Genomic DNA, 72,089 nt, shown 5'->3' with positions numbered 1-72,089 from the left:
CCGAGCAAAACGTTCACCACCTTTCATACGTTCACCTCCTGTAACTCGATCAAGACATCTAGCCAACATTGTCGCCATTGATTTTTCTTTAGAATCGTCATCTAGTCGACCAAGTACTCCAATTCAAATTTCTGATAATCCATTTTTTGAACCTGACCTCACAATTGAGAATTCGGAAGATATTCAAGGACAATTCAGAGATCCTGAACCACTAATCATTCCTCCTAAACCACAAATTACTCATCCAGAGATTGTCGAGGAAGAAACCATTAAATCAGAATCCTCTAGTGATTCAGATTCAACAAATTCAATCATGGAAGTAACGGAACCTCTAAGTATGTAAGATCGAATGAGAGCCACACGCACTGGCCAAGGTCACGCCATTATTAAGCCAGACATTAATGCGACAGATTATGAAATCAAAGGACAAATCCTACACATGGTAACTAATCAATGCCAATATAGTCGTACGCCAAAAGAAGATCCAAACGAACATCTTCGAACCTTTAATAGGATCTGTACTCTATTTAAGATCAGAGAAGTTGAGGATGAACAGATCTATCTCATGTTATTTCCCTGGACTTTAAAGGGAGAAGCCAAAGATTGGTTAGAATCGTTACCTGAAGGGGCGATTGATACATGGGATGTTTTAGTTGAAAAATTTCTTAAACAATTCTTTTCGGCATCTAAAGCTGTAGGACTTCAAGGAGAAATTGTTACGTTCGCGCAAAAGCCAAATGAAACATTATATGAGGCTTGGACAAGATTCGGAAAGTTGTTGAGAGGATGTCCTCAGCACGGTTTATACACTTATAAAATAGTACAAATATTCTACCAAGGTGTCGACGTTGCTACACGAAAAGACATCGACACAGCAGCTGGTGGTTCCATTATGAAGAAAACCGCAACTGAAGCTTACAAAATTATTGATAACACAACATCCCACTCACATGAGTGGCACCAGGAAAAAGATATTTTTCGTTCATCTAAAGCGGCTAGAGCCGATTCTAGCCATGACTTTGATTCCGTTTTCGCAAAAATAGATGCTTTCGAGAGATGAATGGAAAAGATGAATAAAGATATTCACGCAATACGAATCAGTTGTGAGCAATGCGGTGGACCACACTTAACGAAAGAGTGTCACATCGAGCAAACGATGGAACAACGCGAGAATGTTTCCTACATGAACCAAATGCCGGGAAATAATTATCAAAATAATTATCAACCACCAAGGCCAAACTTCAATCGAAATCAAAACATTCTTTACAATCCAAATGGACCAAACAATAACTCGTACAACCAACAAGGTCCGAATAACTAACCAACTCAAAACAACACTTTCAATCAACAAAGGCCTAGCTTATGTAAACCACCACAACAAACCGAAGAGAAAAAGCCAAATCTGGAAGAAATGATGGCAAAGCTAATGGAATCTCAAACACAATTTATTACATCTCAAACCCAAACAAATGAGAGGTTTGATCAGTCATTAAGAACTCAACAAGCTTCCATTTTGAATCTAGAAAAACACGTAGGTACTCTTGCTAGCATGATGAGTGAGTGGGAACAAGGAAAGCTACCGAGTAATACTGAAGTAAATCCTCGGAATGAGAATGTTAATATGGTGTCAACAAATTCTGAAAAACCAGCATCAGAAGATGGGAAGGTTTTAGATGTGAGTAACAATGAAGAAGTTACAGCACCACCACCACCCGAGTATGTAAAGCCAGTGGTGGCACCATACAGACCACCCATCCCGTTTCCAAGAAAAGGAGTTAAGTATGAGCAAGTAATAGGTAATAAAGTTTGTGATACCTCTGGAAAGAAGAAGAAGAATAAGAAATTACAAGAAACAAAAATTGTAAAGATAAACCCGATGAAGACAGTTCCACCAAAACTTACACCAAGGTTGGGTGATCCAGGTGAATTTATTGTTCCTTGTCTACTTAGTGATTGTGTCATGTATGATGCACTAGTAGATTTAGGTGCGAGTGTGAGTGTTATGCCTCTTTCATTATATAAGAGATTAGGACTAGGTGAATTAAGTCCAACAGAGATGAGTGTCCAACTCTTTGATCAAACCATTAGGCACCCAGTTGGAATTGCTGACAACCTACCTGTTCAAGTGGGTAATTTAACCTTTCTAGTCGAATTCATTGTCATTGACATAGAAGAGGACTCAAACATTCCTCTAATTTTAGGTCGACCATTCTTAGCGTTCACCGGGGCGTTATTTGATGTAAGAGTGTAGTGACCCGAACTTTTCCATGTTTATATATATTAATTGAGATTGATATTTACATGATTAAATGTTTCCAACATGTTAAGCAATCAAACTTGTTAAGACTTGATTAATTGAAATATGTTTCATATAGACAATTGACCACCCAAGTTGACCGGTGATTCACGAACGTTAAAACTTGTAAAAACTATATGATGACATATATATGGATATATATATAGTTAACATGATACTATGATAAGTAAACATATCATTAAGTATATTAACAATGAACTACATATGTAAAAACAAGACTACTAACTTAATGATTTTTAAACGAGACATATATGTAACGATTATCGTTGTAAAGACATTTAATGTATATATATCATATTAAGAGATAATCATACATGATAATATCATGATAATATAATAATTTAAAATCTCATTTGATATTATAAACATTGGGTTAATAACATTTAACAAGATCGTTAACCTAAAGGTTTCAAAACAACACTTACATGTAACGACTAACGATGACTTAACGACTCAGTTAAAATGTATATACATGTAGTGTTTTAATATGTATTTATACACTTTTGAAAGACTTCAATACACTTATCAAAATACTTCTACTTAACAAAAATGCTTACAATTACATCCTCGTTCAGTTTCATCAACAATTCTACTCGTATGCACCCGTATTCGTACTCGTACAATACACAGCTTTTAGATGTATGTACTATTGGTATATACACTCCAATGATCAGCTCTTAGCAGCCCATGTGAGTCACCTAACACATGTGGGAACCATCATTTGGCAACTAGCATGAAATATCTCATAAAATTACAAAAATATGAGTAATCATTCATGACTTATTTACATGAAAACAAAATTACATATCCTTTATATCTAATCCATACACCAACGACCAAAAACACCTACAAACACTTTCATTCTTCAATTTTCTTCATCTAATTGATCTCTCTCAAGTTCTATCTTCAAGTTCTAAGTGTTCTTCATAAATTCCAAAAGTTCTAGTTTCATAAAATAAAGAATACTTTCAAGTTTGCTAGCTCACTTCCAATCTTGTAAGGTGATCATCCAACCTCAAGAAATATTTTTTTCTTACAGTAGGTTATCATTCTAATACAAGGTAATAATCATATTCAAACTTTGGTTCAATTTCTATAACTATAACAATCTTATTTCAAGTGATGATCTTACTTGAACTTGTTTTCGTGTCATGATTCTGCTTCAAGAACTTCGAGCCATCCAAGGATCCATTGAAGCTAGGTCCATTTTTTCTCTTTTCCAGTAGGTTTATCCAAGGAACTTAAGGTAGTAATGATGTTCATAACATCATTCGATTCATACATATAAAGCTATCTTATTCGAAGGTTTAAACTTGTAATCACTAGAACATAGTTTAGTTAATTCTAAACTTGTTCGCAAACAAAAGTTAATCCTTCTAACTTGACTTTTAAAATCAACTAAACACATGTTCTATATCTATATGATATGCTAACTTAATGATTTAAAACCTGGAAACACGAAAAACACCGTAAAACCGGATTTACGCCGTCGTAGTAACACCGCGGGCTGTTTTGGGTTAGTTAATTAAAAACTATGATAAACTTTGATTTAAAAGTTGTTATTCTGAGAAAATGATTTTTATTATGAACATGAAACTATATCCAAAAATTATGGTTAAACTCAAAGTGGAAGTATGTTTTCTAAAATGGTCATCTAGACGTCGTTCTTTCGACTGAAATGACTACCTTTACAAAAACGACTTGTAACTTATTTTTCCTACTATAAACCTATACTTTTCTGTTTAGATTCATAAAATAGAGTTCAATATGAAACCATAGCAATTTGATTCACTCAAAACGGATTTAAAATGAAGAAGTTATGGGTAAAACAAGATTGGATAATTTTTCTCATTTTAGGTACGTGAAAATTGGTAACAAATCTATTCCAACCATAACTTAATCAACTTGTATTGTATATTATGTAATCTTGAGATACCATAGACACGTATACAATGTTTCGACCTATCATGTCGACACATCTATATATATTTCGGAACAACCATAGACACTCTATATGTGAATGTTGGAGTTAGCTATACAGGGTTGAGGTTGATTCCAAAATATATATAGTTTGAGTTGTGATCAATACTGAGATACGTATACACTGGGTCGTGGATTGATTCAAGATAATATTTATCGATTTATTTCTGTACATCTAACTGTGGACAACTAGTTGTAGGTTACTAACGAGGACAGCTGACTTAATAAACTTAAAACATCAAAATATATTAAAAGTGTTGTAAATATACTTTTGAACATACTTTGATATATATGTATATATTGTTATAGGTTCGTGAATCAACCAGTGGCCAAGTCTTACTTCCCGACGAAGTAAAAATCTGTGAAAGTGAGTTATAGTCCCACTTTTAAAATCTAATATTTTTGGGATGAGAATACATGCAGGTTTTATAAATGATTTACAAAATAGACACAAGTACGTGAAACTACATTCTATGGTTGAATTATCGAAATCGAATATGCCCTTTTTATTAAGTCTGGTAATCTAAGAATTAGGGAACAGACACCCTAATTGACGCGAATCCTAAAGATAGATCTATTGGGCCTAACAAACCCCATCCAAAGTACCGGATGCTTTAGTACTTCGAAATTTATATCATATCCGAAGGGTGTCCCGGAATGATGGGGATATTCTTATATATGCATCTTGTTATTGTCGGTTACCAGGTGTTCACCATATGAATGATTTTTATCTCTATGTATGGGATGTGTATTGAAATATGAAATCTTGTGGTCTATTGTTACGATTTGATATATATAGGTTAAACCTATAACTCACCAACATTTTTGTTGACGTTTAAAGCATGTTTATTCTCAGGTGAATATTAAGAGCTTCCGATGTTGCATACTAAAATAAGGACAAGATTTGGAGTCCATGTTTGTATGATATTGTGTAAAAACTGCATTCAAGAAACTGATTTCGATGTAACATATTTGTATTGTAAACCATTATGTAATGGTCGTGTGTAAACAGGATATTTTAGATTATCATTATTTGATAATCTACGTAAAGCTTTTTAAACCTTTATTTATGAAATAAAGGTTATGGTTTGTTTTAAAAATGAATGCAGTCTTTGAAAAACGTCTCATATAGAGGTCAAAACCTCGCAACGAAATCAATTAATATGGAACGTTTTTAATCAATAAGAACGGGACATTTCAGTTGGTATCAGAGCGTTGGTCTTAGAGAACCAGAAAATTTGCATTAGTGTGTCTTATTGAGTTTGTTAGGATGCATTAGTGAGTCTGGACTTCGACCGTGTTTTCTTTAAAAATGATTGCTTAACATTTTTGTTGGAAACTATATATTTTTAACATATGAATATTATGTGATATATTAATCTCTTAACGTGTTTGATATTATGTGATAGATGTCTACCTCTAGAACAAGTCCCATTGACTCACCTAATAATAATGAAGAGTCAAATGTAAATTGGAATGATTTGTGGACTGATTCACAAGTTCCCGAAGAGGAACCGGAAGAAGAGTCGGAACCGGAAGAAGAATCGGAACCGGAAGAAGAATCGGAACCGGATGAAGAAATAGAACCGGTGGGGGAAATAATAAAATGGTTAAGTAAAAGAAAATCCTCAACCAACCGACCAAAGTTAATTATGGTCAATGGTGTTTCCGCCAAGGAAGCAAAATATTGGGAGGATTACCAATTCTCCGATGAATCGGATTCCGACGAGAATTCCGATGATGTTATAGAAATTACCCCAACTGAATTTAAAAAGGCAAAAGAAAATAATAAGGGAAAGGGCATAAAAATAGAGAAATCTAATTCCAACCCCGATGAACTTTATATGTATCGTCAACCCCCGAAGTCCTTAAGTTGTAACAATGACCCGGGAACCTCTAAACCACCAGGTTTTTCTAAACCAATGTGGACAACGACGGCTCGTATTAGGGGAACATCATATATCCCTAGAAACTTGGCAAAACGAACCAAAACCGAAGAAGAAGAAACGAGCGAGTCGGAATAAGATAGTTGTATTCGTGTGGTGTAATATATGTAATATAGTGTTCTTATGCTTTATGATATATGTAAAAATTGCTTGTATTAATAAGTATTTTTTTATGAAACTAACTCTTGTCTATTTTACAGTTTAAAAACACAAAATGGATAGACAACCCAATATTTTAAGAGACCTACCCGGAGACATGATTGATGAAATCTTGTCTAGAGTCGGCCAGAATTCTTCGGCACAACTATTTAAGGCGAGATCAGTTTGTAAGACATTCGAAGAACGTTCCAAGAATGTCTTGGTTTATAAGAGACTTTCATTTGAAAGATGGGGGATATCACATTGGGAAACCCATAAGTTACGATGTGTTTACTTTGACGCATATATTGCGGGGAACCCAAATGCTATTTTACGCAATGGGTTAAGAAATTATTTTGACTCAATATATCCGAATATTGGACTTCGTGATTTAGAAAAAGCGGCTAACATGCAACATAAAGAAGCATGTTATGCTTACGGATTAGTAATGTTCGCTTCTCACCAAAGTGAGAACAAGAACATCGGGCTACAACTATTAAACAAAACGTTTCCACAAGTGACGGAGTCGGTAATTGGGGTAAGAAATGAGGTTTTTAGATTATTACGGGACTGTTGGACATTACGTAACCCTCGTCCCTTTGATGACGTTACAACACGCTGTCTTATCAACGGCCATAACGGTTATGTTGCACAAGACCAAGGATGGGAAGTAGTCCTAGTAAAACCAGAATGCATGACTTGTTTCTGGACGTATGAATTACGTGTCTTTATTGCCTTTGCCGAACGACTTGTGTACTAGCTAGAATTGTCTTCACAACTATCTTGTATCAAAGTTATTGTGTGCTATATTTCATGCTTTATGTAAAATAAGCGGTATTGTAAGTTTGTAAAATATTGTATAAAAGTTTGAACGCGAAATATTATTACAATCAGTTTTTCATATAGAATTGTAGTAGTTGAATTGTATATTAGCTACTAAGTATGAACTTAACGGGTAGGTACTACCCGAATTTAAACTTATAAAACGCTAATATGAAGAAAAAGCTTTTATAAATGAGTTCATATTATGCTACGAAATACTATTAACTACTCTTAATATTCTGTATGATTAACTTGTTCCATTTAACTATTTTGAAGGAAATGGCACCGACTACTCGACACACCGTGAATATGAATGAAGAGGAATTCCGTACTTTTCTAGCTTCAAACATAGCCGCAGTACAGGCTGCGCTACATACCAACAATAACCTTGGATCTAGCAGTACAGGAAATCGTGTAGGATGCACCTACAAAGAATTCACTGCCTGCAAACCTTTGGAATTTGATGGAACCGAAGGACCGATCGGATTGAAACGGTGGACCGAGAAGGTTGAATCGGTGTTTGCCATAAGTAAGTGTACTGAAGAGGACAAAGTGAAGTACGCTACGCATACCTTCACAGGTTCTGCGTTAACATGGTGGAATACCTATCTAGAGCAAGTGGGACAAGATGATGCGTACGCACTACCGTGGTCAGCATTCAAGCACTTGATGAACGAGAAGTACCGTCCCAGAACCGAGGTCAATAAGCTCAAGACAGAACTTAGAGGGTTACCAACCCAAGGATTTGATATTACCACGTACGAAAGACGATTCACAGAATTGTGCCTATTGTGTCCGGGAGCATTCGAAGATGAGGAAGAGAAGATCGACGCGTTTGTGAAAGGATTACCGGAAAGAATCCAAGAAGATATAAGTTCACACGAGCCCGCCCCCATACAACAGGCATGTAGAATGGCTCACAAACTAGTGAACCAGATTGAAGAAAGAATTAAAGAACAGACTGCTGAAGAGGCCAATGTGAAGCAAGTCAAAAGAAAGTGGGAGGAAAACGGTGATAAGAATCACCAATACAACAACAACAGCAATTACAACAATAATCGCAACAATTATCCCAACAATCGCAACATCAATCGCAACTACAACAAACGGCCCAACAACAACAACAACAACAACAACAACAACAGCAACTACAACAATCATCCCAACAACAATAATAACCGCAACAACAACAACAATCAGAAGCAGCTATGCCAAAGGTGTGAAAAGAATCACTCGGGGTTCTGCACCAAATTTTGCAACAAGTGTAAAAGAAATGGTCATAGCGCGGCGAAGTGTGAGGTCTACGGACCAGGGGTTAATAGAACGAAAGGAACAAATGGTGTCGGAACGAGTAATGGCGGAGCAAGTAGTGTCGGAGCAAGTTATGCCAATGTAGTTTGTTATAAATGTGGAAAACCAGGCCACATTATTAGAAATTGCCCGAACCAGTAGAACACGAATGGACAAGGCCGTGGAAGAGTTTTCAGTATTAATGCGGTAGAGGCACAGGAAGACCCGGAGCTTGTTACGGGTACGTTTCTTATTGACAATAAATCTGCTTACGTTTTATTTGATTCGGGTGCGGATAGAAGCTATATGAGTAGAGATTTTTGTGCTAAATTAAGTTGTCCATTGACGCCTTTGGATAGTAAATTTTTACTCGAATTAGCAAATGGTAAATTAATTTCAGCAGATAATATATGTCGGAATCGAGAAATTAAACTGGTTAGCGAAACATTTAAGATTGATTTGATACCAGTAGAGTTAGGGAGTTTTGATGTGATAATCGGTATGGACTGGTTGAAAGAAGTGAAAGCGGAGATCGTTTGTTACAAAAATGCAATTCGCATTATACGAGAAAAAGGAAAACCCTTAATGGTGTACGGAGAAAAGGGCAACACGAAGCTACATCTTATTAGTAATTTGAAGGCACAAAAACTAATAAGAAAAGGTTGCTATGCTGTTCTAGCACACGTCGAGAAAGTACAAACTGAAGAAAAGAGCATCAATGATGTTCCCATTGCAAAAGAATTTCCCGATGTATTTCCGAAAGAATTACCGGGATTACCCCCACATCGATCCGTTGAATTTCAAATAGATCTTGTACCAGGAGCTGCACCAATAGCTCGTGCTCCTTACAGACTCGCACCCAGCGAGATGAAAGAACTGCAAAGCCAATTACAAGAACTTTTAGAGCGTGGTTTCATTCGACCAAGCACATCACCGTGGGGAGCTCCTGTTTTGTTTGTCAAGAAGAAAGATGGTACATTCAGGTTGTGTATCGACTACCGAGAGTTGAACAAACTTACCATCAAGAACCGCTACCCACTACCGAGAATCGACGACTTATTTGATCAACTACAAGGCTCGTCTGTTTATTCAAAGATTGACTTACGTTCTGGGTATCATCAAATGCGGGTGAAAGAAGATGATATTCCAAAGACTGCTTTCAGAACACGTTACGGTCATTACGAGTTTATGGTCATGCTGTTTGGTTTAACTAATGCACCAGCTGTGTTCATGGACCTTATGAACCGAGTGTGTGGACCATACCTTGACAAGTTTGTCATTGTTTTCATTGATGACATACTTATTTACTCAAAGAATGACCAAGAACACGGTGAACATTTGAGAAAGGTGTTAGAAGTATTGAGGAAGGAAGAATTGTACGCTAAGTTTTCAAAGTGTGCATTTTGGTTGGAAGAAGTTCAATTCCTCGGTCACATAGTGAACAAAGAAGGTATTAAGGTGGATCCGGCAAAGATAGAAACTGTTGAAAAGTGGGAAACCCTGAAAACTCCGAAACACATACGCCAGTTTTTAGGACTAGCTGGTTACTACAGAAGGTTCATCCAAGACTTTTCCAGAATAGCAAAACCCTTGACTGCATTAACGCATAAAGGGAAGAAATTTGAATGGAATGATGAACAAGAGAAAGCGTTTCAGTTATTGAAGAAAAAGCTAACTACGGCACCTATATTGTCATTGCCTGAAGGGAATGATGATTTTGTGATTTATTGTGATGCATCAAAGCAAGGTCTCGGTTGTGTATTAATGCAACGAACGAAGGTGATTGCTTATGCGTCTAGACAATTGAAGATTCACGAACAAAATTATACGACGCATGATTTGGAATTAGGCGCGGTTGTTTTTGCATTAAAGACTTGGAGGCACTACTTATATGGGGTCAAAAGTATTATATATACCGACCACAAAAGTCTTCAACACATATTTAATCAGAAACAACTGAATATGAGGCAGCGTAGGTGGATTGAATTATTGAATGATTACGACTTTGAGATTCGTTACCACCCGGGGAAGGCAAATGTGGTAGCCGATGCCTTGAGCAGGAAGGACAGAGAACCCATTCGAGTAAAATCTATGAATATAATGATTCATAATAACATTACTACTCAAATAAAGGAGGCGCAACAAGGAGTTTTAAAAGAGGGAAATTTAAAGGATGAAATACCCAAAGGATCGGAGAAGCATCTTAATATTCGGGAAGACGGAACCCGGTATAGGGCTGAAAGGATTTGGGTACCAAAATTTGGAGATATGAGAGAAATGGTACTTAGAAAAGCTCATAAAACCAGATACTCAATACATCCTGGAACGGGGAAGATGTACAAGGATCTCAAGAAACATTTTTGGTGGCCGGGTATGAAAGCTGATGTTGCTAAATACGTAGGAGAATGTTTGACGTGTTCTAAGGTCAAAGCTGAGCATCAGAAACCATCAGGTCTACTTCAACAACCCGAAATCCCGGAATGGAAATGGGAAAACATTACCATGGATTTCATCACTAAATTGCCAAGGACTGCAAGTGGTTTTGATACTATTTGGGTAATAGTTGATCGTCTCACCAAATCAGCACACTTCCTACCAATAAGAGAAGATGACAAGATGGAGAAGTTAGCACGACTGTATTTGAAGGAAGTCGTCTCCAGACATGGAATACCAATCTCTATTATCTCTGATAGGGATGGCAGATTTATTTCAAGATTCTGGCAGACATTACAGCAAGCATTAGGAACTCGTCTAGACATGAGTACTGCCTATCATCCACAAACTGATGGGCAGAGCGAAAGGACGATACAAACGCTTGAAGACATGCTACGAGCATGTGTTATTGATTTCGGAAACAGTTGGGATCGACATCTACCGTTAGCAGAATTTTCCTACAACAACAGCTACCATTCAAGCATTGAGATGGCACCGTTTGAAGCACTTTATGGTAGAAAGTGCAGGTCTCCGATTTGTTGGAGTGAAGTGGGGGATAGACAGATTACGGGTCCGGAGATTATACAAGAAACTACCGAGAAGATCATCCAAATTCAACAACGGTTGAAAACCGCCCAAAGTCGACAAAAGAGCTACGCTGACATTAAAAGAAAAGATATAGAATTTGAAATTGGAGAGATGGTCATGCTTAAAGTTGCACCTTGGAAAGGCGTTGTTCGATTTGGTAAACGAGGGAAATTAAATCCAAGGTATATTGGACCATTCAAGATTATTGATCGTGTCGGACCAGTAGCTTACCGACTAGAGTTACCTCAACAACTCGCGGCTGTACATAACACTTTCCATGTCTCGAATTTAAAGAAATGTTTTGCTAAAGAAGATCTCACTATTCCGTTAGATGAAATCCAAATCAACGAAAAACTTCAATTCATCGAAGAACCCGTCGAAATAATGGATCGTGAGGTTAAAAGACTTAAGCAAAACAAGATACCAATTGTTAAGGTTCGATGGAATGCTCGTAGAGGACCCGAGTTCACCTGGGAGCGTGAAGATCAGATGAAGAAGAAATACCTGCATCTATTTCCAGAAGATTCGTCAACACCTTCAATAGCTTAAAATTTCGGGACGAAATTTATTTAACGGGTAGGTACTGTAGTGACCCGAACTTTTCCATGTTTATATATATTAATTGAGATTGATATTTACATGATTAAATGTTTCCAACATGTTAAGCAATCAAACTTGTTAAGACTTGATTAATTGAAATATGTTTCATATAGACAATTGACCACCCAAGTTGACCGGTGATTCACGAACGTTAAAACTTGTAAAAACTATATGATGACATATATATGGATATATATATAGTTAACATGATACTATGATAAGTAAACATATCATTAAGTATATTAACAATGAACTACATATGTAAAAACAAGACTACTAACTTAATGATTTTTAAACGAGACATATATGTAACGATTATCGTTGTAAAGACATTTAATGTATATATATCATATTAAGAGATATTCATACATGATAATATCATGATAATATAATAATTTAAAATCTCATTTGATATTATAAACATTGGGTTAATAACATTTAACAAGATCGTTAACCTAAAGGTTTCAAAACAACACTTACATGTAACGACTAACGATGACTTAACGACTCAGTTAAAATGTATATACATGTAGTGTTTTAATATGTATTTATACACTTTTGAAAGACTTCAATACACTTATCAAAATACTTCTACTTAACAAAAATGCTTACAATTACATCCTCGTTCAGTTTCATCAACAATTCTACTCGTATGCACCCGTATTCGTACTCGTACAATACACAGCTTTTAGATGTATGTACTATTGGTATATACACTCCAATGATCAGCTCTTAGCAGCCCATGTGAGTCACCTAACACATGTGGGAACCATCATTTGGCAACTAGCATGAAATATCTCATAAAATTACAAACATATGAGTAATCATTCATGACTTATTTACATGAAAACAAAATTACATATCCTTTATATCTAATCCATACACCAACGACCAAAAACACCTACAAACACTTTCATTCTTCAATTTTCTTCATCTAATTGATCTCTCTCAAGTTCTATCTTCAAGTTCTAAGTGTTCTTCATAAATTCCAAAAGTTCTAGTTTCATAAAATCAAGAATACTTTCAAGTTTGCTAGCTCACTTCCAATCTTGTAAGGTGATCATCCAACCTCAAGAAATATTTTTTTATTACAGTAGGTTATCATTCTAATACAAGGTAATAATCATATTCAAACTTTGGTTCAATTTCTATAACTATAACAATCTTATTTCAAGTGATGATCTTACTTGAACTTGTTTTCGTGTCATGATTCTGCTTCAAGAACTTCGAGCCATCCAAGGATCCATTGAAGCTAGGTCCATTTTTTCTCTTTTCCAGTAGGTTTATCCAAGGAACTTAAGGTAGTAATGATGTTCATAACATCATTCGATTCATACATATAAAGCTATCTTATTCGAAGGTTTAAACTTGTAATCACTAGAACATAGTTTAGTTAATTCTAAACTTGTTCGCAAACAAAAGTTAATCCTTCTAACTTGAATTTTAAAATTAACAACACACATGTTCTATATCTATATGATATGCTAACTTAATGATTTAAAACCTGGAAACACGAAAAACATCGTAAAACCGGATTTACGCCGTCGTAGTAACACCGCGGGCTGTTTTGGGTTAGTTAATTAAAAACTATGATAAACTTTGATTTAAAAGTTGTTATTCTGAGAAAATGATTTTTATTATGAACATGAAACTATATCCAAAAATTATGGTTAAACTCAAAGTGGAAGTATGTTTTCTAAAATGGTCATCTAGACGTCGTTCTTTCGACTGAAATGACTACCTTTACAAAAATGACTTGTAACTTATTTTTCCGACTATAAACCTATACTTTTCTGTTTAGATTCATAAAATAGAGTTCAATATGAAACCATAGCAATTTGATTCACTCAAAACGGATTTAAAATGAAGAAGTTATGGGTAAAACAAGATTGGATAATTTTTCTCATTTTAGGTACGTGAAAATTGGTAACAAATCTATTCCAACCATAACTTAATCAACTTGTATTGTATATTATGTAATCTTGAGATACCATAGACACGTATACAATGTTTCGACCTATCATGTCGACACATCTATATATATTTCGGAACAACCATAGACACTCTATATGTGAATGTTGGAGTTAGCTATACAGGGTTGAGGTTGATTCCAAAATATATATAGTTTGAGTTGTGATCAATACTGAGATACGTATACACTGGGTCGTGGATTGATTCAAGATAATATTTATCGATTTATTTCTGTACATCTAACTGTGGACAACTAGTTGTAGGTTACTAACGAGGACAGCTGACTTAATAAACTTAAAACATCAAAATATATTAAAAGTGTTGTAAATATATTTTTGAACATACTTTGATATATATGTATATATTGTTATAGGTTCGTGAATCAACCAGTGGCCAAGTCTTACTTCCCGACGAAGTAAAAATCTGTGAAAGTGAGTTATAGTCCCACTTTTAAAATCTAATATTTTTGGGATGAGAATACATGCAGGTTTTATAAATGATTTACAAAATAGACACAAGTACGTGAAACTACATTCTATGGTTGAATTATCGAAATCGAATATGCCCTTTTTATTAAGTCTGGTAATCTAAGAATTAGGGAACAGACACCCTAATTGACGCGAATCCTAAAGATAGATCTATTGGGCCTAACAAACCCCATCCAAAGTACCGGATGCTTTAGTACTTCGAAATTTATATCATATCCGAAGGGTGTCCCGGAATGATGGGGATATTCTTATATATGCATCTTGTTATTGTCGGTTACCAGGTGTTCACCATATGAATGATTTTTATCTCTATGTATGGGATGTGTATTGAAATATGAAATCTTGTGGTCTATTGTTACGATTTGATATATATAGGTTAAACCTATAACTCACCAACATTTTTGTTGACGTTTAAAGCATGTTTATTCTCAGGTGAATATTAAGAGCTTCCGCTGTTGCATACTAAAATAAGGACAAGATTTGGAGTCCATGTTTGTATGATATTGTGTAAAAACTGCATTCAAGAAACTGATTTCGATGTAACATATTTGTATTGTAAACCATTATGTAATGGTCGTGTGTAAACAGGATATTTTAGATTATCATTATTTGATAATCTACGTAAAGCTTTTTAAACCTTTATTTATGAAATAAAGGTTATGGTTTGTTTTAAAAATGAATGCAGTCTTTGAAAAACGTCTCATATAGAGGTCAAAACCTCGCAACGAAATCAATTAATATGGAACGTTTTTAATCAATAAGAACGGGACATTTCAAAGAGAGGGTAGAATGACACTTAGTGATGATGAAAAATCGATCACCTTTGTGAGTCAAAAGTCTAAATCTCCACCAACCAAAACTGTTGAACCAACAAAAACGATTGGTAAGAACCATGTTGTTTTACCAACTCCAACGGTAGTGCTTAGCAATAATAAAACACCTAAGTGTGGGGAAAATGAAGTAACACCTAATGATGACTTGATAACAAAGAACCCCGTTATTGATACGAAATTAAATGACCCGGTTATTAATAGTTCAATGAAGAAACTTATTAAACGAATTCGTGATGCTAGAACCAAGGGGAACTTTAAGTTATGTAACCAGTTAGTATCCAATCTATCGCCTAAAGAAAAGGCAAAACTAGTTGAATTTGTGGATATTACACAGGAATCCGACCAATGGCTTAAAGCAAAAATCACAGATATGCAAGTTGATTATGGTCTAAAAGAAATTGACAATGAAGTTAATCACAATTTTGACACCACAGCTACCTAAGTGTGGGGAGATTCAAATGTTCTAAAAAGAAAATAATGTCTAGAGTTAGTTGTTATGTTCTCGTGTAGTTCTGAGAATGGAATCCGATTGGTCTTTTTCGCTAGCAGACACTAAAGAACTAGTTTTCTCCCCCCATTCTGAATTTTTGTTTTGTAGGTTTTGTATTAAATTAATGCGCATTTTTAAATTTAATTTTTGTGTGATTTTAAAAAACAAAAATTTACTTTATTTCATTAAGTTTAAAAAATGATTTCTAAAATTCATCGTAAGTTGAAGACTAGGTCATGGAACCGAAATTGCTTTACCCGAGGGCGGGGCGAAAAATTTTGTTATCATTATTTTAAATTTTATTGATCTAAAGTATACCAAAAAAATTAAAAAATCCATAAATCTTTGCTTTTAAAACAATCGCTTTAAAAACGACAAATTTTAAATTTTGTCAAGGGACGGACTAGGTAAACGTACTGAAACTACCTAAAGTAAAAGGAAACATAATTTTTTAAAAAAAAATTATTCATTTAAATTGTTTTAATAAATAAAGGTTTTAAAAAAATTAATAATAATATATGTATATATATGTTTGTAGTTTATCTTATGTAAAACAGGGTAAAACATCGCACTTTCAAAGACTGGCATTAAGTTCAGCAAAAGCTACTAATTTTGACGACAAGACGCAAAATATCAAATGTGATATAAAATAATATGTTTGCAAACTCGGTATTTTTAATCACTTTTCTACAATAATCACCCTCATGAATGTATAATTATAGTCAGATTTCATGCAAATGAGGGCATTGCATGATCTCAAGTGTGGGGAAGGGTTATAAATTCTCTCGGGTTTACACTTAGTTTAATTGCCAATTTTTGTGAAAATTTGAAAAATTTTCAACTAAATGAATTCAAAATCATGTTTATACATATTTATGAACAATAAAACTAGGTGATAATGCCGAAATTATTGTTACCTTGGAGAGGACATAAATGGAGAAACAACCCAAAATGTTAGAATTCATTTAAAATGGAATAGAGGAGAATAAAAAGGCAAAGAAAGAAATAAATAAAAGCTAAGTGTGGGAAGAATTTAAAAGTTTCTTTAAAACACATATCACATATTTGGTACAGATTATTGCAGGTACTTTTGCTTTAGACTAAACTAATCAGTTTTACCCGATTTATTGTAATACCTTTGAAAGAAAGATGGATATGCACGATGAATCAATTCCATCATTAAAAGGAAGTAAAGTCTTCAGAAAAAGACACGCGCTTCTTGATTTAGGTCAGGAAGTTGTCGTCCAGACCAGTTGTAGAGTCTACGAAAAATCTTGAAAAGTTTTCTCGAAAATCAGCTGGAAATCCACGGACCTCAGCATCAAACAGGGTCGCTAAGTGGTCAGACTTATCCTAACCATGAGAGGATCTGTCTCGTAAAATGGGGAGGGCGTCGTGCAAATTAGCTTGATAAGACTAATGAATCAGACCCCCAGAAAAGGATAATCTCTCTAAAGATTAAAAATTAGCTTTTAAGCCTGATATTACTCAATCCTTGAGATTGACTTTAAAAGATTGAGAATTACAAACTCATGGAATTCAATGATATCTAAACTCGAGCTTGAATGAGAAAATATTTTGATCAAATTAAAACCGATTTGTTTTCTGAAAACCTATTTTCAATGCGTTCATTACCATTGAACGTAAAATTCTAAGAATTCACTTGGAATTCATTAGGTCACCTAAACCAAATCGGGTGTCAACCGTAAGAACGGTGGTTGCATAGCATGGTCGAAGACAGGACCTTGTGCCAGACCGAAAAATTATAAGGTGATCTTTACTATTGCTCCTACAAAGGATAGTAATTGCATCCGACGCGTTATGGACCATGAACAAAAGCATGTCATTAGACATTGCCTTAACAGTTGCTTGTTCATCGCTTTCCTTTACAACCGGACGGTAGTTTACCGAAAGGTAATATACGGAGCAAGTATACTGGACGTGTTGCTTTCCTAATACAAGGTTAGCAAGTGGGTGACACAAAACCATAAGTTTTGAGCTAAAATTTTGAAATCTGAAACCCACAAAACCCACAAAAATATTTTGCAAACACCGGTGAAGGGTTATTCCGGAAAACTTATCTAGGGTAAAAACTAGAATGAATTTTTAAAAGATCAAATGTTTTCATAAAGATCCAATTTCCTTAAAGGATCTAAATTTTTATAGTCATGTGGGACTGTAAATCACATCGTTACTATCATTGTTTATACCGTCGTATCAAAATCACTGATGTATAAAGTGTGAGAATAAAAAAAGTGATTCGAGTGAAGTGTGATTTAATTTCAAGTTCTGTATTGCTTGAGGACAAGTAACGTTCAAGTGTGGGGATATTTGATAGTACTCCAAATGAACATATATTTAGGTACAATATCCTTCCAATATGTAAAGCTTTTAGTTACTATTGTTCTATTTTTATGTAATAATCGTTTAAATAAATAAGTGCGAAGACAAAAGAAGAAACCGACGATTTGAAGACGCAAACAATCAAAAAGCTAAAAAGTACAAAGTACAATCCAAGTGGTTCGAATTATTGATGAGAAACGTCTAAAAATTACAAGAGTACGAGCCGCGGAATGCAAAGTACAAGATATCTACGCGTACGAAAAGAAGTTCGAAAATCCAGAACCGGGACATAAACCAAGCACCAACACCCGACTCAACGGACCTAAAATTACAAGTCTACTATGCACAAGAATATAATATATATATATATATATATATATATATATATATATATATATATATATAATTATATAAAATTATATATATTATATTTATATTTAATTAACATGTCGACGAGCTAAGTTCTAAAAGTAATGTGAGCTGGATTTCTACACCATGCGATCGCATGGCCTTTGAAATGTCCCGTTCTTATTGATTAAAAACGTTCCATATTAATTGATTTCGTTGCGAGGTTTTGACCTCTATATGAGACGTTTTTCAAAGACTGCATTCATTTTTAAAACAAACCATAACCTTTATTTTATAAATGAAGGTTTAAAAAGCTTTACGTAGATTATCAAATAATGATAATCTAAAATATCCTGTTTACACACGACCATTACATAATGGTTTACAATACAAATATGTTACATCGAAATCAGTTTCTTGAATGCAGTTTTTACACAATATCATACAAACATGGACTCCAAATCTTGTCCTTATTTTAGTATGCAACAGCGGAAGCTCTTAGTATTCACCTGAGAATAAACATGCTTTAAACATCAACAAAAATGCTGGTGAGTTATAGGTTTAACCTATATATATCAAATCGTAACAATAGACCACAAGATTTCATATTTCAATACACATCCCATACATAGAGATAAAAATCATTCATATGGTGAACACCTGGTAACCGACATTAACAAGATGCATATATAAGAATATCCCCATCATTCCGGGACACCCTTCGGATATGATATAAATTTCGAAGTACTAAAGCATCCGGTACTTTGGATGGGGTTTGTTAGGCCCAATAGATCTATCTTTAGGATTCGCGTCAATTAGGGTGTCTGTTCCCTAATTCTTAGATTACCAGACTTAATAAAAAGGGGCATATTCGATTTCGATAATTCAACCATAGAATGTAGTTTCACGTACTTGTGTCTATTTTGTAAATCATTTATAAAACCTGCATGTATTCTCATCCCAAAAATATTAGATTTTAAAAGTGGGACTATAACTCACTTTCACAGATTTTTACTTCGTCGGGAAGTAAGACTTGGCCACTGGTTGATTCACGAACCTATAACAATATATACATATATATCAAAGTATGTTTAAAATATATTTACAACACTTTTAATATATTTTGATGTTTTAAGTTTATTAAGTCAGCTGTCCTCGTTAGTAACCTACAACTAGTTGTCCACAGTTACATGTCCAGAAATAAATCGATAAATATTATCTTGAATCAATTCACGACCCAGTGTATACGTATCTCAGTATTGATCACAACTCAAACTATATATATTTTGGAATCAACCTTAACCCTGTATAGCTAACTCCAACATTCACATATAGAGTGTCTATGGTTGTTCCGAAATATATATAGATGTGTCGACATGATAGGTCGAAACATTGTATACGTGTCTATGGTATCTCAAAATTACATAATATACAATACAAGTTGATTAAGTTATGGTTGGAATAGATTTGTTACCAATTTTCACGTAGCTAAAATGAGAAAAATTATCCAATCTTGTTTTACCCATAACTTCTTCATTTTAAATCCGTTTTGAGTGAATCAAATTGCTATGGTTTCATATTGAAATCTATTTTATGAATCTAAACAGAAAAGTATAGGTTTATAGTCGGAAAAATAAGTTACAAGTCATTTTTGTAAAGGTAGTCATTTCAGTCGAAAGAACGACGTCTAGATGACCATTTTAGAAAACATACTTCCACTTTGAGTTTAACCATAATTTTTGGATATAGTTTCATATTCATAATAAAAATCATTTTCTCAGAATAACAACTTTTAAATCAAAGTTTATCATAGTTTTTAATTAACTAACCCAAAACAGCCCGCGGTGTTACTACGACGGCGTAAATCCGGTTTTACGGTGTTTTTCGTGTTTCCAGGTTTTAAATCATTAAGTTAGCATATCATATAGATATAGAACATGTGTGTAGTTAATTTTAAAAGTCAAGTTAGAAGGATTAACTTTTGTTTGCGAACAAGTTTAGAATTAACTAAACTATGTTCTAGTGATTACGAGTTTAAACCTTCGAATAAGATAGTTTTATATATATGAATCGAATGATGTTATGAACATCATTACTACCTCAAGTTTAGTAGGTAAACCTAATGGAAGTGACAAGAAATGATCTAGCTTCAAAGGATCTTGGATGGCTTGAAAGTTCTTGAAGTAGGATCATGACACAAAAACAAGTTCAAGTAAGATTTTTACTCGAATTAAGATAGTTTATAGTTATAGAAATTGAATCAAAGTTTGAATATGAATATTACCTTGAATAAGAAAGATAACCTACTATATATAACAAAGGTTTCTTGATCTTAGATGATTACTTGGAATGGATTAGAAAGCTTGGAAGTAAATTAGTAAACTTGAAGGGATTTTTGAAGTGTTCTTGAAGTGTTCTTCCTATGATGATTATAGCTTGATTCTTGAAGTGATTTTTGATGAAGATGATGATTAACTACTGTAAAAATACGTTCATAATAGTGTGTGTGTGTTGAGAGAGAATTAGAAAGAGAATTGGAAGTGAAATGGAGTGAATGATGAGTGGTAATTGGTGAGTGGGGTTAAAAGGAGTTCTAGTTAGTTGACTAGCTCATGGTAGAAGTTAAAATTGATTAGTCATACATGACATAATCAAGAGTGGAATCCCATGTTAGTTCCTATTGGTATATACTCATAGTAAGTACGTTTTGAAGCTGTGTATAATACGGGTAAGAATACGACTAGAATTCTTGATGAAAGAAAAGAATGGAAAAGTAACTGTAACCATTTTTGTTAAGTATGAGTGTTTTGATATATGTCTTGAAGTCTTCCAAAAGTATTTTAATACATCTAAATACACTACATGTATATACATTTTAACTGAGTCGTTAAGTCATCGTTAGTCGTTACATGTAAGTGTTGTTTTGAAACCTTTAAGTTAACGATCTCAATTAATGTTGTTAACCCATTGTTTATTATATCTAATGAGATGTTAAATAATTATATTATCATGATATTATGATATATTAATATATCTTAATATGATATATATACATTTAAATGTCGTTACAACGATAATCGTTACATATATGTCTCGTTTCGAAATTCTTAAGTTAGTAGTCTTGTTTATATGTATATAACTCATTTTTAATATACTTATGGAGATACTTACTTATCATAATCTCATGTTAACCATATGTATACCCATATATATATCGTCATGTCGTTTTTACAAGTTTTAACGTTCGTGAATCGCCGGTCAACTTGGGTGGTCAATTGTCTATATGAAACATATTTCAATTAATCAAGTCTTAACAAGTTTGATTGCTTAACATGTTGGAAACATTTAATCATGTAAATATCAATCTCAATTAATATATATAAACATGGAAAAGTTCGGGTCACTACAGTACCTACCCGTTAAATAAATTTCGTCCCGAAATTTTAAGCTGTTGAAGGTGTTGACGAATCTTCTGGAAATAGATGCGGGTATTTCTTATTCATCTGATCTTCACGCTCCCAGGTGAACTCGGGTCCTCTACGAGCATTCCATCGAACCTTAACAATTGGTATCTTGTTTTGCTTAAGTCTTTTAACCTCACGATCCATTATTTCGACGGGTTCTTCGATGAATTGGAGTTTTTCGTTGATTTGGATTTCATCTAACGGAATAGTGAGATCTTCTTTAGCAAAACATTTCTTCAAATTCGAGACGTGGAAAGTGTTATGTACAGCCGCGAGTTGTTGAGGTAACTCAAGTCGGTAAGCTACTAGTCCGACACGATCAATAATCTTGAATGGTCCAATATACCTTGGATTTAATTTCTCTCGTTTACCAAATCGAACAACGCCTTTCCAAGGTACAACTTTAAGCATGACCATCTCTCTAATTTCAAATTCTATATCTTTTCTTTTAATGTCAGCGTAGCTCTTTTGTCGACTTTGAGCGGTTTTCAACCGGTGTTGAATTTGGATGATCTTCTCGGTAGTTTCTTGTATAATCTCCGGACCCGTAATCTGTCTATCCCCCACTTCACTCCAACAAATCGGAGACCTGCACTTTCTACCATAAAGTGCTTCAAACGGCGCCATCTCAATGCTTGAATGGTAGCTGTTGTTGTAGGAAAATTCTGCTAACGGTAGATGTCGATCCCAACTGTTTCTGAAATCAATAACACATGCTCGTAGCATGTCTTCAAGCGTTTGTATCATCCTTTCGCTCTGCCCATCAGTTTGTGGATGATAGGCAGTACTCATGTCTAGACGAGTTCCTAATGCTTGCTGTAATGTCTGCCAGAATCTTGAAATAAATCTGCCATCCCTATCAGAGATAATAGAGATTGGTATTCCATGTCTGGAGACGACTTCCTTCAAATACAGTCGTGCTAACTTCTCCATCTTGTCATCTTCTCTTATTGGCAGGAAGTGTGCTGATTTGGTGAGACGATCAACTATTACCCAAATAGTATCAAAACCACTTGCAGTCCTTGGCAATTTAGTGATGAAATCTATGGTAATGTTTTCCCATTTCCATTCTGGAATTTCGGGTTGTTGAAGTAGACCTGATGGTTTTTGATGCTCAGCTTTGACCTTAGAACACGTCAAACATTCTCCTACGTATTTAGCAACATCGGCTTTCATACCCGGCCACCAAAAATATTTCCTGAGATCCTTGTACATCTTCTCCGTTCCAGGATGTATTGAGTATCTGGTTTTATGAGCTTCTCTAAGTACCATTTCTCTCATATCTCCAAATTTTGGTACCCAAATCCTTTCAGCCCTATACCGGGTTCCGTCTTCCCGAATATTAAGATGTTTCTCCGATCCTTTGGGTATTTCATCCTTTAAATTTCCCTCTTTTAAAACTCCTTGTTGCGCCTCCTTTATTTGAGTAGTAAGGTTATTATGAATCATTATATTCATAGATTTTACTCGAATGGGTTCTCGGTCCTTCCTGCTCAAGGCATCGGCTACCACATTTGCCTTCCCCGGGTGGTAACGAATCTCAAAGTCGTAATCATTCAATAATTCAATCCACCTACGCTGCCTCATATTCAGTTGTTTCTGATTAAATATGTGTTGAAGACTTTTGTGGTCGGTATATATAATACTTTTGACCCCATATAAGTAGTGCCTCCAAGTCTTTAATGCAAAAACAACCGCGCCTAATTCCAAATCATGCGTCGTATAATTTTGCTCGTGAATCTTCAATTGTCTAGACGCATAAGCAATCACCTTCGTTCGTTGCATTAATACACAACCGAGACCTTGCTTTGATGCGTCACAATAAATCACAAAATCATCATTCCCTTCAGGCAATGACAATATAGGTGCCGTAGTTAGCTTTTTCTTCAATAACTGAAACGCTTTCTCTTGTTCATCCTTCCATTCAAATTTCTTCCCTTTATGCGTTAATGCAGTCAAGGGTTTTGCTATTCTGGAAAAGTCTTGGATGAACCTTCTGTAGTAACCAGCTAGTCCTAAAAACTGGCGTATGTGTTTCGGAGTTTTTGGAGTTTCCCACTTTTCAACAGTTTCTATCTTTGCCGGATCCACCTTAATACCTTCTTTGTTCACTATGTGACCGAGGAATTGAACTTCTTCCAACCAAAATGCACACTTTGAAAACTTAACGTACAATTCTTCCTTCCTCAATACTTCTAACACCTTTCTCAAATGTTCACCGTGTTCTTGGTCATTCTTTGAGTAAATAAGTATGTCATCAATGAAAACAATGACAAACTTGTCAAGGTATGGTCCACACACTCGGTTCATAAGGTCCATGAACACAGCTGGTGCATTAGTTAAACCAAACGGCATGACCATAAACTCGTAATGACCGTAACGTGTTCTGAAAGCAGTCTTTGGAATATCATCTTCTTTCACTCGCATTTGATGATACCCAGAACGTAAGTCAATCTTTGAATAAACAGACGAGCCTTGTAGTTAATCAAATAAGTCGTCGATTCTCGATAGTGGGTAGCGGTTCTTGATGGTAAGTTTGTTCAACTCTCGGTAGTCGATACACAACCTGAATGTACCATCTTTCTTCTTGACAAACAAAATAGGAGCTCCCCACGGTGATGTGCTTGGTCGAATGAAACCACGCTCTAAAAGTTCTTGTAATTGGCTTTGCAGTTCTTTCATCTCGCTGGGTGCGAGTCTGTAAGGAGCACGAGCTATTGGTGCAGCTCCTGGTACAAGATCTATTTGAAATTCAACGGATCGATGTGGGGGTAATCCCGGTAATTCTTTCGGAAATACATCGGGAAATTCTTTTGCAATGGGAACATCATTGATGCTCTTTTCTTCAGTTTGTACTTTCTCGACGTGTGCTAGAACAGCATAGCAACCTTTTCTTATTAGTTTTTGTGCCTTCAAATTACTAATAAGGTGTAGCTTCGTGTTGCCCTTTTCTCCGTACACCATTAAGGGTTTTCCTTTTTCTCGTATAATGCGAATTGCATTTTTGTAACAAACGATCTCTGCTTTCACTTCTTTCAACCAGTCCATACCGATTATCACATCAAAACTCCCTAACTCTACTGGTATCAAATCAATCTTAAATGTTTCGCTAACCAGTTTAATTTCTCGATTCCGACATATATTATCTGCTGAAATTAATTTACCATTTGCTAATTCGAGTAAAAATTTACTATCCAAAGGCGTCAATGGACAACTTAATTTAGCACAAAAATCTCTACTCATATAGCTTCTATCCGCACCCGAATCAAATAAAACGTAAGCAGATTTATTGTCAATAAGAAACGTACCCGTAACAAGCTCCGGGTCTTCCTGTGCCTCTGCCGCATTAATATTGAAAAATCTTCCGCGGCCTTGTCCATTCGTGTTCTCCTGGTTCGGGCAATTTCTAATAATGTGGCCCGGTTTTCCACATTTATAACAAACTAGATTGGCATAACTTGCTCCGACACTACTTGCTCCGCCATTACTCGTTCCGATACCATTTGTTCCTTTCGTTCTATTAACCCCTGGTCCGTAGACCTCACACTTCACCGCGCTATGTCCATTTATTTTACACTTGTTGCAAAATTTGGTGCAGAACCCCGAGTGATACTTTTCACACCTTTGGCATAGCTGCTTCTGATTGTTGTTGTTGTTGCGATTATTATTGTTGTTGGGATGATTGTTGTAGTTGTTGTTGTTGTTGTTGTTGGGCCGTTTGTTGTAGTTGCGATTGATGTTGCAATTGTTGGGATAATTGTTGCGATTATTGTTGCAATTGCTGTTGTTGTTGTATTGGTGATTCTTATCACCGTTTTCCTCCCACTTTCTTTTGACTTGCTTCACATTGGCCTCTTCAGCAGTCTGTTCTTTAATTCTTTCTTCAATCTGGTTCACTAGTTTGTGAGCCATTCTACATGCCTGTTGTATGGAGGCGGGCTCGTGTGAACTTATATCTTCTTGGATTCTTTCCGGTAATCCTTTCACAAACGCGTCGATCTTCTCTTCCTCATCTTCGAATGCTCCCGGACACAATAGGCACAATTCTGTGAATCGTCTTTCGTACGTGGTAATATCAAATCCTTGGGTTCGTAACCCTCTAAGTTTTGTCTTGAGCTTATTGACCTCGGTTCTGGGACGGTACTTCTCGTTCATCAAGTGCTTGAATGCTGACCACGGTAGTGCGTACGCATCGTCTTGTCCCACTTGCTCTAGATAGGTATTCCACCATGTTAACGCAGAACCTGTGAAGGTATGCGTAGCGTACTTCACTTTGTCCTCTTCAGTACACTTACTTATGGCAAACACCGATTCGACCTTCTCGGTCCACCGTTTCAATCCGATCGGTCCTTCAGTTCCATCAAATTCCAAAGGTTTGCAGGCAGTGAATTCTTTGTAGGTGCATCCTACACGATTTCCTGTACTGCCAGATCCAAGGTTATTGTTGGTATGTAGCGCAGCCTGTACTGCGGCTATGTTTGAAGCTAGAAAAGTACGAAATTCCTCTTCATTCATATTCACGGTGTGTCGAGTAGTCGGTGCCATTTCCTTCAAAATAGTCAAATGGAACAAGTTAATCATACATAATATTAAGAGTAGTTAATAGTATTTCGTAGCATAATATGAACTCATTTATAAAAGCTTTTTCTTCATATTAGCGTTTTATAAGTTTAAATTCGGGTAGTACCTACCCGTTAAGTTCATACTTAGTAGCTAATATACAATTCAACTACTACAATTCTATATGAAAAACTGATTGTAATAATATTTTGCGTTCAAACTTTTATACAATATTTTACAAACTTACAATACCGCTTATTTTACATAAAGCATGAAATATAGCACACAATAACTTTGATACAAGATAGTTGTGAAGATAATTCTAGCTAGTACACAAGTCGTTCAGCAAAGGCAATAAAGACACGTAATTCATACGTCCAGAAACAAGTCATGCATTCTGGTTTTACTAGGACTACTTCCCATCCTTGGTCTTGTGGAACATAACCGTTATGGCCGTTGATAAGACAGTGTGTTGTAACGTCGTCAAAGGGACGAGGGTTACGTAATGACCAACAGTCTCGTAATAACCTAAAAACCTCATTTCTTACCCCAATTACCGACTCCGTCACTTGTGGGAACGTTTTGTTTAATAGTTGTAGCCCGATGTTCTTGTTCTCACTTTGGTGAGAAGCGAACATTACTAACCCGTAAGCATAACATGCTTCTTTATGTTGCATGTTAGCCACTTTTTCTAAAACACGAAGTCCTATATTCGGATATACTGAGTCAAAATAATTTCTTAACCCGTTGCGTAAAATAGCATTTGGGTTCCCCGTAATATATGCGTCAAAGTAAACACATCGTAACTTATGGATTTCCTAATGTGATATCCCCCATCTTTCGAACGAAAGCCTTTTATAAACCAAGGCATTCTTGGAACGTTCTTCGAATGTCTTACAAACTGATCTCGCCTTAAATAGTGGTGCCGAGGAATTCTGACCGACTCTAGACAAGATTTCATCAATCATGTCTCCGGGTAGGTCTCTTAAAATATTGGGTTGTCTATCCATTTTGTGTTTTTATACTGTAAAATAGACAAGAGTTAGATTCATAAAAAAAATACTTATTAATACAAGCAATTTTTACATATATCATAAAGCATAAGCACACTATATTACATATATTACACCACACAAATACAACTATCTTATTCCGACTCGCTTGTTTCTTCTTCTTCGGTTTTGGTTCGTTTTGCCAAGTTTCTAGGGATATATGATGTTCCCCTAATACGAGCCGTCGTTTTCCACATTGGTTTAGAAAAACCTGGTGGTTTAGAGGTTCCCGGGTCATTATTACAACTTAAGGACTTCGGGGGTTGACGATACATATAAAGTTCATCGGGGTTGGAATTAGATTTCTCTATTTTTATGCCCTTTCCCTTATTATTTTCTTTTGCCTTTTTAAATTCAGTTGGGGTAATTTCTATAACATCATCGGAATTCTCGTCAGAATCCGATTCATCGGAGAATTGGTAATCCTCCCAATATTTTGCTTCCTTGGCGGAAACACCATTGACCATAATTAACCTTGGTCGGTTGGTTGAGGATTCTCTTTTACTTAACCGTTTTATTATTTCCCCCACCGATTCTATTTCTTCTTCCGGTTCCGATTCTTCTTCCGGTTCCGATTCTTCTTCCGGTTCCGACTCTTCTTCCGGTTCCTCTTCGGGAACTTGTGAATCAGTCCACGAATCATTCCAATTTACATTTGACTCTTCATTATTATTAGGTGAGTCAATGGGACTTGTTCTAGAGTTAGACATCTATCACATAATATCAAACGCGTTAAGAGATTAATATATCACATAATATTCACATGTTAAAAATATATAGTTTCCAACAAAATTTGTTAAGCAATCATTTTTCAAGTAAACACGGTCGAAGTCCAGACTCACTAATGCATCCTAACAAACTCGATAAGACACACTAATGCAAAATTCTGGTTCTCTAAGACCAACGCTCTTATACCAACTGAAATGTCCCGTTCTTATTGATTAAAAACGTTCCATATTAATTGATTTCGTTGCGAGGTTTTGACCTCTATATGAGACGTTTTTCAAAGACTGCATTCATTTTTAAAACAAACCATAACCTTTATTTTATAAATGAAGGTTTAAAAAGCTTTACGTAGATTATCAAATAATGTTAATCTAAAATATCCTGTTTACACACGATCATTACATAATGGTTTACAATACAAATATGTTACATCGAAATCAGTTTCTTGAATGCAGTTTTTACACAATATCATACAAACATGGACTCTAAATCTTGTCCTTATTTTAGTATGCAACAGCGGAAGCTCTTAATATTCACCTGAGAATAAACATGCTTTAAACGTCAACAAAAATGTTGGTGAGTTATAGGTTTAACCTATATATATCAAATCGTAACAATAGACCACAAGTTTTCATATTTCAATACACATCCCATACATAGAGATAAAAATCATTCATATGGTGAACACCTGGTAACCGACATTAACAAGATGCATATATAAGAATATCCCCATCATTCCGGGACACCCTTCGGATATGATATAAATTTCGAAGTACTAAAGCATCCGGTACTTTGGATGGGGTTTGTTAGGCCCAATAGATCTATCTTTAGGATTCGCGTCAATTAGGGTGTCTGTTCCCTAATTCTTAGATTACCAGACTTAATAAAAAGGGGCATATTCGATTTCGATAATTCAACCATAGAATGTAGTTTCACGTACTTGTGTCTATTTTGTAAATCATTTATAAAACCTGCATGTATTCTCATCCCAAAAATATTAGATTTTAAAAGTGGGACTATAACTCACTTTCACATATTTTTACTTCTTCGGGAAGTAAGACTTGGCCACTGGTTGATTCACGAACCTATAACAATATATACATATATATCAAAGTATGTTTAAAATATATTTACAACACTTTTAATATATTTTGATGTTTTAAGTTTATTAAGTCAGCTGTCCTCGTTAGTAACCTACAACTAGTTGTCCACAGTTAGATGTACAGAAATAAATCGATAAATATTATCTTGAATCAATCCACGACCCAGTGTATACGTATCTCAGTATTGATCACAACTCAAACTATATATATTTTGGAATCAACCTCAACCCTGTATAGCTAACTCCAACATTCACATATAGAGTGTCTATGGTTGTTCCGAAATATATATAGATGTGTCGACATGATAGGTCGAAACATTGTATACGTGTCTATGGTATCTCAAGATTACATAATATACAATACAAGTTGATTAAGTTATGGTTGGAATAGATTTGTTACCAATTTTCACGTAGCTAAAATGAGAAAAATTATCCAATCTTGTTTTACCCATAACTTCTTCATTTTAAATCCGTTTTGAGTGAATCAAATTGCTATGGTTTCATATTGAACTCTATTTTATGAATCTAAACAGAAAAGTATAGGTTTATAGTCGGAAAAATAAGTTACAAGTCATTTTTGTAAAGGTAGTCATTTCAGTCGAAAGAACGACGTCTAGATGACCATTTTAGAAAACATACTTCCACTTTGAGTTTAACCATAATTTTTGGATATAGTTTCATGTTCATAATAAAAATCATTTTCTCAGAATAACAACTTTTAAATCAAAGTTTATCATAGTTTTTAATTAACTAACCCAAAACAGCCCGCGGTGTTACTACGACGGCGTAAATCCGGTTTTACGATGTTTTTCGTGTTTCCAGGTTTTAAATCATTAAGTTAGCATATCATATAGATATAGAACATGTGTGTTGTTAATTTTAAAATTCAAGTTAGAAGGATTAACTTTTGTTTGCGAACAAGTTTAGAATTAACTAAACTATGTTCTAGTGATTACGAGTTTAAACCTTCGAATAAGATAGTTTTATATATATGAATCGAATGATGTTATGAACATCATTACTACCTCAAGTTTAGTAGGTAAACCTACTGGAAGTGACAAGAAATGATCTAGCTTCAAAGGATCTTGGATGGCTTGAAAGTTCTTGAAGTAGGATCATGACACAAAAACAAGTTCAAGTAAGATTTTTACTCGAATTAAGATAGTTTATAGTTATAGAAATTGAATCAAAGTTTGAATATGAATATTACCTTGAATAAGAAAGATAACCTACTGTATATAACAAAGGTTTCTTGATCTTAGATGATTACTTGGAATGGATTAGAAAGCTTGGAAGTAAATTAGTAAACTTGAAGGGATTTTTGAAGTGTTCTTGAAGTGTTCTTCCTATGATGATTATAGCTTGATTCTTGAAGTGATTTTTGATGAAGATGATGATTAACTACTGGAAAAATACGTTCATAATAGTGTGTGTGTGTTGAGAGAGAATTAGAAAGAGAATTGGAAGTGAAATGGAGTGAATGATGAGTGGTAATTGGTGAGTGGTGAGTGGGGTTAAAAGGAGTTCTAGTTAGTTGACTAGCTCATGGTAGAAGTTAAAATTGATTAGTCATACATGACATAATCAAGAGTGGAATCCCATGCTAGTTCCTATTGGTATATACTCATAGTAAGTACGTTTTGAAGCTGTGTATAATACGGGTAAGAATACGACTAGAATTCTTGATGAAAGAAAAGAATGGAAAAGTAACTGTAACCATTTTCGTTAAGTATGAGTGTTTTGATATATGTCTTGAAGTCTTCCAAAAGTATTTTAATACATCTAAATACACTACATGTATATACATTTTAACTGAGTCATTAAGTCATCGTTAGTCGTTACATGTAAGTGTTGTTTTGAAACCTTTAAGTTAACGATCTCAATTAATGTTGTTAACCCATTGTTTATTATATCTAATGAGATGTTAAATAATTATATTATCATGATATTATGATATATTAATATATCTTAATATGATATATATACATTTAAATGTCGTTACAACGATAATCGTTACATATATGTCTCGTTTCGAAATTCTTAAGTTAGTAGTCTTGTTTATATGTATATAACTCATTGTTAATATACTTATGGAGATACTTACTTATCATAATCTCATGCTAACCATATGTATACCCATATATATATAGTCATGTCATTTTTACAGGTTTTAACGTTCGTGAATCGCCGATCAACTTGGGTGGTCAATTGTCTATATGAAACATATTTCAATTAATCAAGTCTTAACAAGTTTATTGCTTAACATGTTGAAAACATTTAATCATGTAAATATCAATCTCAATTAATATATATAAACATGGAAAAGTTCGGGTCACTACAGCCTTAAGCCTTGAACTCCATGCGATTGCATGGCCCCTGAAATGCTGGCCACATCTATAAAAGGTGACGAATTCTGCACGAAAAATATCCATCCTTTTTCAATCTCTCTCTCTCTCACGATATATATATATATATATATATATATATATATATATATATATATATATATATATATATATATATATATAATTTATAATTTTAATTTTAATTTAAGATTAATAATAATAAGGTTATGTTAGCGAATGTTGTAAGTGTGTAAGTTGAAATTTTGTCCGTGTAAAGCTACGCTATTATTAATCATTGTAAGTTATGTTCAACCTTTTTAAATTAATGTCTCGTAACTAAGTTATTATTATGCTTATTTGAGCCAAAGTAATCGTGATGTTAGACTAAATATTAAGACGGGGTTATTAGATTTTGTACCATAATTAAGGTTTGGACAAAAGACCGACACTTGTGGACATTGGACTATTGACTATTAATAGATAGGGGGTATTGTCTAATCGAATGACAACTCATTAGAATCTGTCGAACCTATCTTCAAATTAGTTAATCTAATAATTATTAAAATGATTATGTATGTTCTATTTAGTGACGTTTATACGACATCTTTTACGATCATTTATTTAATTATTCGGGTTGGGTAATTGATTATTCATTCTGATCAAGTGGGTAAATTAATATTCATATCTCATTAAAACAGGGGTGGATTACATACAAGGATAATTGGTGTAATTGTTAACAAAGTAATAAAACCTTGGATTACACGCAGTCGATAACCTGGTGTAATCATTAAACAAAGTATTAAAACCTTGTTACAGTTCGAATCCCTAATTAGTTGGAATATTTAACTTCTGGAATAAGGTTAATTTGACGAGCATTTTATAATTATGACCGATGGACTACTATGGACAAAAACCAGATAGGTATCAAATAAACCAGGACAAAGGACAATTAACCCGGGTAACAATTAATTAAAATCAAAACGTCAAACATCATGATTACGGAAGTTTAAATAAGCATAATACTTTTATTTCATATTTCATCGTACCTTTATTTACTGTCATTTTAATTACTGCAATTTACTTTATCACAATTTAAATTCTGTCATTTATATTATCGTCATTTATCTTTACGCTTTAATATAAAATCTACAAACCGGTGATTAAATAGTGAAACCCCCCTTTTATAATAATAATAATATTACTTATATATATATATATATATATATATATATATATATATATATATATATATATATATATATATATATATATATATATAGTTTAAAAATATAGCCTTAAACTTGGCTAGCTCCCTGTGGAACGAACCGGACTTACTAAAAACTACACTACTCTACGATTAGGTACACTGCCTATAAGTGTTGTAGCAAGGTTTAGGTATATCCCAATCTAAATAAATAAATAAAACTTGTGTAATTTGTATCATATTTTGTAATAAAAATATAACTATTTCGTATACACCTCGCATAACATCAAATGTGCAAAAAGAAAACAAAAGATGCTAAAAATGCTGAAAAAATCGACGTTTTAGACATGTCACCATTTTGAACATAACTCACTCATACGACCACTATTGCCAGACATCCGTATTTCAGAGATCTGGAACTTTCAGTTTTGTGTGAAAATGTAAAAATACGCTGGTATGGCCGTAAAAATACGGACTTGTATTTCAAAATTAGAAACAAACACGTTGGAACATAAAAATACGACGGGTTTGCCTGTAAAATTACAGTTTGACCACCATATTTTATGGTGGTCTATTATTGGCATGCACCACATCCAAAATTTTAAGGGTTTTTGGCTTAGGGAAAAAGTTATTTCACAACTATAAATACCAAAGCCATTATAACACCCCAGCTTAACATGACATAACGCCTTTTGGGACCAAAGACAGAGCGGGTGTGCGAGTACGTTGTGGTTAAGCATGCTCGGGCGAGAGCACTACCAGGATGGGTGACCTCCTGGGAAAGTGCTTCTCGTGTCTGGTCGCCAAGAAAAATCCGTGCGAAAGCGGACAATATTGTGATCATGTTAAGCTATGGTGTTACAGAATGGTATCAGATCCACTCATGTGCCGTTAGGGGTGCTGGGGCAAACCTCATCGAGGACGATGAGTCCCGGAGGGGGTGAGTTGTAACACCCTAGGCAAATCCCACATCTCCCACGGACATGAGTGATCATGGGATTATAAGGTAATACTCACGCTTAAATGACAAAACGCGTTTTAGGACTAAAGGCAAAGCGGGTGTGCGAGTACGTTGTGGTTAAGCGTGCTAGGGCGAGAGCATTACCAGGATGGGTGACCTCCTGGGAAAGTGCTTCTCGTGTGTGGTCGCCAAGAAAAAACCGTGCGCATGTGTGTAAAGCGGACAATATTGTGGTCATGTTAAGCTGGGTGTTACAGCCATAACCCACGAATTTCATCATCTCTTTTACATCTTTTGGAGCTAGAGATCAAACCCTATTGCACTTTAGTTCAAGCTTTTCAAGTATTGGCAAAGTGTTCATCATTCTTCATCAACTTTTCACCATGTTCATCATCGCAAGAACGCTCGGCTAAGTTTTCCTTCTTTATTCCTTCCAATAAACAATTGATGTAAAGTTTATTCAATAAAATATTTATGCGTTTTATGATTTTGTAATGATTATGTCTTGTGAATGATAATTTATAATCCATTTAAGTTAATGTTTAATAAAAGTTTGTTAATTTTTATTATTGCAAGACAAGTTGTTGCGATTTTACACATTGTGCTTAATCCAAATTAGAGTTACTTTAGTTAAGGAAAAAGATAATGTGTATCATTAAAGAGTATAATCGACCTGGATCAAAATCGTTTGTTCCAACAGCAGGTTGTCCACGTGTGGTATAGAGACCATTGTTGTCATATGTGATAGGCGTGGCCTGAGCACTATAACTACCAGTCATTGTCTTGTTATAAACAAAGTAAATAGTGATAATTAGAGGGGGACTTGTATTCAGAAAAAGGTGTTCTATCAACATGTGTATGAAGTCATTTGATCAAGAGTGTTTTGTCTGTTATGAAAGATGTAGGAGTATGAGCTATCGACTTTCAACACTTTAATAATTGTAGTAACTTATCTCAGGATTAAACTTAACTAAGAGTTGTTAAGAGGATTAATCTCTTGTAATATGTTGTTTGATATCACAAGTTTTAAGAGGTGTTAAGGGTGGGATTGTGAACTTTTACAACGTTAACACTACAATTGTATTTATATTGAAATCAACCTTAAAGAAGGTTCTAGAAGAACAATTGTAAGAGTTTGGTATGTTGTGTTGATAAAGATATGACATGTTAGGAGTTACCATGTCGCAAAGGGGTATACCTAATATAATTGGTTGACCAATAATCTTAAACACTAATAAAGTAATATTGATTGTTGGTGCGCCCTATGATTTTCACGCATAAAAAGCGTTTACAAGGATGAAAGAGACGTTTAAAAGGCATGAAAAACGACAATGAAATCATTTTGTGAATAAATATGTCCATCGTTCTCCGACAATAAATATATATCATCATTGATGTTGAGATGTAAGGGGTGTGACCGTAGTATGGAAATGAATACATATCATGTTATCGACCAACAATTACTTGATTGTACTCATTGACCGTATTCGAGGGTGATTCTTCTCAAGTACTCATTAATCCGAGCGCATCACGACACATGTATGGAGGTCAAGGTAAGTGTGAGATCGAGAGTGCGAGACGGAATGAGCTTATAGCATCATTAGATTAGATTAGATACCTTGTTAATCAAAAACAGTTGAATCACATGCGGTGAGTATGATTCTTCGTATAAAAATACCGTCTTATACCAAATCCGATATTAACAAGTTTTTCTACCTAACGGGGCTTTGGCCCAAAAGTTATATCAGGGCCCAGTTTAACTTTTCATCTAAATAAACCAAAAAGCACCGGTTCTTCTACGGTTTAGATAAGAGTGTTTAGGGCACAACCGGTGATATAAATACAGAAAATCACCATAGCCATACAGTTTCTAGGGCTTAAACGAAGAAATTTGAAGCCGGAGTTAAGGCTCTTCGAGCTATACGTACACGCTTATATCTGAATCATCGAACTACACAGACACTCAATCAATCAATCAAACGGTAATTCAATTTAATTCAAATCAATTTTCACTGGTTCACGATAATTACCGTTTTTGTTTAATTTATTATAGTCAAATACTAATTCGCTCGAAGAATTTATTTAATATTATTGTGTTAATGTATAGGAATTTTTAATTATTGGTTGTTATATAAAACCCTAGCTATTGCGGTTAGTATGATTCTGATATTTTATATGTTCTCTTATTGTATCTGCATGAATGCATTATTCAGTCATCTTGATTTTATCGATGAAGCTATAGATTTTGTAGTGCTTGTGGTTGTATTATTCTTTTATTGTTAATTTTTTAAAAAAATTTCATGTTTTGTGTGTTTTAATTGAAGATGGATCGGTACCAGAAAGTTGAGAAACCGAAAGCTGAACAGCCAATTGACGAGAATGAGATTCGAATTACTAGCCAGGGAAGGATGCGAAGCTATATTACATATGCCATGACTTTGCTTCAGGTAGTCTTTTGGTTTACAGTTACTAAAGTTGGTTGTTCTGTGAGCGTTTTGAATGTTAAATTAATGGGATATGATAGTTTATCATCAAACGAAGCACTGTAAACGTATCACTCATTGTGCATGTAAATAGGACATAATTTTAAATAAATCTAATCAGGAGATAGGTGATACACTATGGGAAGGTGTGGTGTCAATATATCAGTTTATCAGCCTCTGCATAAAGGCATAATTATACACTTTGATGTTTTTTTAAATTTTGTTGCTTTTTTATTTTATATCTAGGTTCAAGCCACATTCACCTGCTGACTCACATAATTTGCTTTAATCAAATAAACTGCCACTCATGATAGAACTAACTACCCTTGTCAGTGTACAACATGGAGGGATTATGTTATTTCTCTTTATAGAGTCAATAACATACAAGTCTTTAATGTTCCATACCATTTGTTTCGTAACATTGGTCAACTGTTTTTTCTTTGTTTACCATATATTCTCATTTATAACATGACAACATTACAAGTTACTCAATTGTTAGATTGCGTCCGTTGGTATAAGGTCTGTTGATAAAATGTTACAATTACTTGAGCATCATGTTTGCTATCAATTCAATATATTCCCACCTAGGGTGCGCGTACCTTACTAATAGAGGATGCTTTCGGTCGTGATTTTGGTGAAGGAACCATTACCATGCAACTTGAGAAGCAAAGTCAATTTGTTTATTGTATTTATTGTAATTGTACAACCAATGAGTTGCAACTACCTTTTGATAAATAGACTCTATGTAAAATTTAAAATTTTGCTTATCTTTGTAGATATTTCTGATTTCACGGTTCATCTTAATGTTACTTGTTAGGAAAAAGGCGCGTCAGAGATTGTGTTTAAAGCCATGGGTAGAGCCATCAACAAGACTGTCACGATTGTAGAATTAATAAAGGTTTTCATTTTATGTTTCTATTCCTTACTATGTGGTGCCATTGTTTTTGTCCACATTTATAATAACTGTTAAATTTATAACACAGAGGCGAATAGTTGGTCTTCATCAAATAACATCCATTGGATCTACAGACATCACTGACACCTGGGAACCGTTGGAAGAAGGATTGTTACCGTAAGATTATATTCACTCACTTTAAAAAGTAAATATCTGTATTTACTATTTAACATCACTTGCCTGATTATCCATTTTGTTTTCCTGCTACAGTCTCGAGACCACAAGACATGTGTCAATGATAACTATAACTCTCTCCAAGAATGAGTTGGATACGTCATCTATTGGGTGAGTTAGCTTAAAAATACGTTCTTTATGTGTATATTAAATATAACATTGTTTTGGTCATTATACTGGTAATTCGCTGTTTGTATTCAATTCCCTTGATTAATAATTAACTTGGTCAACCTTTTATCAGGTATCAGCAACCAATACCAGCTGACCAAGTGAAGGCGTCTACCGAATTTGATTACGAAGGAGGTATAATGATCTGCACACACACACACACACACACATATTTATATATTTAGTTCTATTCTAATTAATTTTTCCAGAAGGATCACCAACTACAAGGGGAAGGGGTCGTGGTGGAAGAGGAAGAGGGGGACGGTCTAGAGTGCCACCGGGTATCATTTTCACGGAAATTTTGTTTTTCGTAATAGTTTTATAAGGCTGTTTCTGTTCTGAATTTGACTTTTGTTCTGGTAACAGGAAATGGTTATGGACCAACAGATGAGTTTGATGATGGGGGTTGGGATAGTCCTGGTGGTTATCCTCCGAGGGGCAGAGGAAGAGGGGGAAGAGGTAGAGGCTTTCGTGGTTGTGGAAGGGGAAATTACAATAATGCCCCTTTTGTAGATACTCAACAGCAAGATGTAGGAGGATACAATCAAGAATCTCCAAGGGGCAGGGGTCGTAATTTCCGTGGTCGTGGAAGGGGAGGCTACAACAACGGTCCTTACGTGGATAATCAGCAAGATGCTGTTGGGGGATACAATCAAGAACCTTTCAATGGCAGGGGACGTAATTTTCGTGGTGGTCGTGGAAGGGGTGGTTACAATAACGAGCCTTATATGGATGCTCACCAAGATGGAGGGGGTTATAATCAAGAAGGCAGAGGTACGTTTCTTTTTTTAGTCAGGCTCCCAAAACTTGAACTTGAATACTTGATAGATAGTTTTGTTTTCTATTCCATTTTAAGTGCATATAGACATATAGTACTAAAGGGGTATACTGAACTATGACTCCAGAAGGTCTTACTTGTGAAATTTTTTCAATTTTTAGCATAACATTTGAAAGCATATTTATAAATTAATTGGTGTTTGGGATTGCATACCTTCAATGGTGCTTAAAATTTACTTGTTCTTTACCAACTCAGCAAATTAATACTCTGTCATTATATCTAAAAACTCGAAGTGTGTGTAGACTGTTCTTTCAAGTAGTGTTATTCAATCCGGGCTGGTCGCAAAGCGGGTAGTCGCTCTCTGATTAGTGAGTTAAAAAAAAAAAAAAAAAAAAAAAAAAAAAAAAAGAGTTAGGATACCCAGGTTGATAAAAAAAATGTAGTTTTATGCCTAATTTGTTATCTCCTTTAAATTCATTACCAATTTCTGTTTCAATTTCAATTTCTATAACTAATTTGGATTTTTCTTATACTTACTTAACACAAATTCCTGTGTTCATATTTAAAAACTGAGAGACATTAATAAATTGTCTCATCATGTTAATAACAGCAGGATAAAATAAAGATGGCAAGATATCGTTTCAGTTGTCGTATTTTCTGGTTGACGATCTGATTGTTGCTTGTCCACAATTTTATGTTTGTTGAAACAAATGTAGTTTTATGCCACCATTCAAACTCATTCATTTATTTATTAGTCTAAATCGAATATAATTAAATTTAATGAACGCCAATGCATTTCTAAGATCAATGAAAGCTTTTTAAGGCATCATTTGAAGGTATTTGATAGTGACTGAAGATCCTGAATCCTAGCTATAGACTTTCGAGGTCATTACGAGCTCTTTAACTTTTGAGAGTCTCTAACTGAAGCTGATTGGTTTGCGTTTATATGTAGGCCGAGGTCGTGGAAGGGGAGTTCGTGGAAGGGGTCGTGGTTTTAGAACAAACAGGCCAGCCCAGCCTGCAGACGGTGGTGATTAAAACCCAGGTTAAATGTTATTGGTTTCATAATGTTCTCAATCAATGTTTGGGTGTCTGTCTTGCTCCATTCCTATGTTTTGTTCAAGTTTTGATTTTCAGATAATTGATCTAGGGACATCAGTTTGTACTAAAAGTGTAGACCAAGTTTTAGTAGTGAGCTTGAGTTTTTCCTGTCTTAATGTTCGCTTAATTTTTTCAAAAAATTTATTGTAATATTTTTTTTTAATCATAATGCCTTTTTAGTTTGTTGGTAAGTAAAGGTCTGTTACTCTGTTTAACTTCCCGAATCTATGTTAGCTTCTTCAAATATGCATTTTAATGCTCCCGAAATTCAAATAATTGATTATTAATGTTTCATTGTCAATCACTATAAACAAGTTTTATGCGTTTACAAAACTCGGACATTAGAAATCACTTTCAAAATGTGATCGAAAACACTCCCTAAATGAATTCAAGAATAGACTTGACTTCAAATTGATGAATTGACAACTTTCTTTAACAAGAATTGAAGAGAACACACTTGATGACTACATTAATGAATACACTAGAGCTTGACCCTAAAAGAAAAAGGCTGGTCCTAGATGTTGATTGTTGTTATTTGTCTTGTGTACTCCTTTGATTCGTCCTTTTATTTTCGTGTAGTTTTTGGTTTTGATTAGTTAGTTTCTTTTTAGGTTTTAGGTTGTTAGGGGGTTTCGTTTATAGATGGTTTGCGTGTAGATGATAGCTTCCTAGATGCGAGCTTTTTCCCTTCATCTTTTTGTATTCCATGTTGATTGAAGGTGTTTTCCTAGGAAAATGACATCGGTTCTATTTGTGTATTCGTTATATTTGCTAAAAAAAAAGTTATGGCAACTAGACGATCTTAATCGTCTTTTCTATGCTCCAGTTGATGACCATGAAATTCAAGACGTACGAAACTTGATATTGTGAATAACGAAGAAACAAACGAGGGAATTTGATAGAAGTTGAAGGCATGAAAGCGTTAAACTCAAATGAAGATGACAAAGCCATCTTTTAATGATCGATCTTTGTTATATATATATTTTTACAAACACTGATAAATGGGTAAATTTCATGGTATAGTATTCAAAAATAAATTCAATAAATGGTAAATCCCATAGGTAGCTAAATATAGTTTTGCTCATACCAAAGCAGAAAATCAATATTCTTAACAGGAATGACTTGTAGTTCAATTTACTTAAAGGTAAAATAAAACCTAGTATCTGGTTGATTACTTAGAATCTGAAATCATGCGTGCAGCATGCTTGTTTATAAATCCCATAGTATAGTATCTTATCTTCAATTTTGTAGATGAAACTAAAGTCCGAATCTTCAAATCAAACCATCCCAAGAGTCGTTGGGATCTTGAAATCTTCACAAGACGTTCAATTCAAGTTAAAATAAAAACAACATATCTTAGGGTGGTCCGTTAGGAAAATATCAGATCTGAATAATTGTGTTAGACTGCGTATTTCGTATTTCTGAGTAAAAATATCCTCCTCCTCACATGAAAAAGCTTATCCTTGTACAAATCTTCAAACAAGGGGATTCACTAGTGAAATCAAGTTTGAATATTACTTTACTTGATAAATGCATTAAACTAAAATCTATACTATATATATGCTGAATAATTACCTTACGTTTAGTTTAATTATTTACAATTTGAAACGGTAAGAATTTAAAATTACATTCCATACGTAAAGCAAACGCCCACTTTCTGTGCGTCATGCATGATGTAATTCGGTGATCCTTTAGGTGTCACTATCATGTAAAACAAGTACGTGTCTACCTTTAAGTTGGCAACTACAGTACATCTTTTTGAATCCTTTTGCTTATGATTTGATACAGAAAATAGCTTATCATAATCATAATCATAATCATACTCATACACATAATTTTAGATTTCAAATATGCAGGATTGTAATTGTTATCACAATCATGAAGATGTGGATATAGTTATTGTTGGAGCTGGTTTAGCTGGTCTCACCACAGCCCTAGCCCTTCACAGGTAACTAAATATGCATGGTTGCAATTTATCAAACTAATTGATAATTGATTGATGATTTCAACCCGACCCAAACAAAACCCGAATCGATAGCAAAATTTATTTTTTCCGATTTGTTTTTTGAAGGTTGGGTTTGAGGAGCCAGGTTTTAGAGTCATCAGAGAGTTTGCGAATTACCGGATTTGCCCTTACACTATGGACAAATGCTTGGAGAGCGTTAGATGCTGTAGGAATTGGGGATTCACTCAGACAAAAATCAACCCAAATAACAGGGTAAAAGTTGTCATAAACTAACTAATTACTATTGAGAGTTTGATACCATGATTAAATTAATCATTACAAAATTGTCTAGTGGTTGGCGTCACTAGCAGCACATATTTGGGTGTACAGAAAAACGATCAGAAACAGTCACGAGATAACCCGTTTAGGTAAAGTTTAGTTTGATTCGAGTTTTATTATTGGCAGTTTCAAGATGGCCTCTTCGGATTCAGGCCTTTTTTCGCCAGGGCAACCACTTGACAAAGATGGAAAATTGTGAGTCACACTTTTAAATTCAATAATGTTGATATTGAACTATATGTCTATATCTATATATAGAATAAAGCTATATGAATGTGTACTGATGCTTATCATTTTGGTACTAAAACACTCATAATGTTATACAAATTGACATTCTATCTAAATTATGCGACTGTCATACTAAAACTTTTTATAAGATTTTGTAGCTACTATCAGTTGGTTAACAAGTTTATTAAATGTGGATACGGCTTGTACTATTCTGAAACGCGTTTTTGATCGACTACAATATTTTTAACCTAGCGAGGGTTATGAAAGCCGATGTGTTAGGCGAAAAGATTTAATGGAAACATTAGTGAACGAGTTACCCCAAGGCACCATTAGATACTCTTCAAAGGTTGTGAGCATCGATACAGAAGACCATTTCAAATTGGTGCACCTGGCAGACGGGTCTATACTCAAAACAAAGGTACATAGCTGACGTTAAAGGCTTTGATTTTGGTATATGCATTTTGGGTCTAATTTTGATTAGTGTAGGTGCTGATAGGATGTGATGGGGTTAATTCGATGGTCGCTAAATGGTTGGGTCTTGCAACACCAGTAACTATTGGGAGATCAGCTATTCGCGGTTTGATTGACTTCCCAAATGGCTCAGGTTTTGATCCAATGTCCTATCTGTACTTTGAAGGGGGCACACGCTTTGGATTTCGTCCAGTTGATGACACGACGGTATACTGGTTTTGCACGTTTGCCCCTCAAGTTTCATCCTGTAAGCCTTTGTTTTGCATTGTTTATAGACGTACAATGGTGAATCTAGGATCAAAATTCAATAGGGTCCTGAATTTTTTTCAAAACTAATTATATTTGAAGGGTATTTTAGTGACCATTTACCTTAAATGACCTATAAATCCTGAAAATATACGGCGTCTGATAGTTAAATCTAGCAGAGTCCTATACAATTTGAATAGTACTTTGTAAAAAGGTGCCCAAACTAGCGGAGTCACGGGACCCCACTGGCATACATGTGGAGTCAACACTGATCGTGTATCTTCGTATTTACATACTAGAACCACTCTGTTACTAAATTAGTTGGTTTTACCTTGCAGACGAAAAGGAATTGCAAGAAAACCAAGTTAAAATGAAACAGTTTGTACTGAGCCTAGTCCGCAAGATGCCACGAGAAGCGCAAGATGTGGTAGAAAGAACGCCGCTAAGCAACATGTCTTATTCGATATTGAAGATAAGATTGCCTTGGAATGTTTACTTTGGGAACATAGTGAAACACAACGTTTGTGTAGCAGGGGACGCGCTTCATCCTATGACTCCCGACATAAACCAAGGAGGATGTTCGGCCTTAGAAGATGCCATCGTGCTTGGTAGGTCCCTCGGGGAGGCGTTTTTGAGTAAATCGAGTGAAACGGATAATGAAATTGAGAGGATTGAAAAGGGTTTGGAGAAATATGGAAGGGAGAGGAGATGGAGAAGTGTTGGTCTCATTAGTGTTGCATATTGTGTGGGGTTTATACAACAAAGTAGGGGGAAAATAATGAGTTACTTAAGGAAAATATGGTTATCTAATTATACATCTAATGCTTTGCTAAAGATGTCTAGTTATGATTATGGTGATCTTTGTTTCTAAATTGAACTGTTTTTTAGGGACAAGATAGTAATTTCAGTACTTGGCCCACGACATGTTATGTAATTCTGTTGGAAACTTATTACTTCATGATTGGCACTTGCGTTTTTCGTTATGATCGAATAGATTATGTGTGTGGAATTAGGTAACTGTCATCATGTAAAGTTATATTGATTAATTATAATTATAATGTTATAGTTTTAATAGCCATTCATAGCTAGCCACGAATCCAGATATAATTATGCTGTTTTGGTTTTATAAGGTCAGCCACTAACATGGCTTACTAGCATCACTAATAGTACGGAAAAAACATGTTCCACAATGTGGACTTTTAACTCTTTTAAATACTCTATTTTTTAATTTAATTGCTTACAAATCAACCTTCCTATTGTTGCTTTCGTACCTCTTTGATACTCCGTATTATATGTACTGCAAAAGGTTGTACTTCAAAAATTGTTGGGTACTTTTGGAACTATGTGAAAAATCAATCACTAACAATGAGGACTAATGAAAAGGTAAATTTCTTGACAATTTAAAAATAAAAATAGCGCCATCTGAACAGTTTGAAAGGTTTTGAGCGAAAATAAAAAATAGACAACTTATATACACTTTAAGCTTTTAGTATATAGAAAAAGATAATGCTAAAATGTATCAACATGAAAAAAATTCATGAGTCATATGAAACTGTTTTATTCTCAAATATTTACCATTTAAGTGTTTTATATAATTTAATTAAATAATTGAGAACACACACACACACACACACAAATATATATAGGGGCATGATCACTGTGGAAGTAACCAATCGGAGGGAAGCGGGGGGAAACAAATTTTTTTTTCGTTTTTTGAAAAAACTTTGTTCACGAACATTATAGATTGGATGAAAATAAGAACATTTAGAAAAGACACTTCGTGATGAATGTTATTATTTTGGCGGAAAAACGATCGACAAAAATAACATTCAAGATAATATTGTTCGTGAAGAATGCTAACGTTTTTTTTTTCTTCATGTTTTGTGAAGTAAAATTTAGCCCGATTTAGAGTTTATGGTTTAGGGTTTGGTGTTTTGGGTTTATTCCATAAACCCAAAACACCAAACCCTAAACCCTAAACCCTAAATCGTTCGTGTTAAAAACTCAATCTAAATTCTAAATCTAAACCCTAAATCTAAACCCTAAACCCTAAATTTCTAAACCCTAATATCTAAACCCTAATGTCTAAAACCTCAACATACGCTCGAAAAACACGATAATTGTTATATATTACTTCTTCGAGCGTTTTCCTGTAGTGACCCGAACTTTTCCATGTTTATATATATTAAATGAAATTGATATTTACATGATTAAATGTTTCCAACATGTTAAGCAATCAAACTTGTTAAGACTTGATTAATTGAAATGAGTTTATGTAGTCAATTGATCACCCAAGTTGACCGGCGATTCACGAACGTTTAAACTTGTAACAACTACATGATGATATATATATATATATATATATATATATATATATATATATATATATATATATAGTTAACATGAGAATTATCATAGGTAAGTATCACACTAAGTATATTAACAATGAGTTATATACATAAAAATGAGACTATTGAATTAAGAAACTCGAAACGATATATATAACGATGATCGTTATAACAACGCCTTACTAAATACATATTAATTATATTAAGATATTGATACACTATGTTTAACATGATAAAATGATAATTAAATATATCATTAAGTGTGTTAACAATGAACCACATATGTAAAACAAGACTACTAACTTAAGAGTTTCGAAACGAGTTATATATGTAACGATTATCGTTGTAACGACGTTTTAATATATATATATATATATATATATATATATATATATTGTATTAAGATATATTCATACACCATGTTATCATGATAATATGATAATTTAACATCTCATTAGATATAATAAACAATGGGTTAAATACATTAAATGAGATCGTTAACTTAAAAGTTTCAAGACAACACTTACATGTAACGACTAACGGTGACTTAACGACTCAGTTAAAATGTATATACATGTAGTGTATTAAGTTATATTAATACACTTTTGAAAGACTTCAAGACATATATCAAAACACTCATACTTAACAAAAATGCTTACAATTACATTCTCATTCATTTTCATCAACAATTCTACTCATATTCATTCAGTCTTCGTACTCGTAGTATACCCAGCTTCTAGACGTACTTACTATGGGTATATACCAATAGGAACTAGCATGTGATTTCACTCTTGATTATGTCATGCATGACTAATCAAGTTTAACTTCTACCATGAACTAGTCAACTAACAAGAACTCCTTTTAACCCCACTCACCACTCACCACTCACCGTTCACTTCATTTCCATTTTCCTTTCTAATTCTCTCTCAACACACACATACACCTATGAACGAATTTTTCCAGTAACCAAATCATCATTTTCATCAAAAACTACTTCAAGAATCAAGCTATAATCATCATAGGAAGAACACTTCAAGAAAACTTCGAAAATCCTTTCAAGTTTGCAAGTATACTTCCAAGCTTTCTAATCCATTCCAAGTAATTATCTAAGATCAAGAAACCTTTACAGTAGGTTATCTTTCTTATTCAAGGTAAAACTCATATCCAAACTTTGATTCAATTTCTATAACTATAACTATCTTAATTCGAGTAGAAATCTTACTTGAACTTGTTTTCGTGTCATGATTCTACTTCAAGAACTTTCAAGCCATCCAAGGATCCTTTGAAGCTAGATCATTTCTTGTCACTTCCAGTAGGTTTACCTACTAAACTTGAGGTAGTAATGATGTTCATAACATCATTCGATTCATATATATATAACTATCTTATTCGAAGATTTAAACTTGTAATCACTAGAACATAGTTTAGTTAATTCTAAACTTGTTCGCAAACAAAGTTAATCCTTCTAACTTAACTTTTAAAATCAACTAAACATATGTTCTATATCTATATGATATGATAACTTAATGATTTAAAACCTGGAAACACGAAGAACACCGTAAAACCGGACATACGCCGTCGTAGCGAAACCGGGGGCTGTTTTGGTTTGGATAATTAAAAACTATGATAAACTTTGATTTAAATGCTATACTTCTGGGAAAATTATTTTTCTTATGAACATGAAACTATATCCAATAATCATGGTTAAACTCAAAGTGGAAGTATGTTTTTCAAAATGGTCATCAAGACGTCGTTCTTTCGACTGAAATGACTACCTCTACAAAAATGACTTGTAACTTGTATTTCCGACTATAAACTTATAATTCTTCTGTTTAGTTTCATAAATTTCAGTTCATTATGAAACCATAGCAACTTGAATCACTCAAAACGGATTTAAAACGAAGAAGTTATGGGTAAAATAAGATTGGATAATTTTGCTTGTTGTAGCTACGTGAAATTTGTAACAAATCTATACAAATCATAACTTAACTAACTTATATTGTATTACACATGTATTCTAACATATATTATGTAATCTTGGGATACCATAGACACGTATACAATATTTTGACATATCATATCGACCCATCTGTATAATATATTTCGGAATAACCATAGACACTCGATATGGAGTAATGCTTGAGTTAGCTATACAGGGTTGAGGTTGATTCCAAAATAATATATATACTTTGAGTTGTGATCTAGCCTGAGACTTGTATACCCTGGGTCGTGGATTGATTCGAGATAATATATATTGATTTATTTCTGTACATCTAACTGTGGACAACTAGTTGTAGATTACTAACGTTGGACTGTTAACTTAACAAACTTAAATCATTAAAACGTAATAAAAATGTTGTGAATATATTTCGATCGTACTTTGATATATATGTACATATTTGTTATAGGTTTCGTGAATCGACCAGTGACCAAGTCTTATTTTCCAACAAAGTGAAAATACGTGAAAGTGAGTTATAGTCCCACTTTTGAAATCTATTATTTTTTGGATGAGAATACATGCAGTTTTATAAATGTTTTACAAAATAGACACAAGTGATCGAAATTACATTCTATGTTGAATTATCGAACCGAATATGGACCTTTTTAGCTTGGTAGCCTAAGAATTGGTGTTTATGATAACTGCCACCAATTGACGCGAATCCTAAAGATAGATCTATTTGGCCCAACAAGCCTCATCCGAGTTACAGATGCTTTAGTACTTCGATTTATCATATCCGATGTGAGTCCCGGAATGATGGAGATATTCTATATGCATCTTGTTAATGTCGGTTACCAGGTGTTCATCATATGAATGATTTTTATGCAGATTGCATGTTATTGAGAAATGGAAATGGAAATCTTGTGGTCTATTATTACGATTTGATAAATATATAGGCTAAACCTATAACTCACTAACATTTTTGTTGACGTTTAAAGCATGTTTATTCTCAGGTGATTATTAAGAGCTTCCGCTGTTGCATGCTAATTTATGGACATGAGTTGGAGTCAGCATGCTTGTATAATATTGTTTAAAAACTGCATTCGAAGACATATATTGTTGTGTAATATTATTGTAAACCATTATGTAATGGTCGTGTGAAAACGCTATATTTTAGATTATCATTATTTGATAATCATCGTAATATTTTAAAGGTTATGGTTTGTTTAAAAATCGAATGCAATCTTTGAAAAACGTCTCATATAGAGGTCAAAAACCTCGCAACGAAATCAATTAATATGGAACGTTTATAATCAATATGAACGGGACATTTCATTTCCCGCCAAAATAATAACATTCATCACGAAGTGTCTTTTCTAAATGTTCTTATTTTCATCCAATCTATAATGTTCGTGAACAAAGTTTTTTCAAAAAACAAAAAAAAAATTTTGCTTCTCCTTGCTTCCCCCAGATTGGTTACTTCCCTCTTGATCATACCACTATATATATATATATATATATATATATATATATATATATATATATATATATATATATATATAATCAAGAGATAATCACTTTCATGGAGGAAGGGGGAAGTACTTTTTTTCTTTTTTAATTTTCTTTTACAAACTATAAGATCACGTGTTAAAAAAAGAACATTTAAAAAGGCACTTTGTGATAATGTTATTATTTTGACCAAAAAACACTCGAAAAAGTAACATTCATCGATAAATTTTGCTGATAACATTTATCGTGATGCATTTTATTTTTCGAGTGTCACGACTCGAAAAATTTCGACTAATTTTAAACCAAACTCTCGATACGATTTAATATTCTTGACACAATAAACAAAGTCTGTTATGTTGAGTCTCAAAAATTTTGAAATGTTTTATATATTCATTTGACCTTCGACTGTTCTCGACGATTCAAGAACGACTAGTTGTAAATAGATGCATATATATTTTAAATAAATATATATATAATAATAGTTTGAAATATATAATATGATTTAGTGATCATGTGAATTAAAAACATGTTATTATGATAGTTATTATTTAAAATACATCTATATATATATAAAGTATAGTAAATATATATTTTGTGATCTATTTAGAAAACGATAAAAACACTCAATTATCATTCAATTGATATTAGACAAATTAAATTCAAACTTATATTATTTTAAAATAAACGGTTAGTCGAAAATGAGTTTTATAAATTATATGCTTATTAAAATGTATTTAGGAACTAATTATTGAATTTTAAAACTTTTCATATTTTACTTGGGGTTGGGAGTGAATAATTAATGTAATTTTTATTCAATCATTAATGACCGAATTTTATACCATAATGACCTAAATAAATAAAGATACTTAATTTAAAAATATTAGATTTTTCTGAACACTTTTATCCGCCATTGTTTAACAACGGATCACGATATAATATCCGAAATTTAAAACTATCGGTAGAGGCTGCTAATTCTTTTTCACACGTTCCTTAAATTTGCGATTTAAGATATTTATATTATTATTATTACTTTATGTCATTGTTATTGTTATATATCACTATCCTTATGTGAAAGCCACTGCCACTTGTGTTATCATCTTAAAAACGTAGGATTTAATTAAAATAAAGGATGTAGTGTTTTTGGTATCTTACTAACACTTTAACATCTTATTATATATATATATACATATACATTTGAGCATGAATATGAGCCACCATCTTTCTGCCTTCTTTTGCTGTTTCTATTCGCACAACACATACCCACCACTATTTGCTCTACTCTTTCTTCTCCTAAGATACAACCACACCCACCAAATGGTTACACACAAATTAAGCTCCTATAAAAATACTAAACATATTTCTTCACCTTCAAAACGTTTTTTTTTTCTTTTTCAATAATCACCAAACTCATCTATAAAAGGTTTCAAGGAACCTGCTTAAAAACACTGTCTTAAAACATCTATTTTGATCGAGATCATGTCGAACCGATGGTGGACGGGCCAAGTAAATGTAGGAGGTGGCTCAACGTCTTCGGGTGAGTCAGGGATCAAGAAACCAAATCTAGGAATCTCGATGAACGACTACTGCCATGACTTGTTTCTACTCGACAAACCCAACACCACACACCACCACCACTTATTCACACCGCCACCTCAACATCATGAACGAGCAATCATCAACTACTTCACCACCCCTTCACCTTCTTTTAACCGCCACCCTCACTTCAACTTCACCATCTCATATTTAAAACTCGATTACCACCCATCACTATTACGACACCCATTAAACCATTACTTCAACTCAAACGTTTCTGTTTTTGTTCATTGATGCCCAGACCCAAACATCATCGTTTGATTACTGCTGCCACGTTCCTACTTACTATACGACTGACCACCAAGAAATATCCCCATAGTTAACTGCTATGCGTTTATTATTTTTTTTTTTTTATGAGGACAAGGTGACACAAAATTATGGCTGACCAAGGGGGTTCAATATTTTGGACGTTCCCAATTTTTTTTTTTTCTAAAGTAATCGGGTATGATTATGATCATATAATATTGAATACAATAATTTATGATGAAATGAGAATTTTGGACGTGAATTGTGAGGACAAGAGTATTATGGTAGGGACGTTTCATTAAATTAAATAAAGCATTATAAAAGTCGTACTAGTTTGTGCAAATGGGGACGGATGGATATTACAAGAATTCTATATTGCATGTGGAACATGGGAAATTGATGAACAAGTGGTAAGAATGAAGGTGACGTTTAATGACGGTAAAGATGATGATAAAGCATGATGATGGTCGTGATGTTATGATCCTTGACGATTATGATAATATAGGACGATACTCGTGTGAGATGTATGATGAAGAATGATGTTAAAAATAAAGTTGATGAACGAATAATTAAGAGTATGATGATGATGAGTTGAAGAATGGTGTATACGGTATTGATAAGGATAAAAGTAGGAAAATGGAAAACAGAATAATATGGGTTAGCGGGACGTCGCGGGTTCAAACCCGGGCCTGGACATTATTTTTAGGACTACTCCCTTGAGGTAGCTATTTATCTATTTATCATTATTATTATTATTATTATCCTTAATCTAGTAATACTACAATTATTTATTTTACAAAACAACATATGTATATATATAAAAAAATATTTTTACATAAGGTATACAAATATTACATAAATTTTGTTTTAACTAATATTATTAATATAACATTAACTAAATATCAAGTAAGTATTATAATGTATTATAAATATTAATAAAATTATATATAAGAACATTAATCTTGATACATAACAAAATATATAAACTTAATTGATTTATATTATAATGTGTTAATATATATACATGATATAGGTTCGTGAACCCGAGGTCAACCTTATACTTGTTCAATGTCGTCATATGTATTTTTACTACAAAATACAATATGGTGAGTTTCATTTGCTCCCTTTTTAATTGCTTTTGCAATATATATTTTAGGCTGAGAATACATGCGCTGCTTTTATGAATGCTTTACGAAATAGACACAAGTACTTAAAAATACATTCTACGTTGAGTTGTACCACTGGCATACTTCCCTGTAGCTTGGTAACTACTATTTACATGGGTATTGTAAACGCGAATCCTGTTGATAGATCTATCGGGCCTAACAACCCCAACCGGACTGGACAACCAGTATTCAACGGTTGCACAGTACTTCGTTTCGTTACTACACTTGGTACAGTGTAGGGAGATTTCATAATAAAGGGAATATGCGACGTTGATTAAATGTTAAGTATGGTTACCAAGTGCTCAACCACTTAGAATGCTTTTCATACACTTGCGAGTGTATTATATTTATGATTATGAAATATTGTGGTCTATTAATATATATTGAAATGATTGTTAGGATAAACCTATGAACTCACCAACCATTTAGTTGACACTTTTAAGCATGTTTATTCTCATGTACGAATTAAGTCTCTCGCTGTGCATTTGCTCATTTTAAAGACATTACTTGGAGTCATTCATGGCATACTTAGGACAGTACCTCGCAATGGGACCAGATGTTGATGACTTCGTCCAGGGGGATAAGGACGGGTTTTGACATTTGGTATCAGAGCGGTGGTCGTAGCGAACCAGGTCTTGCATTAGTGTGTCTAACTAGTAGTTGTTATGATGCATTAATGAGTCTGGACTTCGACCTAGTAGTTGTTAGGTTATGTTAATGAGTCTAGACTTGAACCTGGTCTGCATGTTAAAAGTGTTTGCTTACCACCATTTGTCGAATAATATCTATTTGTCATTTTTAGTCTCAACGTGTCTTACTGCAATTATTGCATAGACGATGTACAGACAAATTCACATCCCGTCACATTAAGTCTTGTCTGACACGTTTCCTTAATTCCCTCCGTAATCTACGGGATCTCCTGTACTATGTATAGGTATTCTATGTAATTAGAATATCATCCGATATCCGAAAATCATTTCATATCGAAAACCCTTTATCTAATCGTACGAAATTTAACTCACCACTAGTTCAAGTCCCTTGGATTCCGATATAGAGTTTCACCTAAGCTCCGAAAGCAGTGTAACCGGAATGGATCAACCAATTAGTCATCACCAATTCTGGATGAATTGGGGATGGGTTTGTAGCCTACTTAATCATTGGAGGCAAGAAGAAGGTGATCCCTTCCACCAACCGAATTCACCTCTGGGTGAAGAACCTGAAGCACTTACCGGCGAACCTATCCGAAACACCATTTTCTCTCTCATTTCTAGAGTATCTCGCCACGATTATATACTACATCAAATTCTAGATTTTATTTATCCACTCGTCCGAACCGACAATCACCCCGGTGTAATAGAAAAAGTCAACGAGCTTCGCGCTCGAGTAGTGGCTTTGGAACGTATGGTGCAAAGATTACAAGCACCATCAGCAACACCAGTACCACCAGTAATGTCAACATCGCAAGCCTCAATACCATAAGCACCAGCAGCATCACCGGCAGCAATAGTACCATCAACAACATCAACATCCGCATCCCACACCTCATCATTAAAAATCTTTACCACGAACATCAACATCATACGCACCATATATATATATATATATATATATATATATATATATATATATATATATATATATATATATATATATATATATATATATATATATATATATATATATATATATATATATATATATATATATATATATCAAGGAGTACCAACAACAATGAACAATGAAGTATTGAACCATAACTTCATTAATATTCTGCGAAGAATATGTGGTTCCTAATAGTTTTAGAGAATACTTATTCTAGCTCAAACCGAAAAGCAAATGAGATTAATATCATATTAACTCATTAAATCCATGATTACATCTAAAGAAAATATATATGTATATATGTTTTCATAAAGATTGTAATTAAAAATTCTTTCGTACAAACTGTTAATGGTGAAAATATTTTAACGGGTAGGTAATACCCGAGGAATATTTAGATTGCACATTAATAAGTTACGCTGTATATTCTTCGAATCTGATTCAACGATCATTTACTATTCTACTTACATCCACCGATATACGAATCCGTTCACCACAGAATAACCATTTTTATTCAATTTCATATTTGGATTTTGACCTATCAGAATCCAACAAGTGGCATAATGAAGAAAACATTGGACAAAATAAAATTTGTTAGAAACAAACGAATTAACTAATTGAAATTTTGTTAAGAATCCACGCTAACTGTTCCTAGCTAACTGATTACATTTTATTATTCACAATTTATTTATCGTAATTTTATTTATCGTCATTTAATTTCTGTTATTTATTTTACGCACTTTACATATCGTCGGATAAATCGGGACACATGTACACAATACGTCGGATTAATTCTGAGACAATAAGTTGTACAATGGGTCATGATACGTATTTATTAATTCGAATATTTGGTACATCCTAACATAATAAGTATACAATACGTTTTGATAAATCCTAAGACAATACGTACACAATACGTCTTAGTTAATTCTAAGACAATACGTCTACAATACGTCTCTGGGTTGATGCAAAGATAATACGTATACAATACGTCGTTGGGTAATTCTAAGATTATATATATATAAACCAATTATTGGACTATCAACTAAGGACTGCCATTATTGGACAATTAAAATGGATTAAAATATTGATTATAACATATGAAACTAAACAATTCTTCAAGTTTGCCACTTGATTTCATCTTAAACCTCGTTTGAATCTTTACGATTCCAATCCATGTTCAAATCTTTCATGATTCTTAAAAACACCTCAATCGAGAGGGTGAACCAACCGCACTTCATCTACGGAATAAGAGATTGACGCATATAGTTATGCACCTGAAAACTCTCGAAAACTGAATAAACGTTTAACACATAGCTGTGTTAATTCCTTTAGTGTTATTATTACCCAAAATAACTTTGCAATCCCTTCCAAATTAGCCAATTTTGTCACAGCTCCAGCAAGTCAACTTCGACTTTTCACTCCGATTAGCATATTATAACCCTGATATATAAGTTGTCTTTCGTCATCAATACCGGGAATTAGCAATCAGTATTTTGAAATCTCGCAGTATGTCTACATCAACAGTTATATGTAAACATATAACATTTATCTCTTAGAATTATGATCTTCAATTCTGAAATTCTGAAAAGCACCCAGTCTACAAATCAATACCACAAATTCTGAAAAAGCTGAATACAGCAGCAAAAACCGTACACGACCTCAACCGTCGAAAGTTTGATGATAAAGAATGAAGTATTGGAAACACTCAATAGAAAATTTAGTACCGAAAAGCGGATTATGCGAAACTATGAAGGAATCCGTGGACAAATCACAAAGAATAAGTTTGACTTCAAAGAATCCAAATAATTCGATGCCTGCTGAAGTCTTTAGCGAATATCTTACTCCTTACTCTAAACCTTTGCAGACAATAGTCTCCATCATCCTCTGATCTTAGATATTCAAAGATATTATCGTATCTTTCATTATAAATATCCTCGATATTTCTGAATATATTTTCATAACTAATCTTATCTGAAATCATTTATCTCTTGAGCTATCAGTGTTACATCATATGAGAAACTATTAGTTTCTATATTCTGCAAACCTTCGAATTTAAAATATGAATGATTTTGAAGTAGTGTTGGAAACTGATGCATGAGTTAGTATAATATAATGACGCTTGGCCAACGTGATTATATTACAGTAAGTCATGCTGAGTTTCTAATGAAACGTGATGATGGTTCACAGTAGATCATACCATCATCATGTGTCATGTTACATAACTCTTTCATTCTACCTAACCTCCGAACATATCAAGAAAAATATATTCTTGATAGTTCTATCTTCTGTAATTCTAGCAAATCGTGCTAATACGTTCCTTTCTGCATAGAATATTATAGTCATTCAGAACTCTATACCTACGAATTCTGGACCATTATTCGCTTGACTTGAAGTAGGATGAGAGTGTTGACAATAAGGAAACAAAGGAGGTTAATTTATAGTGAAATATCAAGCATAGCAACCGAGGCAGATTACCGCATTTAATTGAAGATGATCATAATTTCCTTAATTACCGAAAAATCAAATCTTTTATAGATTTCGAAGATTATCTCTAAATTCCTTGAATTCCAAAAATCCACCGTGACTACGTCAAAAGTTAAATCTCTATCTCAATCTTTTGTGAAAGCTTCACTTATACGCTTCACATAATCGAATCGTTTTATCTATATTAATCAATAATGATAAAACTCTATTTATCAACTCATATTCGTCATGAAAACATTTTTAGTGTTACCCATGACGACCTCGATCAAATTTCGGGACGAAATTTCTTTAACGGGTAGGTACTGTCACGACCCGAAAAATTTCGACTAATTTTAAACCAAACTCTCGATACGATTTAATATTCTTGACACAATAAGCAAAGTCTGTTATGTTGAGTCTCAAAAATTTTGAAATGTTTTATATATTCATTTGACCTTCGACTGTTCTCGACGATTCAAGAACGACTAGTTGTAAATAGATGCATATATATTTTAAATAAATATATATATAATAATAGTTTGAAATATATAATATGATTTAGTGATCATGTGAATTAAAAACATGTTATTATGATAGTTATTATTTAAAATACATCTATATATATATAAAGTATAGTAAATATATATTTTGTGATCTATTTAGAAAACGATAAAAACACTCAATTATCATTCAATTGATATTAGACAAATTAAATTCAAACTTATATTATTTTAAAATAAACGGTTAGTTGAAAATGAGTTTTATAAATTATATGCTTATTAAAATGTATTTAGGAACTAATTATTGAATTTTAAAACTTTTCATATTTTACTTGGGGTTGGGAGTGAATAATTAATGTAATTTTTATTCAATCATTAATGACTGAATTTTATACCATAATGACCTAAATAAATAAAGATACTTAATTTAAAAATATGAGATTTTTCTGAACACTTTTATCCGCCATTGTTTAACAACGGATCACGATATAATATCCGAAATTTAAAACTGTCGGTAGAGGCTGCTAATTCTTTTTCACACGTTCCTTAAATTTGCGATTTAAGATATTTATATTATTATTATTACTTTATGTCATTGTTATTGTTATATATCACTATCCTTATGTGAAAGCCACTGCCACTTGTGTTATCATCTTAAAAACGTAGGATTTAATTAAAATAAAGGATGTAGTGTTTTTGGTATCTTACTAACACTTTAACATCTTATTATATATATATATACATATACATTTGAGCATGAATATGAGCCACCATCTTTCTGCCTTCTTTTGCTGTTTCTATTCGCACAACACATACCCACCACTATTTGCTCTACTCTTTCTTCTCCTAAGATACAACCACACCCACCAAATGGTTACACACAAATTAAGCTCCTATAAAAATACTAAACATATTTCTTCACCTTCAAAACGTTTTTTTTTTCTTTTTCAATAATCACCAAACTCATCTATAAAAGGTTTCAAGGAACCTGCTTAAAAACACTGTCTTAAAACATCTATTTTGATCGAGATCATGTCGAACCGATGGTGGACGGGCCAAGTAAATGTAGGAGGTGGCTCAACGTCTTCGGGTGAGTCAGGGATCAAGAAACCAAATCTAGGAATCTCGATGAACGACTACTGCCATGACTTGTTTCTACTCGACAAACCCAACACCACACACCACCACCACTTATTCACACCGCCACCTCAACATCATGAACGAGCAATCATCAACTACTTCACCACCCCTTCACCTTCTTTTAACCGCCACCCTCACTTCAACTTCACCATCTCATATTTAAAACTCGATTACCACCCATCACTATTACGACACCCATTAAACCATTACTTCAACTCAAACGTTTCTGTTTTTGTTCGTTGATGCCCAGACTCAAACATCATCGTTTGATTGCTGCTGCCACGTTCCTACTTACTATACGATTGACCACCAAGAAATATCCCCATAGTTAACTGCTATGCGTTTATTATTATTTTTTTTATGAGGACAAGGTGACACAAAATTATGGCCGACCAAGGGGGTTCAATATTTTGGACGTTCCCAATTTTTTTTTTTCTAAAGTAATCGGGTATGATTATGATCATATAATATTGAATACAATAATTTATGATGAAATGAGAATTTTGGACGTGAATTGTGAGGACAAGAGTATTATGGTAGGGACGTTTCATTAAATTAAATAAAGCATTATAAAAGTCGTACTATTTTGTGCAAATGGGGACGGATGGATATTACAAGAATTCTATATTGCATGTGGAACATGGGAAATTGATGAACAAGTGGTAAGAATGAAGGTGTCGTTTAATGACGGTAAAGATGAGGATAAAGCATGATGATGGTCGTGATGTTATGCTCCTTGACGATTATGATAATATAGGACGATACTCGTGTGAGATGTATGATGAAGAATGATGTTAAAAATAAAGTTGATGAACGAATAATTAAGAGTATGATGATGATGAGTTGAAGAATGGTGTATACGGTATTGATAAGGATAAAAGTAGGAAAATGGAAAACAGAATAATATGGGTTAGCGGGACGTCGCGGGTTCAAACCCGGTCTTGGGCATTATTTTTAGGACTACTCCCTTGAGGTAGCTATTTATCTATTTATCATTATTATTATTATTATTATTATTATTATTATTATCCTTAATCTAGTAATACTACAATTATTTATTTTGCAAAACAACATATGTATATATATAAAAATATATTTTTACATAAGGTATACAAATATTACATAAATTTTGTTTTAACTAATATTATTAATATAACATTAACTAAATATCAAGTAAGTATTATAATGTATTATAAATATTAATAAAATTATATATAAGAACATTAATCTTGATACATAACAAAATATATAAACTTAATTGATTTATATTATAATGTGTTAATATATATACATGATATAGGTTCGTGAACCCGAGGTCAACCCTATACTTGTTCAATGTCGTCATATGTATTTTTACTACAAAATACAATATGGTGAGTTTCATTTGCTCCCTTTTTAATTGCTTTTGCAATATATATTTTGGGCTGAGAATACATGCGCTGCTTTTATGAATGCTTTACGAAATAGACACAAGTACTTAAAAATACATTCTACGTTGAGTTGTACCACTGGCATACTTCCCTGTAGCTTGGTAACTACTATTTACATGGGTATTGTAAACGCGAATCCTGTTGATAGATCTATCGGGCCTGACAACCCCAACCGGACTGGACGACCAGTATTCAACGGTTGCACAGTACTTCGTTTCGTTACTACACTTGGTACAGTGTAGGGAGATTTCATAATAAAGGGAATATGCGACGTTGATTAAATGTTAAGTATGGTTACCAAGTGCTCAACCACTTAGAATGCTTTTCATACACTTGCGAGTGTATTATATTTATGATTATAAAATATTGTGGTCTATTAATATATATTGAAATGATTGTTAGGATAAACCTATGAACTCACCAACCTTTTGGTTGACACTTTTAAGCATGTTTATTCTCAGGTACGAATTAAGTCTTCCGCTGTGCATTTGCTCATTTTAAAGACATTACTTGGAGTCATTCATGGCATACTTAGGACAGTACCTCGCAATGGAACCAGATGTTGATGACTTCGTCCAGGGGGATAAGGACGGGTTTTGACATCGAGCGTTTTTTTATGATTTATAAATTAGTGTTTAGAAATTAAAGTTTAGAGTTTAGATTGAGTTTTTTAACACGAATGATTTACATTATAATAGTCGTATAATGCAATATACATTAACCGCATCCAATCTCATATGCGTCATGGTCATCTTTTTATTCAAAGATAAAGAGACTTATTTCAAAATGATCTATAAAACAGAAATAACAATTTAAAATGGTAATTATTACTCCGTATTAGCTTGCTAGATTGATCAAGATTAAAAAATGAATGAAAATATGAAAATGTGACTAAGTTTGAACTTGGGAACAAGATTTATTTTGAAAGCATGGTATTTTAATTATTATATGAACCGACACCCTTTTATTATATTTAATTCTTACCAAGTCAATCATAGATTAATCATTAAGCCAAATCGTAGATGTAGAGCATGATTTGTACGACTACTTAATTCCCTACCCATGTTATACAACTATTTTAATGATATGGCATTCTATGTTCTTAAGTACTACGGAGTATTTGGTTAAGTACCTTAATTATATATTTACCCTTCTCACATAGTTTATACAGAGGAAAATCATCTCTGAGCACGTTGTAATAATTATTATTAATAACTTAATAATGTAGTTAAAAAGAAGGTTATATAACAAAAATGTTGTTATTGTTACACTTTACAAAACAAAATATTTTTTGATTGAGGTGTTAATTTATAATTTATAAGCTTATAATAATCATGTGATGGAAGTGGGTCTCTTGAAAAAGCAAGTCCATCGAAGAAATCATTTTTAAAGGGATCTTGAATCCAAATATTTGTTTGTTTCAATTCCCTCCAAAACTCTGCAAATAAATAATAGCACCTTACAATATCAATGTAAAATATATATGATCTGCACTCTGCAGTGCATAATAAGCTATATTAAAATTAAAATTAAAATTTAGATCCACAAAAGGTCAAAGTATAACCATGTGAGAGTTCATTTCACTTGCATAGTTTTTAAGCAACTACTCCGTATAATTCTTGACCCATCGGCCATCAGTCTTTAATCTTTCACTTAAATACATATTTTCTTCACCAAGCAACAACATTAAAGTAGATTATGCCGGCAATGTAGCATTTAAAACATGGATACATTTCAATCATTTATATGTCATTAAAGTAATTGCCTTTAGTTAATTTTTAGGTCGACGGGCCATAGTTGTTGTGGTAAAAAAAAAAAAAAAAAAAATACACATCGTCCATACAATTTAATTTATTAAACAAATTAAAAGTTACATGAACAAAAAGTGTGGAAATCCACATGAACTTTGGTCTATCACAAGAACATATATAAAAGACTAAAAATTTCAATAACCAAAATACATCCAAAAACACCAAATCCGTCTACACAAAACTTATTATGACGCAATTACATAGTTTTCCTACTCGGATCGGCAATAAGAAACACATAAAAACCAAAGTCCAAACATCCGAATGCTTTATAAAATTAATTATGTCATATCAAAAATTAATGCTTTATAAAATTATTCCAAGGTTAATTAATAATGATACCGCAACCCGCATGCGCAATATATACGTATGCGGGCACTCGCTAGCATGCGTATGCGTGTACTTTGTATGCGGTATGCGGCATGCGGATTCGTATCGAATGTCTTTGTTCCCGGTACGGCGGTTACTTGGTCCTCAAGTAAGTATCTTTTCCATAATTATATCCGTGATTCGGGGGAGTTGGTTATGGAAGAGATTACCATTATCTCGGATGGTTCTAGAATTAGGGTTTGCTTATATATACAAACCCTAATTATCATTCTAACCACGACAATCACGTTACGTAACCAACACCTACTGCACAATAAGCTATCATCATACATCTTTCCAAGGTTTACAGTATCATGACTTCCGGGGACTCATCGGAACGTACTCAAACAGATAATCAAAATACACCGTCTGGTAATCAGCAGACGCAAGCTATGACTACGAGGGCGGGATACGCGCCATATCCTCCACCTGTATCCGGCGAGCCTTTTCAGAGGTATAAGCCGATATATCCAGATGAGATTACACCGCCAAGGGCAAACTCGCCAGTCACAACCACGCGGCTGGATTTTTTCTCGGTGGATCCAAGGGTCATCTTGACAGGCACTAGCGGTGAAACAGTAGGCCCGCATGTGGTATGGTGCGGCCAGGTACCTATTTATAGTACCACGGTTTCAATCCCTCTGCAGACGCAGAGTGTTCAGCAGAATTCATCGTTTACACCGTTGCAACCTTGGCAACCACCGCGTTCAATTTCGCAGTTTTTGACTCCTGCGGATGCGCATGCATTACTTAATAGTTGGGGGTTCGGTGTCATTCCAGATGCCAATTCTCATTGGACGCCGATAACCGCAGAACATCAAAGCACTGCGCATACGGTTGAACTTATAACGGCATATCCTCAGGTCTCACAAGCATCTGCGTCACAGGTTTCGGCACCTTTTCAGCTACCCGTATACTCTGCGCCGGCAAGCCTGCCTTCTTTTCCAACTTATCAGCCTTGGTTATATCCGCAAACGCCGGGGCAGCCTTGGCAAAATATTCAGGGGCAGGCGAATCTCGCAAGCCAATTTATGCAGGCGGCACCTCCTGACATGGTCCACCTATTTTCGCAACCTGATTTTGTTCATGATATGATGAAGCGTTTCTTCGCAGGGCTCAAAGGTGACCCTGTTAAACCACCTTTTGAGCTACCAACTACTTTTGATAAGTTTCCTCCGCATATAACTGCATATCCGTTTCCATCAGCGCCAAAGATACCCCACACACTGGGTACTTATAATGGTTTAACTGATCCGGATGACTTCCTGCAGCGTTTCGAAGGCGCAATGCGCACCCAAGGTTGGGTGGATCCGGTTGCATGTCAGATATTTTCCATGATGCTGCAGGGCATTGCTCGCGAGTGGTTTAATAAACTCCCATCAGGTAGCATATCCGGGTTCATGGATCTGCGGACGAAGTTCTTGCTGCAATATCAGAATCAGAGGCTACGCAAATGCACTCATATCGAATGTCATGATATTGTGCAGAAATCCAAGGAATCTTTGGGTGAATTTCTCACAAGATATACTAATGAGTGTCTGCGTATACCAGATCTTAAGCCAGAGCAGCAGATTTCCGGACTCATACATGGTATAAACTCAGAGCATCACCTAACGTTGGTCAAGCGTTTGCGCCATACGGTGCCAACAACTTATGCTGAAGCACTTAAAGAATGCCATGATTATATGCGGAGTGGCGAAGATAACGATATTCCCACCGCCAGCTCGCGCAATGAAAGGAAAGACGATGATGATCGATCGCGTGATCAAAACCGCGGAAGTAACTCTCGCGGAAGGTATCCTAGCGGTGGTCCTATCAGAAATGATAAAGGGAAATCAAGTGGCAATTATCAAAACAGTAACCAGCGCGGCATCAATAATCAGAACTATGCGCTGCTGAAAAGTTTGTCTAAAACGGCAAAGGAAATTTTGGCAACCGAACCAGTATGCGCGACCTTTGCGGTTCCAACTCCGTTTACAAAATTTGGTAAGCAGGATAAAACAAAGTATTGTGAATTCTATGATGATTACGGTCATGACACTAATCGATGTAAAAACTTGATGGAACGAGTGCTTGAGGCACTGCGCGCAGGTAAATTGGATCACCTAAAACCACCTAAGAAGGACAAGGGAAAAGCTGCAGAGGAGGGGTCGAAGGCTAAAACTTTCGCATGGCAAAAAGTTGATAAAACAAAAAATGCCGACTTAACCATTAATATGGTCGACGCAGAGAAAGTTAGCCAGTGGAGAAAGTACAATGATCACCAGGACTGGGAACTTCTCCCAATCACATTTCCTCATGTAATGTCAATCGACACAGTTAACGAGCCCATTATCATCAAGTGTCGCATCCCTACTTGTGGAGTACAAATTAAACGCATGCATGTTGACACCGGGAGTGGTGTTGACATTATGTACGAGCATTGCTATCATTTCCTCCCTGCAGAAGTTAAAACGCAGTTACGCCAATCTGATATTACGCTATCTGGGTTCTCCGGAGAAAGCTCATGGCCGCTAGGCCGGATAGAGCTAGTAATAGAGCTCGCAGATGATAAGAATCCGCAGTTGGTCAGACATGAGTTAGTTAACTTTTATGTGGTTCGTTCAACTTCGCGGTACAATGCGCTTCTTAGGAGAAATTTCATACGATGTTTTAACATTATACCATTGGTGGTGCATGGCTTGATTAAGTTTCCTACGAAGGGAGGGGTTGCCACAATTGCGTCACATCAAACAACCGAGTTGTGTGGTTCAGTTGTGCCTGTAAACATTCCCAGCATGGGAGAACAACTTGCAAGCAGTGCGGTCATAGCTAATCGATTACATCCGGACAAGCGTATCAAAATCGGCGCAGGCTTGTCAGCTGAAACCAAGGCTAAGTTACATGGAATATTATCCGCAAACGCAGATGTTTTCACATGGCAAGAATCAGACATGACTGGGGTTCCGCGTGATATTGCGGAACATAAGTTGAATGTTAATCCCTCACTCACACCCGTTAGACAAAAGAAGCGACATATGGCTCTTGAGCGCAGTGATTGGTTATGTGCAGAAGTAGATAACCTTGTCAAAGCGAACATTCTGCGAGAAGTGCGGTATCAGACATGGGTTGCTAATCCTGTGTTGGTGAAAAAGGCCGACGGTAATTGGCGAATGTGTGTTGATTTTAAAGACATTAATAAAGCGTGTCCCAAGGACAACTACTGTAACGACCCGTCAAAATCGCTATTGACGCGGCACGTTAATCATTGATTCCACAGTGAGGTTTTGACCTCTATATGATACGTTTTGATAAAATATTGCATTCATTAAAATAAGTGACTTTCTAAACATAGAAAGTTATAAACATGTGGGCGAGTGCTTAGGTATAAGCAAAACCCCAAAATACATAAGTCTTTAATTTACAGGTTGACATCACAGTCCAATTATTTATTACACAACGCAGTTTTATTTTGAATGCAATAAACTTTGTACAAAGCATGAGAGACTCCATGCAGGCAACAAGCACATCACAGCGGAAGCATTCTAAGGACCTGAGAATAAAACATGCTAAAAAGTCAACACGGATGTTGGTGAGTTATAGGTTTAATTGCTCGAGTCATAAACATATATAAAGATAGACCACAAGATTTCATCAAAAGTTTATCAATAGATTCTACGTAACAGAGCACCCTGGTAACTAAACTTAACGCTATAGTGATAATTACCCCATTCGTTTTAATACACGCAAACCAACGTGTCTTAAACTCAAATAACATACGTCCGTTAAAAGGCTAGCGCTCTAGCTCGGACGGGGATGTCAAGCCCTATGGATCCATATACAATTATTCGCGCCCACCAGTTCATATCCTATGTACTGGCAGCTACTAGTTACCAAAGCTAAGGGATTTTCGGTTTAACTCAGTGTAGAATTTAGTATGTACTTGTGTCTTATTGCGTTTAAAATAAATTGCATGTATTCTCAGCCCAAAAATATTTAAAGTATTTAAAAAGGGAGACTATAAACTCACAGTTCAATATTGCGATTCAATATTGTAGGCAAATTGCGTAGACGTAATGATGGTAGACGACTGTATGGTTGGTCTTGGATTCAAGAACAATACCCCGAACAATACCCAATATTTCCTTATTTTAAAACGGTTTGAAACCCGAATTAAAAATACCCTCGAATATACTTTATTATTATTAAACTTAAAATTAAAATTAAAATTATAATTATAATTATAAAATTTACGTACATATATATTTATGAAATATTTCGTCGAGCAAAACTGACCTTTTATAGTACTTTTCGATTTACTGTAGCTCATGCGATCGCATGAGTTTTCAGTGTTTTTGCCATGCGATCGCATGGCCGCCTTTTCTGTTTTTGTTTGCTAGTCCGTCGACATCAAATAGTGTTTACTGTAGCAAATAGTGTACTGTAGCAAATAGTGTTTTACTGTAGCAAATAGTGTTACTGTAGCAAATAGTGTTTCACTGTAGCAAACTCGTTTTCACTGTAGCACTGTAGCAAAATACGGTTTCACTGTAGCAAATAGTGTTTTACTGTAGCAAATTGTGTTTTACTGTAGCAAAGTAATTTTTACTGTAACAAATAGGGTTTTACTGTAGCAAATTGTGTTTTACTTGTACATATATATATACATACATATAATTGTTCATGAATCGTCGAGAGTAATCAAAGGTAATTGTATATATGAAACAGTTCTAAAATTTTGAGACTCAATCTAACAGACTTTGTTTAGTGTGTTAAAATAATAAACCGTATAGAGAATTGGTTTAAATAAGTCAAAAATTTTCGGGTCATCACAACTACCCTCTCTCGGAGATAGACTGGAAGGTGGAATCGTTGTCAGGTTTCCGGTACAAGTGTTTTCTAGATGCATAAAAGGGTTATCACCAAATCTTAATGGTTGCGGAAGATGAGGACAAAACTGCTTTTCATATGCCGCAAGGTATTTATTGTTATACGAAGATGCCCTTCGGATTAAAGAACGCAGGCGCGACCTATCAGCGCGTAATTGACGCAGCCTTCAAGCACCAAATTGGTAGAAATCTTGAATCATACGTCGATGACTTGGTAATTAAAAGTAACACTGAAGAAGAAATGCTCGCGGACATCCTAGAAACGTTTGCGTCTCTGCGCAGGATCAACATGAATCTTAACCCGCTCAAATGCAGTTTTGGGGAAGAGGAAGGCAAGTTTCTAGGTCATGTAGTGACGACGCGAGGAATTAAGGCGAATCCCAAAAATATTGAGGCCATTGATAGTTTACCATCTCCAAGAACAAAGAAAGATGTGCAGAGTCTAACTGGGAAGCTCGCGGCAATCACGCGGTTTTTGTCAAAAGCTGCAGAGCGATAGTTGCCATTCTTCAATACTTTGAAGAATTGCTTGAAGAAAAAGGACTTCGTATGAACTCAGGAAGCAGAATCAGCCTTTCAGGAGATGAAGAAGGTGCTCGCTGAATTACCAACACTCACTGCACCAGTATCAGGAGAAACGCTTACGCTATACCTTGCGGCATCGAAAGAGGCTATCAGCTCAGTTCTTATCGCAGATCGCGGAAAGGTAATCCATTCTCTTTTATTTACATGCATTATTTATTTCGCAGAAATATAACGCTGAGGTTTTCTCAGACGCAAATGCCGGTCTACTTCGTAAGCAAGACGCTGACATCAAGCGAAGTAAACTATTCACCAATAGAAAAGCTCGTATATGCGATAGTCCACACGGCGCGGCGTTTGCGCCGGTACTTTCAAGCACATCCAATCGTGGTTCTAACTGACCAACCAATCAAACAGGTTGGTACATGCCTAATTTGCGGCAATGTCCGGGGTTACCGCATTGACTAACGCAATCATTTTTATTTCAGGTGTTATACAAGCCTGAGATTTCTGGCCGAATGGCTAAATGGGCAGTTGAGTTAGGAGAACATGAAATAAATTTTTCTTCGCGTAGCGCGGTTAAAGGTCAAATACTTGCGGATTACCTAGCAGAGTTACCTGCGGATGTTGAGGCATCGGCAGAACATCAGGATACGCCTGTACCACCTTTGTCACCATGGGAGTTATACACCGATGGTGCCTGCAGCGCAGCTGGCGTGGGTGCAGGTGTAATTTTAATTGGACCAGACGGCGAAGAGCATACATACGCGCTGCGGTTTAATTTTGCTGTTACGAACAACGAAGCAGAATATGAGGCTTTGTTAGCAGGTATGCGTATTGCGCATAAATTAAATGTTAAAATTCTGCACGCTTATGTGGATTCAAAGCTGGTATGCAGTCAAGTCAGCGGAGACTTCGAAGTGCATGACATAGCCATGCAGCAGTATTTACACTTGTTCATAATCTCGCTGACTAGTTTGAGGCTTTTCAAATCTCTCACGTAATGCGGGGGCAAAATAAGAAGGTGGATGCGCTTAGCAAATTGGCTGCTTTGGCCTTTGATCATCTGGGGAAGAAAGTTCTTATAGAAGAATTGCATGCGAAATCCATTATTATGATGCCTTTAGTGGCACCTGTTGAGGAATCCGGCTCAACGTGGATGACACCTATCATTGCTTTTCTGCAGAATGGCACCTCACCTGCGGATTCTGTTGATGCAAAGAAAGTCCATACTAAGGCACCATTATATGCCCTTGAGGGTGACGTCCTATATCGAAAAAATTATTTAGGATCGCATTTGAGGTGCATTGGCCTGAAAGAGGCAGATGAGGTTATACGCGAGGTGCATGAGGGCGCATGCGCTCTTCATTCGGGGCACAGGTCTATTGTGTCAAAAATTATGCGGCTAGGTTATTATTGGCCCACCATGTACGCAGATACCGCGCGCATAGTTAAGCAATGCGAATCTTGCCAAATACATGCACCTATCAGTAGAGCACCTGCGTATCCAATGATCCCAGTCTCATCACCATGGCCATTCTATAAATGGGCAATCGACATAGTCGGACAATTTCCAAAAGGCCGAGGTAATATTATTATCATTTATTTAATACCATATGCTACTTACATCAATATCTTACGCATACTCTGCACACGCAGGAAACATCAAATTCTTGATTGTTGCAATCAACTATTTCACTATGTGGGTTGAAGCGCGACCGCTGGCAACAATTTCAGGAAAGAGGGTGCAAAATTTTATATGGGAAGACATTGTTTGTCGATTCTGCATACCAAATGAAATTGTTAGTGATAACGGTACACAGTTTGCAGGGGATCCTTTTCGCAGTTGGTGCGCAGAGCTTAATATTAAGCAAACTTTTACTTCTGTTGCGCATCCGCAGGCGAATGGCCAGTGCGAAGTCACCAACCGGGATATAGTAACTGGAATCAAAGCTAGGTTGGGTCATGGTCGCGTTGGTTGGGTGGACGAACTACCAAAGGTTTTATGGGCACATAGAACAACACCCAAAGCAAGCACTGGTGAGACTCCGTTCAGTTTGGTCTATGGGTCAGAAGCTGTTGTACCCGCAGAGATTGGGGTACCAACGTTCCACATACAGAATTTCGACGAGCAGAATAACTCAGAGGCTTTGCGGGAAAATCTTAATCTGCTTGAAGAACGCAGACTCTCTGTGGCGGTGAACGAAGCCAATAATAAGCAGAAAATTGCAACGTACTACAATCAGCGTGTGCGTTCGCGCTCTTATAAGTGCGGGGACTTAGTTTGGCGTCAGAATGATGCAAGTCATGCGGAGGATACTGGGAAATTGGGCCCCCGTTGGGAAGGTCCATACAAGGTAGCAAAAGCAAGCAACACCGGGGCATACCATCTCGAGACATTAGATGGAAAACCTGTGAAACGCACTTGGCACGCGACGTTGTTGAAAATATGTTATATGTAGATGGATGGACCTGATCACTCCAATTTATTTTAGCACATTATTATTTCTATGTATTTTCCGTCCGTTTGGATGTGTCACGGTTGTAATCATGATTAATGCCAATTAAATTTTTACTCGCGCATACTTTTATTGTGTATTTCTTTCTTTTTTGTATGCGGTTCCTGCCTACTTAAGGGGTGTCCTCTAGCCCCCGTGCGGCAGAAGCCCATTTGGTTACAAGGCTAGAGATTAACGGCAGGCGAAGGGAATTTGCTTTCCCCTAGCTAAGCGCCATGCAGACTAGATGGCTGCCAAGTCGACTTAAAAATACAAGCATTGGTTTGCTTGTGCGTAATTACTCTCGCATTGGTTTGCTTGAGGAACTCTTAAGCATAAAAGAATTGGTTTGTTTTTGGTTGCATTGCTTACCATACAGCTAAATTGCACCTCTAGCACATGACGAAGCAATAACGCAGTAGCTTTTGAGTCTAAACTGTTAAAGGTAAAATTGCTAAAATATTGGTTTATTTTGCGCAGTACCTGCGTAGGCGCATGAGTTTTGGTTAACTATGCGCATGGGCATGCGGTTCATCTTTTGTTTTGATTCGCGATATACAAACAATAAATACATAACGCATGCATAACATAATAATATATATGAAAATTAAGTTATTACACATCACAATTGTTTCAAACGCCTGCTCGACACGGGACTTAGGGCAAAAAAAAAAATTGTATCTACAATTGCCTGCCTAAGCATAGGACTTACGGCGCAAACGGTTACAAGCCACAACTAAAAATCCTCCTTGAGGAACCCATCAATCGACATGTTCGAGTCCGCGGCAATAGCACTGATTAGGGGGATTGGGATGGCTGTGATGGCCACTTCGGCTTCAAGGAGCACTGCGGCTGTACCCTCCTTCAACTTCTTCTGAACAATGTCGGGGTACGGCGGTGTCAGACTGCAACCTTTGATCACCTCCAGCACTGCCTTGTTGATCTCATGGTCCTTTACTGCATCAACATAGGCATTGAACTTGTCGGATACGGAACCCGAGTCCATCACCTTCTGCGCAATGGTAGGAAGGGCGGTGCGAAGCTTTAATAAGTCCGCCTCTGCCAGTTCGCGGCCAGTCACCACGTCATCCTTCTCCCTATTCACCCTTTCTAGCTCCAACCGCAGGCGCTCAGTCTCCCCCTTAGCTTGGTCAACTGCACCAACCAACTCGCGGTTTTTCTTCCTTTCCTCGATCAGGGCGGTTTTTGTTTCTGCCGCAGTCAACTCCACCGCCTTGCGCACCTCTTCCGCGGCATCCCTGTCTTTTTTAACCTGGTCAACCCCCGCTTGCAGTAGCCCTAGCTCTGTTTCTTTACGCAGGGCCACTTGATACAAGTTAGTGGAACGGCGGGCTTGATCTGCAAACATGCCAAAGAACACAAGGCCGTTTTGGACAAAGGCATTGTGCGCTTGGTTGAAGGGCAGTGCGGCCAGTTGATCGCAGAATTTCACAGGGAATATTTGTAGCAGAAACGTCGACCGCTCGGCGGCATTTTCTACGGAGGATTGGGTGAGTTGGCTCAAGTTAGCCAGGCGGAAGCTACCGCGGGGTGGAGTCGGCGTAGAATCAGAATCCAGATGTATCGCCTTATCTCTCGATGTGGCGGTGGCTTCAAGCTCCAGATTGACTCGCGGTGGAGTCTAATGCGTCTCCTCAACATGCTCTGCATATTAGTAACTCGTTAGCATATGCATTAAGTATGCAGAGTTTACGCAGGAAAAGGATGCTTACCAGTAGTGGGGGGAGGTAGATCCGCAGATGCTGGCTCGATGGGAACGAAGTTGTCATTCCACATGTCCTCCCTCTGTTTGGGAGTGAGCTTCTTTTTCTTTTGTTTGGTTTGGGGGGCTTCGGTAGCCTTGCGTTTGTTGGCTGAGGTGGCAGGTGCGGATACCTAGTTTTCGCCAGTACGCTCCTGCTCCAGTTGTTCTTCAACGTTTTGCTTGCGGAAAGATATTCCCGCAACCTCCTCCGCGGTAAGTACCTTCTTCATCTTTATCTCTGCAAACAAACTCGCATAAGTTCGCACATATAAGTATGTAAAAAATTGTTATATGTTAGTGTGCATTAATACTATTCCTACCCTTGCCATTCGGTCCGATTATGGCTAGACGCACGTTCTCCCATGGCCAGTGTGCGGATATCTTTCCTAACCGCAGCATCACGTTCCCGTATAACCGGTGCACCAGCTGTGCGTTAGCGCACTCCGCTAACAGCTTTGTTTCTTCATCATCTAGGACCGGGGTTTTGTTCACGTCCTTAGCCACATTTTTGCACCAGATAAGCGTTTGCGGAAAGTTGGTACCAACCACAGTTTGGTCAATAAAAAAGAATGTTTCTTTCCAGTGGCCCGCATTCGATTTTGGGGTTTTGGTGAAGTTTTGACGAGCAAAGAATGTGAACCACGATTTGTGGTGATTGGCTAAGCGGTATAGATGGCAGAATACCTTAACCAAGGGTACCTTGTTGAGTGCAACGCACCACATCTCAAACAATACAATCTTCCCTATGGCGTAAGGGTGTAGTTGCCCTAATCCTACGCAGAAATAATCTAAAACGCCTAGGAAGAAGTCGGAAGGTGGCACTCTAAAATTGCCATGCTTAAACGCATGCTCGTATATGGCTACTTTGTTCTCCGGCGGTTTGTGGGCACGTTGATTAGATTGGGGAGGCACCAGATTGTACTGTGCTAACGGTGGGTATTGTTTCACTAAAGAATCTATATGCTTTTGCTCTATAATCGATACTACACTATCTACATACGTCTCATTAGCTTTTGTCATTTTCTATAAGTGATCGGAGAATAACTAACCTCTTGAAGATTGGACGGAATGTTCGAGAATTGATCGGAATGTAAACTAGCAGCGTATTGGAGAAGGTTGTGGCAGAAAAATGGAAATGAATGTGAATTGGGTCTATTTATAGTGAAGATTGGGGGTCATGGGGTGAAATGGTCTCATCGTGGCTGTACACGTGTAACGCAATCAACGGATAGCATTTTCTGTATGCGCGTGGATGGTCAGTTTGGTATGGTTCACTAGGAGCGCGTGGCTGACACGCGCCTGCCAACTACCACTTTACGTCTTGTCAACCGAATGGGTTTCTGCGACAGTGACAGGCATTTAATGACCTCGAAACGCACGCGGAAAATTAAATTCTAGCCGTTTTCTTGTTTTTTCTTTTTCGCTTAATAGTTT

At 35.2% G+C, this 72,089-nt stretch overlaps 3 protein-coding genes and 1 non-coding gene across 4 annotated transcripts in view; all 4 read left to right on the top strand.

The window, feature by feature from the left end:
• Window positions 1-35,822: 35,822 nt before the first annotated feature.
• LOC139839891 (uncharacterized) lies at window positions 35,823-39,867 on the top strand. The gene is made up of 9 exons (XM_071830094.1): window positions 35,823-35,983; window positions 36,326-36,448; window positions 37,302-37,382; window positions 37,468-37,556; window positions 37,650-37,724; window positions 37,855-37,916; window positions 37,991-38,062; window positions 38,148-38,555; window positions 39,512-39,867. The coding sequence occupies exons 2-9, from the start codon at window positions 36,326-36,328 to the stop codon at window positions 39,595-39,597; spliced, it is 996 nt and encodes a 331-aa protein (XP_071686195.1). The 5' UTR covers window positions 35,823-35,983; the 3' UTR covers window positions 39,598-39,867.
• On the top strand, window positions 39,121-39,249 carry LOC139846292 (small nucleolar RNA snoR111). Its single transcript, XR_011759018.1, has one exon. It is a non-coding gene; the product is annotated as a small nucleolar RNA snoR111 (small nucleolar RNA).
• Window positions 39,868-41,453: 1,586 nt separating the features above from the next.
• LOC139841347 (monooxygenase 2-like) lies at window positions 41,454-43,889 on the top strand. Its single transcript, XM_071831569.1, has 6 exons — window positions 41,454-41,608; window positions 41,732-41,878; window positions 42,071-42,139; window positions 42,425-42,590; window positions 42,659-42,890; window positions 43,228-43,889. Exons 1-6 carry the CDS (start codon window positions 41,511-41,513, stop codon window positions 43,758-43,760), a joined length of 1,245 nt encoding a protein of 414 aa, XP_071687670.1. The 5' UTR covers window positions 41,454-41,510; the 3' UTR covers window positions 43,761-43,889.
• Window positions 43,890-66,159: 22,270 nt separating this feature from the next.
• The window catches only part of LOC139839459 (expansin-A11-like), an 8,267-nt gene continuing 2,337 nt past the window's right edge, over window positions 66,160-72,089 (top strand). Inside the window, exon 1 of the mRNA XM_071829521.1 lies at window positions 66,160-66,190. Coding sequence (XP_071685622.1) covers window positions 66,160-66,190 — 31 coding nt within the window. The remainder of the gene's footprint in view (window positions 66,191-72,089) is intronic.

Source organism: Rutidosis leptorrhynchoides, chromosome 4 (genome assembly GCF_046630445.1).
Source record: "Rutidosis leptorrhynchoides isolate AG116_Rl617_1_P2 chromosome 4, CSIRO_AGI_Rlap_v1, whole genome shotgun sequence".
In the NCBI taxonomy this organism is placed as follows: Eukaryota; Viridiplantae; Streptophyta; class Magnoliopsida; order Asterales; family Asteraceae; genus Rutidosis; species Rutidosis leptorrhynchoides.
Note: the sequence above shows the minus strand (reverse complement) of the source record. Positions and strands in the feature narration are given on the sequence as shown.

Bases quoted from the DNA above. Each gene is read 5' to 3' on its own strand.
- LOC139839891 (XM_071830094.1), top strand. From the start codon at position 36,326: ATGGATCGGTACCAGAAAGTTGAGAAACCGAAAGCTGAACAGCCAATT. The intron at 36,449-37,301 runs GTAGTCTTTTGG...GTTACTTGTTAG, and splicing joins ATGCCATGACTTTGCTTCAG to GAAAAAGGCGCGTCAGAGAT. The intron at 37,917-37,990 runs GTATAATGATCT...TAATTTTTCCAG, and splicing joins CGAATTTGATTACGAAGGAG to AAGGATCACCAACTACAAGG.
- LOC139841347 (XM_071831569.1), top strand. From the start codon at position 41,511: ATGCAGGATTGTAATTGTTATCACAATCATGAAGATGTGGATATAGTT. The intron at 42,140-42,424 runs GTGAGTCACACT...TTTTTAACCTAG, and splicing joins CTTGACAAAGATGGAAAATT to CGAGGGTTATGAAAGCCGAT. The intron at 42,891-43,227 runs GTAAGCCTTTGT...TTTACCTTGCAG, and splicing joins TGCCCCTCAAGTTTCATCCT to ACGAAAAGGAATTGCAAGAA.